This window comes from Nyctereutes procyonoides, unplaced genomic scaffold (genome assembly GCF_905146905.1).
Source record: "Nyctereutes procyonoides isolate TBG_1078 unplaced genomic scaffold, NYPRO_anot_genome, whole genome shotgun sequence".
NCBI lineage: Eukaryota > Metazoa > Chordata > Mammalia > Carnivora > Canidae > Nyctereutes > Nyctereutes procyonoides.
This window is the reverse complement of record NW_026575141.1, coordinates 18,216,081-18,268,793: the sequence shown is the minus strand read 5'-3', so window position 1 is coordinate 18,268,793 and position 52,713 is coordinate 18,216,081. Positions and strand designations below refer to the sequence as shown.

Genomic DNA, 52,713 nt, shown 5'->3' with positions numbered 1-52,713 from the left:
GGGATCTTGCAGGAAAGAGAAGGCAAGGCTATTGAAGGAAGTTCTTAAGGGGGCTGTTGACTCAAGAGTAAGGAGGTTAAGGGAAACTAACAAGATATAATACAACACCCCAATGCTAGCATTGGAGAGGGGGAGATGGGGGTGGAAGTGCAGGAAGCAAAGGACTCTTTCTAACTGTAGGTTTGAAGGAACAAGGTGTAGAAACAGCTACTAGAATCAGAAGAGAATAGATGAAGTAGAGACTATCGCAAAAGATGCTGCAGTCATGGGTAGAAGAGGCAGCCACTCTGTGACAACTCAGTAGAAAGAAAGAAAGCAGAGGAAATAAATATCTTGACTTAACTCCCCTTCACTCTCCCAACTAGAAGCCAGAAGACAAGTGAGCTATTTATGGAGCCCATAAAATCCTCCAGGATGCAGCACAATGGAGAATTGCAGAGACAGTGGATCTTGAGCCTCATGGTGCTGCACCATTCTCCAGGGGATTGTAGTTATCTGCATGGTAAAAGCTAGGTCATCACCACATCTGTTCATCAAGCTGGAAGGAGAAAGAGGAGAGAGGATATCCAGGAGAAATACCCAGTGTCTTAAGGCCTAGGATTGGAAATGGTAGTCATTACTTCTCCCTTACTAATGGTAAAAACTAATCACATGGCCACACCTAACTAACCACAAGGAAAATTGAGTGATGTATTATGACTGGAGAAGCATATGTTCCAGGAGAAAGAAAGAATAAATTTTAGGGAACAATTATTAATCTGCATCACAGTCTACCTTTCAGCCACTAAATATTTCTTTGCACCCTTATCCCTTGCCAAGGAACATAAGCGGAATTTCTATCCAATTTCTGTATCTAGCTGAAAGCATAGGATCTCTGGGTGATGTTTTGACCTCTGGATTAGGTCCATATATGGCTGCATGTGGCAACCTAGAAAATAAAATTATTGCCCACCCCTAAACATCCAATTACAATGGTTGAGTGTGAACTAAAACACTCCTAGTAAAAAAAAAAAAAAAAAAAAAAAAAACCAAAAAAACGGAGGAATAGAATACACTCAGCTCCATAAGAAGGAGATTATTCCCCCAATCTTGAGAAGATTCCCTGTCTTGGCAGTGATGTACTTTCCTATGTTCTCTATGATTCCAAATTTTGCGCTTTGGGAATGTTTCCTAGTGCTTTATGCTTTAAGGCCACACCTGAAATGGATCTGGGAAAAAAACCGTAATTTTAGTAGCCTCCTTCCTGCAGGTATAGGTTTGAGAGTCTGAGGAGGTTTTTCCAGCCAGGCTTTTGGTTGCTTTTGAAATGCAAATATCTAAGAAATCCAATAGGCTTCTGCGTCTGTTTGTTTTCATTCAAGGCCATGTGCCAACAACAACACACTCAGATTTCTTTTTGGAACATTATTTTTAAGCCCACTTTACTTCCTGGTTTCCATGTCTATCCATTCCTCTCATTTAAATGCTGTCTCCTTTGAAGCTATCTGAATAATGGGTAAAATAAGTCCGAAATCCTACAAGCTTTCCTCATTGGGAGGCACTTGGGAAAATATGAGTTGTAGCAATCTTACCACCATGCCATTGGGGCACAGAACCAAATTTCTAGGTGTTCTCCAAAGTCTTCTGCTTTATGTCCACTAGTTCCTACTTAAGCACATAGTTTTCTTACTGTCTTCTATTATGAACATCAAAGAACAGCCAACACATATCAACATTCTTGTTACTCTCTCATTAAGTGGCCAGCTTTTAAGGTTACCTCAAGAAACAGTTTTATTATATATTTTTGTGATGACATTACAAGGGTGTCCAATTTTGCAGCCTGTGCTGTTTCTTCAACTTTAGTCTAACCACATATTAAAGGTTATTCTTAGAAACCCATTTCTAGGTTCAAATTTCTATTTTCTAAGGTCATGCTAAGCTGTTGTAATAATGTGACCCCAATTTAGTGGCTTAAAGAATATAGACATTGGTAAAAGGTAGTACCTTATAGTGGGTGAGAGCACAGATTGGAGAACACAATTTTCTAGATTTGAATCCCAGTTCAGTTGCTTACTAACTGTGCAACTCTAACTTGTCTCAGCCTCAGTTTTGTTATCTTTAAAATTCAGGTCACAGGGTGCCTGGGTGACTTGCTTGGTTGGGCATCTGGCTCATGGTTTCAGCTCAGGTCAAAATCTCGGGGTTGTGTGGTTGAGCCCTAAATAAATAAATAAATAAATAAAGTAATAAAGTAATAAAGTAATAATCATAACTACCACCTAGAGTTGGCAATTAAGAGAATTAAGAGTTAGCATATGTAGAACTTAGAACAGTCCTTATTACGAGCCAGTAAAAGTTTAAAGGCTTAAAAACCATTTAGATTCGCTTTCACATAAAAAATCTCAAATGAGTGTTCCTGAGAGAGATCAGTGTGAAAACTCAAATCCTTATGGGGTACTTCAGGGGCCTAGGACTTTTCATGCAGTTGGCATTTGTTCTTGTAGAGCACTGTCATCTTCATGGTCAATCATCATCTTAGATTCCATCCCATGGAAATGGGAGAGAGTATTAGGAGACACACCAAATGTCTACAGGCCCAACCTGGAAATGATACAAGCTGCTTCCACTAAGACCATAGTCATATAGCTACACCTAATTGGAAGTGAGGTGGGAAAATTTAATTTAACTGGGTAGCCTTGTGCCCAAAAAGGAGAGATTTGGGTCGGTAGCTAATATCCTCTCTTATAGTACCTTAAATATACTCAAAAAGTGTTTGGAAATCATTGTTCTATACTCATTAAAGAAATTGAGTTAGTAACAAAAAAAATCATCACATTAAAAGAAACTAAAAACTAGAGACAATCAAATGTTGATAAAGTTGAAATGGACCAATAAATTATATTAAATACATACAGTGAAATACTGTCTAGCAATGTATAGCATAATTAGAGCCATATGGAATGACATGGATGAATTCCACAGATAATGAACAGAAATGTTGAGCTAACAACAACAACAAAATTAACATATGTAGTATGCTTTCATTTGCAGGAAATTCCAAAAGAAGCAAAATTAAGCAATGTTGTTTGAGGATGCATGCATGAGTGATTAAGTTAGAGAGAACAGAAAGGTACTAATTATCACAAAAGTTAGGATAGTGGCTGCCTCTAGGGAGAGTAGGGATTGTGGTCAAGAAGTGATACATGGAGAAACCTCTAAGGTACTGACAACATTACATTTCCTGACTTGAATGGTAGTTAACATTGATATTTCTTTTATAATCATTCTATAACTGTGTATATTTTTTTCATAGGTCTCAGACATATACAATATATCTCACAATAGATTTTTCTTGCATAGGAGAGAAAATGAGTGAAAATATCAGTGAGGGTGACAAAACATGAGAGACACCTAACTCTGGGAAACGAACAAGGGGTAGTGGAAAGGGAGGTGGGCAGAGGGTTGGGGTGACTGGGTGACGGGCACTGAGGGGGGGCACTTGGCGGGATAAGCACTGGGTGTTATGCTGTATGTTGGCAAATTGAACTCCAATAAAAAATTTTTTTAAAAAAAGTTAGAATAACATGAGAAAAGAAAATTACCGAACAATTTCACTTATTAGCATATATAAAATACAGAACACCCAAACCAAAACTACATTAAAAGAATAATGAATCATGAAAAAGAAAGATTTTTCCTGCATATGGAAGGGCTAAATTGAAAAAGAAGTTAAAAATGAAAGGCAGGCGTAGGCCTAACAATAAAAATGGTTTAGTATCTGTGAAAGAAAAAAACACCAGGTAGATCAACGGAACAGAATAGAGATCTCAGAGATATTTCTCTTGGAGGAATTAATATCAGATAAAGTTAGCAGGTATATCTATGTACTTGTGTTCATACTGTTTGTCACAATACTGAAGGAATTTGTCTATAGCAAGAAAATAAATCATGTACCTTTTGCCAAAACTCATTTTCCTCACACAGTGAGGTTGTTCAGAAAAGCAATTTACTGGAGATGTAAAATACCATAATTAGCATAGTCAAGAGCAAGTCATCCAATTGAGGAAAACCAAAAGGAATGTGCTTAAGTTGGAGCACAGAATGCAGTGGAAACTTTTAACACACTCAATTTGATACTCTCTAGAACAGACAGTAGAAAAAGCTCAGTTCATCAGGGGTGACTTTGGGAAATGGTGAAATGACTACTTACCACAAAATTTTGTTCTTTGAGCTCCAGGCTTTGCCCACCACAGGAGACCTGTGGTTTCTAACAGCTAACTGGTGAATCACACGAACCTGTAGAATATCATTGATTCCAAGAAGTAAAACCTAAGAAGCACAGATGGAGTATTATGTGAAATGTTAGCAATTTCCATTACAGAAAAAATACTGGCTTCTGCAGTGAATCTGAAGATAGTCTGTGGATAGAACGTAAACTCAAGATCTTTGGAAAATAAATTATACATGAATGGATTCTACAGAAGCCTGCTGTCATTCAAAACAAGCACATCATATGCTGAAAGTCACACACACACACACACACACACAACATGCACATAATAAATGGAAATAGTAAAGTCAGATGTGCTTTACCCTAACAGGTTTAAATATGTTGGTCCTTTCCCTATCTTTTTCTTGCTGCCCTCATTCCTTTCTAGGATTTTTCCTGATGAACACTTTTAAAAAAATATTTTTATTTATTTATTCATGAGAGACAGAGAGGGGCAGAGGCACAGGCAGAGGGAGAAGCAGGCTCCATGAAGGAAGCCTGATGTAAGATTCGATCCTGGGTCTCCACCATCACAACCTGGGCCGTTGCTAAACCACTGAGCCACCCAGGCGTCCGAGCACTTTCTTACTAAATCATGTGCTTCTGAAATCCTCTCCCAATCTCTACTTTGAAGGACCCTGACCCAGACGCTCAACTTCATTCCCATATGCCTAAGAGAGAAGCCAGACACTCGCCTTCTCAACCTCTGTGGTAGGTTGCAAAACTGTTGCCCAACTACTCTGGTTCTCTTCTTGGTGTACTACCCTCAGCAGGCTGGTGATACTTCTCTGAGCTATTGAGCTCCAGAGTGGCCATATGACTTAGTTTGGCCAATGAAATGTTGATAGAAGCAACATATGTCACTTTCAGACAGAAATTTTAAGAGCTGGTAAGTGTTTCATAGTGTCTCTTTTCTCTTTGCCCCCAAACTGGTAGTATTCTAGATATAATCTGCTCTGCCTGACTGGATCCTGGATTGATGATGATATGAAGCAGAGCTGCCACCAACCTATAATGGACATGTACATGAGTGATAAATCATTGTTGTAAGTCTCTGTGACAGCATGCTGCAAAAGTTCATTCTTTTTCATTTGCTATGTATAGTATTTCATCGTTTCAATATACCACAGTTTATTTATTTATCCATTCCACTATTGATAGACATTTATGTTGTATACAGGTTTCTAAAATATTATGAACTAAGCTCTAATGAGCTTTCTTGTACAATATACTTTAATGCACACATGTAAATTTCTGTTTGGTATATATGCAGAACTAATATCACTGGGTAATGGAGTATACAATATGTGCAGCTTTAGTAGATATTGACAAGCAGTTTTTCAAAGTGGCTACACCAACATACTCTCCCACTAATAATGTTAGAGTTCTAGTTGCTCCACTTCTGTGTCAACACTTAAGAATATCAGTTTTCCTTTTCATAAAAAAATTTTTTTAACTATTCCAATAGACATGTAGGCAAATATTGTGATTTTTGTTTGCTATCCTCAGATGAATAATGGAATTAAACACATTTTCTTGGGCTTATTGGCCATTTGGAGTCTTCTTTTTGTACAGGAAATGCTCAACTTTTTGGCCATTTAAAAAATTTGGTTGATAGTGCATTTGGGTTGCTCAATAGTTGAACATCTGCTTTTGGCTCAGGTTGTGATCCCGTGGTCCTGGGATTGAGCAGGCCCCTCACAGAGCCTACTTGTCCCTCTGCCTCTGTCTCTCCCTCTATCTCTGTGTCTCTCATGAATAAATAAAATCTTTAAAAAATTTTTTGACATTATTTTTCTTATTAATTTGTAGCTATGAGTTCTTTGTGGATACTTGCATTGAAAATATATTCTTCCACTTTTTGGTGAATCTTTTCACTTTTTTAATCATGTCTTTGATGGACAAAAAATTTGCAGTTTTAATGAAATCTTAGATAACTTAGATATCAATATTTTCTTGTATGGATGTTGCTTTGTATATCCCATTTAAGAAGTATCCTGTTTAAGTAGATTATGAAATATGCTTCATTGTTATCTTATAAAAGATTTATTGTCTAATTATTCACTTTTAAATATCTCACCTATTTGGTATATATTTTAGGATATGCTGTGAGTAGAAATCAAGATTCATTTGTAGCCACGTGAATATTCAATTGATACAACATTATTTACTGAAAAGAAAACCCTTTCTCCACACCACTGCAGTGGTACTCTGTCATAAATGAGGTGATCATCCACGTATGGGTTTATATCTGGACTCTTTATTCGGCTCCACTAGATTATTTGTCAATCATTATACCAACATCACATTGTTTTAATTATAATAGACTTACAGTAAAGCTTAATTTTAGATGGTAAAATCCTCCAAACTTTTTCTTCCTCAAAATTTCTGTAGCTCTTCTCTATTCATTGCACTTCCATTTAAACTTAGAATCAGCTCATTAATTGCTACAAAACTTTGCTACTATTTTGATTGGGACTGCATTGAATGTATGCATTAAATGGAAGTGATGAACATCATTAAAATGTGATTCTTCTAATAATGAATAATGTATGTTCCAGACTTTCTTTTCCAATCTTTGATTGATTGATTTCCTCTAGTTTAATATTGCATATAGGTGATAATATGCAATTCTTTCACAATCGCCTGGGAAAGCTTTCAACTTTTCATCAAATGTTTGCTATAGCTTTTCCCTTTTGGTTACTATTCTTTGATTAGAGCATTTTAATTCCATTTTTAATTTATTAAGAGACTTTAATATTTTTTCTGCATTTATTGAAATAATTATATTATTTTTCTTTTTTATTCTATCATGTATATGATTTATTTAAAGCTCTAAACCAAACTTGTATATTGGGTGTATACTTCATTTGGTTACAGTATATTATATGTTTATATGTTGTAGAATCAATTGGCTAATTCTTTAAGATATTAATGTTCATATTCAAAATAAATATTGGCTATAACTTTAATATTCCTTTCTTGTAATAAATAGCCAGGTTTTAGCATCAAGGTTATGTTGGCTTGATAAAAGGGTTGAAAAAGACATTTTTTATTCTCTGGAAGAGTTATTTAAAAATCATTTTTTCTTCCTTAAATGTTTTGAAGATTCATTCATGAAGCTGTTTAGGGCTGAAGGTTTTAAATTCAGAATGACTGCTCTACAATCTCATAGAATAGAATAAATTGGAAAGGATATTCATATATTGTTTAACTTAATAAATAACTTAGTAAGTTAATAAATTAACTGGGTCAAAGAAGGAGGGCATAGCATCTCTTGTCTACTCCCCAATTCACCCTCTAGTCCCTGCTCCTCCTCCTTTATGCCCCTTTCCCTGCCATTTGTTTACTGTTTCCTTCCTTCTCCAAAATTTTGAGCACCTACCATGCCAGAAACTGTTCTAGGAGTTGAAGAGAAGGTAGATGACAAATTAGTCAAAGTCTGTGCCCTCTTCAAGTTTCATACTAGTGAGGGAGGGCAGGGCTGCCTAGAAGTAAACAGATAAACAAGATGGTTCATTGAGTGAAGGTAGGGATGATGGAGTGCTCAACAACTCATATAGCATATCCTCAGTCACAGTTGACTGGGGCACTGTGTGGGAGAAGAGTCCTGGAAACTCTTTCAGGACAGGCCATAACCCCTTAATTGCTTGATTATGACAACGTACATGTGAAGGTAGGCAGGAGGAAGAGTTCTAGAGGAAGGGGAATGGTCAGCGCTGTGGAGGACCTTTGGGCAGGGGCGAGCGGTGTCTGAGGAAGTATTTATCAACTAGAACAGAGTTATGCCCCTATTCTAAAAACCAGTAACTCTGTACTGATGCCAATCATTTCATATCAGCTTTGGGGTCTTAGTGACTGGTGGTGGGCAGAGCATGAAAGGGGAGGCTATTATAGAGAGTAACATTGAAAATGGCCTCTCAGGTAAGACCTGAATGACAGGAAAGAAAAGCTCAAGGAGCAATCAGGCCGCAGGTAAAGGTGGGGAGAGCATTCTAGCCAAAGGATAGCAAAGGCAAAAATGATGAGGTGCAATAAGCCTGACATGTTTACAGAATGATAGGAAGATTAAAGTTGCTGGAACATTATGCTGAGTGGATGATAAGAAATTAGGTCAGATGATAGGCACAGGCCCAGATCTTGTATGGCCTTTCAGGCCATGATAAGAAAGTAAAATGAGAAATGGAGAAATTATATTATCTGACTTGCATTTTTAAGAGCTATAGTAATATAGCTGCAGTGAGGAGAATGGATTGGGGATCAGGGAGAGGACTGAAGAAGCTTTTGTTGTTGTTGTTGTTGTTTTTGTTTGGCTTTTTTTTTTTTTTTTTTTTAGCCTAGAGACAGACAATGGTAGCCCGGTTCAGAGTGATGGCAGTGGAAGTGGAAAGAAGTGGCTGATTCAATATTTATTTGCAAGTTGTGGTGGTTTTACCGATATGTCACACATTCTTTGGTATGCCTTCCCTCAAGAGATGGAGCTTAATTCTCCTGCCTTTAAATATGGACTGGAGTTGTTTGCTTCTACCAAAGAGAATATGGCAGAAGTTAAGAAGTGTGACTTTTATGGTGAGGTTGTGGCTTCCATTTTGGCAGCATGCTCTCTTGCTCTGTTAGTTTGCTCACCCTGGAAGAACTCAACTACTTTATTATGCTACAGCTCTGTGGAAAGGCTCTTAAAGCAAGACACCAAAGACTGCCAAGAATGATGTGAGTGATCTTGGAAGCTGATCTTACCTCTTCCACCCGACTCCAGATGAGCCTTCAGATGAGGGTACAGCTATACTAGTCAGGATTCTCCATAGAAATAAAACCAACAGCATAGATGATAGATAGATAGATAGATAGATAGATAGATAGATAGATAGATAATAGATAGATAGATAGATAGATGATTGATAGATAGATAGATAGATAGATAGATAGATATAGATATAGATATTTATAATGGAAATTGGCTTACATGATTATGAAGGCTGAGGTATGCCATGATAAGGTATGCCATAATCTGTAAACTGGAGAGCCAGGAAAGCCAGTGGTATAATTCAGTCCAGTCTGAAGGCTGAGAAATGAGGGGGCCACTGGTATAAGTTCCCAAGTCTGAAGGTCCAAGAGTCAGAAACTTTGATATCCAAAGGCAGGAGAAGATGGATATTCCAGATCAAGTAATGAAAAAGAGAATCTGTCCTTCCTCCACCTTTGTGTTCTATTCAGGTCCTCAAAGGATTGGATGATGCTTATGAATTTTAATGAAGATTGGTCTTCTTTACTCAGTTTATTGATTCAAATGCTAATCTCTCCTGGAAACTCACAACACACCCAGAAATAATTTACCAGCTATCTGGGCATCCCTTAGTCTAGTCAGGTTTACACATAAAATCAACCATCACAATTCTGGCTGACAGTTCATCTGCCAATTCATGAAAGACCTTGAGCCAGAGATATCCAGTTATGCCACGCCTAAGTCACTGAACCCCAGAAATTATAATAAATGTCTGTTGTTTTTAACTGCTCAATTTTGATATAATTTGTTGTGCAGCAATAGATAATTAATGCAGAAGGAAGACCTGTGGGATTGACTAATATATTTGGTGCAAAGAGCTATTAGAGAAAAGGATGGGTGAATGAAGATGCCTAAGTTTCAAGCTTTTGAGCAACTGGATGGTAGACGTGCCATTTATTGAAGTGTGAGAGATTGGAGGACATAACCTGTTGGGGTGGGTAATCAAGAGTTCTAGTATGGACACATTTTAAGAAAACTATTAGACATCCCAGGGGAAGTATAAACCAGGCAGCTAGTCAGTAAGCACAAAGTGAGTGCTCACCAGCCAACAGTCATTAATGTTTAATAAGGGACCACTCTTTGCCAGGCTTTCTATGATTTGAGGTCATAGTGGGAAACAAGATAAAACCCCCAAACTCAAGGAGCTTCCATTCCATTAGGCAGCAACAGACCACAAATGTATATTAACAAGATGATTTCAAGAACAATGAATAATGAGAGATATGGGATAATATCAAAAGGATGCTGGAGACGAGGCATGCTACTTTAGCTAGAAATATCAAGGATTATTTATTAGAGCCACAGTCATAGGCTTGAGCTAGTTGTATACATTTTGGAAACACTAGCATACTGATGGTTTTTAAATCCAATGGAGTTGATGGGATTGCCTCATGAAAGAATGTAGAAAGAAATTTTAGAACAAGTTTTAGGGCTTCATCATTTAAAGGTCAGTGACAGGAGGGCCCTGCAAAGAAGATGAGGAAGTTAGGGGAAAAAATCAGGAGAGGGTGGATCACAGAATCCAAGAGAGGTAGTATTTGAAAAGGGCGTGGCAATTTGTAGTCAATGTGCTTACAAGTTGAGTATCGTTATAGAGGAGTAGTAACCACCAGATTTGGTAACATGGATATTATATTGTTATATTAATAAGAGCAAATTCTATTCTCGAGTCAAAGGAACACAAGCTATTTTAGAATGGGTTAAATAGAGAATGAGAGATTAGAGATACTCCCTAAAGTTAGTTGCTGAACCAAACAATCATTTTCTTATACTCATAAACAATGAGGAAGAAATTTGGGCAGGGCTCAGCAGGTAGACTCTTCTGCTCCACATGGTGTCAACTGAGTGACTGAATGGTATTCATCTGGCGGCTGGACTAGTCTGGAGCGTCGAAGAAAGCTTAATTCATATGTCTGCCACCTTGATGTAGATGGTTAGAGGGCTGGCCACTTTTCCTTTCCACGTTTGGAAACTTTCCTGTGAAAACTCCAATGGGGTGATCAGATTTATTACGCAGAAGCTCAAGGTTTAAGAGCAAGTGTTCCAAGAGACAGGAGGTGGAAGATGTTGCTTTCTAAGGCTGTCCCTGCAAACTTGAATAGCATCATTGTATTTTATGAGTTAAGGCATTCACAGAGTCAGCACCCACTTGAGGGGAGAGATCCTGTACCCACTTCTCGATAGGAGAAGTATCAAAGATTTTGTGGCCATCATTACTCTGTTACAAGAGGTGATAAAATGGAAGCAGCAACTGGTGGCAAATCTTTCAGAGCTTTAAAAAAAAAACTGGAGAGAGAGAGGAACAGAGAAAGAGAGAAGAATTAGAATGTGGGGTCAAAGAGCATTTACCCCAGAAAACTGTGACACTAGAGCACATTGGTATCTGATAGCATTATTCCAGAAAAGAGGAATAGATGGATGTTGCAGGAGAGAAAAGGTGCACGTGGGACCAACATCCTTGAGAAGGAAAGAAAGAAAGGCAATGGCTGGCATTTAGTAAAGCAGGAAATAGTTCTTTCATGGTAACAGAAGAGAAAGGAGACATTGGGTGCAAAGGCACCTCCCTTCTGGCCTTGCTTAGATGTCCCTGTAACTGAGGTTTCCTGATCTCCATCCTGTAGATGACACCTCAGTTTTCCTTATCTTTCATTCCCACTTTTTCTTTTCTATAGAATATGCGTACATCCATAATGGTTCCATGCATCACCTACAGCACTATATAGGCAGTAGTGTTACATCTGATGGATTTCTAGCACATAGCAGGTACTCAATAACTGTGCATGAGGGCCTGTATTGAATGAACATCGCAGTGATGTATTTACTGAGCTGTAATGTCAGGAGTGTAGCTCAGAGATTGAGATGCTTGAAATCCAGATGTTTGATAGCAGTAGCCTGGGGAGAAGAAAGTGAGACCTTGGGGGTTCTAATCACAGTCCTTTCTTCCTCTGTGCCTTTATTCGCTGAGTCACGGAGATTACATTACATGAACTCCTCTGACCCGCAGGGATTAGGACCTTGTGGCCACAAAGCAAGTGCTCATCAAAGCCTGGCTCTCTTTTCCCACAGCTCTCCATTTCCACCAACCAGCATGCTCTTCCCTCTTGCCCAGTCTAGGCAACTGTTCCTCTCTTCTCTTTAAAGCCTCTGGGCAGCACACAGCTCCCGGCCTCTGCTGCTGATCTCAAGCCAGTGCCCTGGTGCTGCGGAGAGGGAGGGGAGGGGCGGGGAGGGCAATCCGGGCGGCCCTAACTGGGGTCAGGCTGCCACAGCTCAGTTTCCAACAGTCTGCGTCTCAGCCCGGCCCAGGCCTGTGTTCCTGTCCGAGCCATGGCAAAGCTGATGGTGCTCACCCTCTTGGGGCTGGGACTAGCGCTCTTCAGAGATCACCGGGCTTCTTATCTGTAAGTTGGGTTGTGGTGAGGGCTGCAGCCCGGGTCCTTCCCACCCCGCCAACCACAGGAAGGCCCCCTGGAAGTGGGGTGTAGTCTTTTTAACCAAAAGTCCCAGGTAAGTTTTAGATGCACACCCCACAGGTTGAAAACATGTCCTTGTTCACGGCGGGAGACACGAAGTAAGGAGACAGTCATCACTGGTGTGATGGCCAAGTGGTTGGCATACACAAATTGATTTTTCATGAAGATCCATATGTCTGTGAGATTCACTTCTCATTTTCACCTCTAAATAGATCACCGGACCTGGGATCTCCCTCTGATTATTGTGTTAGTTAGGGAAGGAGCTGCCTAGTCATGGCATAAATCTTTCCCAGCTTGGAGATTCTCAATTTGAGGCTACACGGAGACATAAAACGCCTGTGGAGCAGAGCAGGTGGGAGTAAACACACCCTGCAGGGGCCTGCTCTGACCCCTTACCCACTCCAATTGGGCGAGGGAGTGGGGGTAGAAGGTGGCGGGTAGGAAAGAACCCTGGCACAGGTATTTGATGCCAGGGGTTCTTGCTCTGTCCCTTCCATTATGGGATCTTGGGCAAATCATTTTATATCTCTAACATTCCCTGCTTCAATAAGCCTGAACCAATAAGACACACTCATATAGGAAGCTGCTAACACCCTGCCTGGGATATAGTAACTATTCAATAAATGTTAGTGTTCTGCTTTCCTTAAAGCACTTATAAACCGTAGGTACTGTAAACAGGGTGGGAGGGGATGGTTAGTTTTTCAGAACATTTCAGTAGTTTCATGGTAACTTTACAGGGGTTCAAAGTCTAAAGACCATCTTCAGTCCTACGGTTTAGTCAATATCTAGTTATTTACTTAAAAGTAAAACATTACTAAAAATCAAATTGAACAGTTTAGACTTTTAAAAATCTTAGATGACCCTAAGCTTTCTTTCAGAATCACTTTTTGCAAACTATTGGGTTTTTTCTTCTAATTATTGATTATTTTTGTAATCATGAACTGTTAGAGAAAAGTAACAGGTAGTGATTTGAGGTTCAAATCATGTAAAAATTATGGCTTGTCGATTTTCATTAAACATAGTACTATCAGATGCTAAAGGAGAATCCCTATATATACATATATATTTTTGTTTTTATTTTATTATATTTATTTAAATATGTATTCCCCCCCCCCCCGCATATATGTGAGTCACGGTATTATCCTGGGATGAAAATAAATGAGATATAAAGATCTAACACTCCTTCTAGGCTATATCGTTTCAATTCTTCATCTATACCTGGGTTTGTTCTCCCCCCACTTTTCCCATGGCCCCACACCAAAATGTTTTCCAAAGGATTACAGATCTGTCAGGAAGGAGTGAGGGTTTGTCTCTCTGGTTTACCTTTCTTAATTTATGCTGAGAATGGAGACTGTAGGCATGGTGTATATGTTTTTGTGTAAAAGCATAGCTTTACTATCCCAACCCTGAAAAGTTTCTCTCTCAACATGTAGTCTTAGCTTATATGATTCAACTTTAATATTTCCCCAACTGTGTTCCTTAGCATGAGCCACAAGATTTGCTCCACAAAAAAACCCCACATTCCTTGGACACATAAATTTGGGAAATGTCTATTATAGCCTTTTCGTGCAGACTGGCAGTGCACTCAGGCATATTGAAAAGCTTTGAAAATTCCTTCAGCTACAAAACAAAACAAAACAAATTTTGCTTTAAGTCATCATTTCACAGACTTATCAGCCCACACCTCATTCCCTTTTGGTACCATTTATAAACATAAACATCCTGTAAAACTCTCTGGGATATGGTTTGAAAAGGACTATTCAATAGCATTGACTTGCACCAAGACAAAGTTCAACCTCAAAATGTTGGGACCTATCCTTAGGTAGCAAGGGGACCTGGGCCTTGTTTCTGGGCCTCTAACTTGATTCTGATTTTTCTGAAAGGACCAAAGTTTGATATGATAATAGCCCAACATAACATCAGTCTCTGCAAGTCCCTTTGTTGGCCTTGCCTGTGGTTTCCTGATGTGGATAGCATGTCTGCAGGAGATGCTTTGCTGTGGGGCCGCCTCAGTGGGAAGACCTGGAGTCTGGTTTGGAATTCAGAACTTACTGCTTTATTTTCAGCATCTGGGTCCAGTGAATGGGGAGGGGACCTTAGTCCTTAAACTTCTACCTGTATGGCTAAGATTAAAACACAGGAAACTAATAGATGTTAGTGAGGAAGCAGAGAAAATGGAACCCTGTTAGACAATTAGTAATGCAAACTGGTGCAGCCACTCTAGAAAAAAATATGGAGATTCCTTAAAAAGTTAAAAAAGAGCTATCTTATGACCCAGCAATTGCACTACTACATATTTACCCAAAGGATGCAAAAATTCAGATTTGAAGGAGTACATACACCCCAATGCCTATAGCAGTGTATTCAGTAGCCAAAACAATGGAGAGGGCTCATCAACAGACGAATGGGTAAAGAAGATGTGGCATATACATACAGTGGAATATTACTCAGGCATCAAACAGAATGAACTTTTGTCATTTGCTACAATGTGAGTGGAGCTAAAGTGTATTATGCTAAGTGAAGTAAGTCAGAGAAAGACAAATACCATATGATTTCACTCATATATGGAATTGAAGAGAACAGATGAACATATAGGAAGGGCAGGGGAAAGGAGAGAGGGTAATAAACTAAAAAAGACTGTCAAGGATAGAGAACAAACTGAGAGTTGATGGAGGGAGGTGGTGGGGGATGGGCTAGATGGGTGATGGGTATTAAGGAGGCCGCCTGTTGTGATGAGCACTGGGTATTGTATGTAAGTGATTTATCATTGAATTCTACTTCAGAAACCAATATTGCACTGTAGGTTAACAAGGTAAAATTTAAATTTTAAAAATCCCACTTAAAAATGAAAGAAAAAAAAACCCATCTACCTGTAATCAGACAACTGAGAAGGGAAGACGGAAGTGGGAGTGAGATGAACCTTTGATTTTAGAAGGGAAAGGGAATCTAGAAGAACCTGGGGAATAGGAGCAATGCAGCACCAAGAGGAGGGTGGTAATGGAGGATGAGAGCAGCCCAGACTTGAGAAGGAAGGGAAATTGCATCCACTGTTTGAAAGGCCCTAAAGCCTCAGTCTTCAAAGGGGCTGTGGACCAGATGCATGAACATCAGTTGGGAGCTCACTCTAGTTGCACAATCTCAGGCCTCATCCCACTCTATTGAATCCAAATCAGCACTATTTAAGGAATTCCCCAAGGGATTTATAGGTAGTTCTTTAAAGGACATTCAAATCCTGTTAAAACTAGATCAAGAGATCTGGAGAAGCAGTAAATTACTTTTGTTACCATTTAGAGGTAAGGCCCTCAAGTCCCAGAGAAGATCATGAATCTGCCCCAGGAAGACAAGGGAAGAGAGTAGTCCTGAGGCTCCCAAGGGGAGCAAGCCAAAGCCCCACAGTGGAAACACCCTTTTTGCTTCAGAGATCAGGTATACAGGAGGAGGGCAGGTTCACTTGAGATTGTACAGGTCTGGGTTAGAGGGAACTTGTTTTTTTTGTTTTTTTTTGTTTTTTTGTATTTTATTTCTTTTTTTTAATAAATTAATTTTTATTGGTGTTCAATTTACCAACATACAGAATAACACCCAGTGCTCATCCCGTCAAGTGCCCCCTCAGTGCCCGTCACCCATTCACCCCCCGCCCTTCTCCCCTTCCACCACCTCTAGTTCATTTCCCAGAGTTAGGAGTCTTTATGTTCTGTGTCCCTTTCTGATATTTCCCACACATTTCTTCTCCCTTCCCTTATATTCCCTTTCACTATTATTCATATTCCCCAAATGAATGAGAACATACACTGTTTGTCCTTCTCCGATTGACTTACTTCACTCAGCATAATACCCTCCAGTTCCATCCACGTTGAAGCAAATGGTGGGTGTTTGTCGTTTCTAATGGCTGAGGAATATTCCATTGTATACATAAACCATATCTTCTTTATCCATTCATCTTTCGATGGACACCGAGGCTCCTTCCACAGTTTGGCTATTGTGGACATGGCTGTTAGAAACATCGGGATGCAGGTGTCCCGGCGTTTCATTGCATCTGAATCTTTGGGGTAAATCCCCAGCAGTGCAATTGCTGGGTCGTAGGGCAGGTCTATTTTTAACTCTTTGAGGAACCTCCACACAGTTTTCCAGAGTGGCTGCACCAGTTCACATTCCCACCAACAGTGTAAGAGTGTTCCTAGAGGGAACTTGTGAAAGGATTCAAATGATGTCTCGAGGGGGGTAACTGATGCTTTCGAGGTGATAACAGCACAGAGGAAGGAGCTGAGAGAGCTCCTCTGGATCAGTAGTCTCCCCTGCCCATCTTTGTAGTCCTCTGTTGTGACCTTGTAGGCTGTGCACGCGCAAATCCAAGGCATGCCTTGGACTAATTGATAGAAACAGCGCCCTGGGGGTGTGGAATGTGGCATCTGTGTGGCAACTTCCCCATTTCTAAATTGCTGCTTATAATGTGGGAGACACTGTTTCCTTTCAGTAGAAGGAGATTTCAGCACCCCACACCCACTCCACACTCCACACCACAGTGGGAAGAGGGCATTGGTGGATTCCAGCAGACCTGGCCTGGATGCCATTTCTGCAACTTCCAAGTCACTTTACCATGCTGACCCTATCTCTCCACCCAAAACTTATGGAATGATAATACATATCACGGTAGGATAAATACGAAATCTGGCACATGAAAGTTACATATGTTAGCTTTTATTTTTGCCATATGCTATTGCAAAAATCCACCTATGAATGATCCACCTAATGAGTGATATTTGAATATATATTAGGATAATACCTCATGTGACCCTAGGCTAAGGTTGTATAAATAACTCTCCAGCCTTTTCTATTGATGCAACTGATACCACTTTTTCCATCTGGTGCACCAGCCTAGTATTTCCACAAAACAACTCAGCAGATATCTGCAGAGTACCTTGTCTCTGCCACCACTGGGTTCTTGCTGGGTCACAGGGGTAAATAGGATGCAGTATTCGCTCACAGATCCCAGAGTTTACTATGAGCAACAAGACCAAAAACTGATAACTGCAAAACAATAGGTAAGAGACTTGCTAGACGTATATATGTGGAGGCTAATGAGGCTAAAGGAGTTGTTAATCCTATCACAGAAGTCCAGGAGGAGCTACAGAAAGGCATGAGGAGGAGTCTTCCCCCCGGGGTGAGGAGCTATGGACCTTCTAGGTGGAAGGAGAAGTGTGAACAAATGCAAAGAAGTGTGACAATAATATAGAGAAAAGGGCCCTGTACGATGACACCTCATTTCAGATCCCAACTCTATCCTTTTAAAGAATCAACAACAAGCAAACAACATAACTTCTCCATGTCTCAGTTTTCTTACCTACCAATCAGCCAAAATATTAATCGTTGCCTCAAAAGTGACAAGGAGATTAATTGGGGCAGTATGTATTAGAGCCCTTAGCATAGGGCTTGGCACACAGTAGATCCCAATAGGGAATATTGGTTGAATGAGGAGTGTATATAGTGGCAGAAAGTAGACTGATGAGGCTGCATATGGCCCCAAGGAAAGTTCCAGAGTGGATTTCCTAATGCATAAACTAAAGATCCTTACTTTCTTTTCTAAGAGGCAAGCACATATTTGCGAAGGATAATTCACAGTAGGGATTGTGTGATTCCTGGCCAGACCTCAGAGGCCTTATGAATCAGGGACACATCTCACACATTGACTGTTACATCCCTTAGACCTGGGACATTTGGACCTAACAAGCCCTTGATCAGATATTTCCTGGTCATGGAGATTAAGATAGAAAAATATGAACTAGGTTATCATAACACAGAATTGTCTTCTGGTGATTCCTCCAGTTTCAAGCAGTGTTACCTGTACATTCTGAGCAGAGGACTGAGTGTGAGCTTTGCATTCTTAATGAGTTCCAGTCCCAAGTCAGCCACTTCATAACCTCGTGGATTTGGAAAGCCACTTAATCTTCGTCATCCGGAAAGTAGGGAAAGTAATACCCCAGGGAGGTGTTTGAAGATTAAATGAGGGTATATACAGAACCTCAATTATAGTAGCAATGATTATTCTGTTGAGATATGAGTGTTTTTTGGACACAAACATGAACTCCAAGCAACTGAGTGCTGACTTCATGCCTCCTTAGCTACCCTGGGCTCCAGGCAGCTGTGATTATTCTATTCTTTCCTGGTTAGAGATTGTCTTCCATGTGAGAGAAGCCTGCAGTAGGATAGGAGCTGATCTGTTGAGCTGATCTGTTGTGCTTTTTCTCTGCCTTCTATGATCCCATCAGGTTTGATGGGCCTTGTGAGCCAGGCAGTGCACCTGTTCTTCCTGTGTGGTTTTGACTCTGAGAAAAGCTAATTTGGCTGTCCTTGGTATTTTTCACAAGTCTTGGCCCACTCAAAAAAGTTTAAAACAAAAAAAATGAAATATGCTTCAAAATAATCTGAAAGAAGTAGAGAGTGGTCAGAGTAGAGATGAAACAGGACTGATGATGTATTGATAAATGTTGAAGAAGGTGATGGGAACAGTAAATTCATTACACTATGTTATCTACTCTGGGTGTCGTTTTTATATCCTATAGAAAAAAATAAAAAAGTTTAAAGCAAAACAACAACAACAACAACAAGTCTTGGCCCACTCAGTGATTTCACATCTTTGAATCTCTTCTGTGTCACTTTTTAAATTGTTTTGTATAGGACCTGTACCTTTCCCATCGTTTGTGCTGGTCCTTAGAATCCCCTGGGGCACTTTACAGATATTCACTGAGATTTCTCTAGACTAATATTTTTCAGAATGGTGATTCACAAATCAATTTTAGTAGACTATGGCCAGCATTTTAAAATGAATGAAATAGAATTGAATAGAAAAGCTAAAAATGTATTACATGCATTCGGGTATTCTTTTGTGAACCTGTTTTAGGGGTATGCGTGTGTGTGTGTGTGTGTGTGTGTTTCATGCAAAATGCTTTCCAAATGCATCATCACTTTCCCTTTATTTCTTTATTGTGAACTTTCCCATTTTTTAAAATACCCCATAGTGGAGCGCCTGGGTGGCTCAGAAGTTGAACGTCTGGCCTTCGGCTCAGGATGTGTTCACAGGGTCCTGGGATTGAGTCCTGCATCGGACTCCCTACAGGGACCCTGATTCTCCCTCTATGTCTCTGCCTCTCTCTTGGTGTTTGTCATATATAAATAAATAAAATCTTTACAAATAAAAAAATAAAATAAATAAATTAAATACTCCGTAGTTTCTCAGGTCATAGGGGGCAAATCCCAACTTTCCCTTGCAGTTGGATTTGTAAATTCAGGTTCATCATTCAGGGAACCACCCCCTACTTACAGGCCAGGACTTCCCCATCTACTCATTTACCTTTGGAGCTCTAGCACCCAGCTGGTGGTTCTCTACTCTGGTTATGCTTCAGGACAAACTGTGGTGCTTTAACAAAGCTGATTGCTAGACCCCACCCCCACCTGGTAGATCAGATCCTAACCGTGAGATTGATGGCCAGTGCCATGGTGGTAGGAACATTTTACATTTTTTTCTGAATGAAAGGATGAAAGATGAAGCACCCCAAATTCCTATTATTTTCTACTATCTTAAGAATTTTATCCAGAGTGCCCCCTGGCTCATCCTCTTCCTCTGTGAGACTAAATTATCAGTAAGGCAAGTGAATAATTTCTCAGCTTATTTTTAACCAAATAATATTTCTGAGCATTCTTAGATAGTTGTTGCTACTCACTAAGACCATATTATATAATTAGTTCTAAAAAAATATGTGATCGTTCACATCTTTTGTCCTTGCTGACATTGTGGGCTAGTTCTTTTAATTTTTTTTTAAAGATTTTATTTATTTATTCATGAGAGACATAGAGAGAGAGAGGCAGAGACATAGGCAGAGAGAGAAGCAGGCTCCATGTGCAGGAAACCCGATGTGGGACTCGATCCCGGGACTCCAGGATCACACCCTGGGCCAAAGGCAGGCGCTCAACCACTGAGCCACCCAGGCATCCCCGGGCTAGTTCTTTTAAATGCCTCAGCAATAGTTTTGCTCTGCTCCTTCTTCCATCTGTCCTTTTCCCTCTGTCCTTCCCTCAAATGTTCCCTGCCATGTTTATGCACTCAGTGTGTGTGTGTGTGTGTGTGTGTGTGTGTGTGTGAAATGTCTTTATATGCTGGCCTTGGGTGTGATTTTCTGAAGTTATAAATCCTTTAAGCACACCTGTGGTTTTCCGGTGACATAACCCAAAGCAGATGCCCAGTCCAGGCTTTGGAGCCAGAGTGGGCAGATGGGTAGGAGGCCCATCTGTCAGCAGCCAGAACACATCAATGGAGTAAATTGGAACCATGTTGCTATTTAACCCAAATTTCCACATAGGACTCCTTACACAGCTGATGAAATAGTTCCTATTCCTCCTGCCAAAGTGCACAGAGCTCTGGAGAGGACACTATGTATTTCCTTTGTGGATCCATCCACCTCTGCTAATAAACCCTGAATGTACCCAGGGGCACCATGGTTCTTGCTCTGGCCTTGTCCCGTAGAATTGCTCACACTTTAGGGACCACTAACCCTGGGGTTGAAATCCAGGCAAAGGCCAGTCGAGGAGAACTTTATTGGCAGCTTCTTTTGCAACTTAATTATAAATATCTGAATAGTTCTATTCCTTTTTTTCTTCCCCAGAACACGACTCAATGCTTTCCGAGAAGTAACCCCAGTAGAACTTCCTAACTGTAATTTAGTTAAAGGAATAGGTAAGTATGTGACAGGACGAAGTAAGGGCATTATTTGAATGCCCACCTTCGAATAAAGTAGACAGTTATATGGCTCAACCAACAAAAAATATATGCATTTCCACTGGTGTTAAAATTGTGGTCATTGAAACTTGCTGTATTATCTTGCTATTTATTTGGTTAATAACCTGCTTAATTTTGTTCAAAAACAGAACCGGGAGAGAATGATTAAGTCAGTAGTTAATTATAAATACCAACATACTTGACTTTTGACTTCACCAACATATGGCCAAAGTATTAAGTTTTCATAGTTTGTTTTTGTTTGGTCACGTTAGCAAGAACAATAGTGGAAACAATGTTTAATTTTATGGTAATACGACCTGAGGAGATTCCAGGGGAGAGGCAGAGGAAGGAGAAAAAGCAGTGAGTAAAGGGAAAAAATTTAAAAAGCCCTCACAACCTTAGCAGTTACCACAAGGTTTACCCTCACACATCTCTCTTTTAATGTCGGAGAGGAATATTTTTCCCAGAAGTTCTCAGCAGATTTCCCTTCAGATCTCATTAGTCAGAGATAGACAACAGGCTGGTGCCCTAGCTGCAAAGGAAGCTGGGAAAGTAATTATCGGGCTTCCATTGTGGAAGGCAGGCCCTGTCAGCAAAGATAAAAGGCTAAGGGAATAGCAGCTGGTAAGCAACCAACAGGGAGTGTCACAGGACTCAAGTCCCCATCTGGTTTCAGCCAACCACTTTTGTTATTTGAGGACAACTTGTTTGAGATCCATGCTTTCGTTATGTTTTGTTTTGCTTTGTTTAGAATTACTTATTGCGGTTGACTAAGGTTGGAAAGGCTAGACCACGTGACTTATTCAGTCAGCAACAATAAGGTTGGCCAGATACCTCACAGTGCAATCTTACTTTAGAAAATAAATATGTTATTGATATTAGATATCACTGGATATTTGAAAAACAAACAACTCCACTGAGAGTACCAGTCAAAAACCTCATTTGTCTCTAGGTTGATGGAGACTTTTAAAATTTACATGGACTTAAGATATAATTAACTTGGTGATATTTTACTGATGTTTATAATTAATAGTAGATCCATATTTTGCATATGAAATGTGTCTCCACTTTAACGGAAGCATTTGGAATCTGCTTATATTTCCAATATGGTTCTCAAAGAATTTATTGGGTTTGGAATTAAATATTAACATATATTGGTAGTTTACATTGTTGTTAGCAAAACAGCAAGCTATTTTCAAATTATCATACTTTTAGAAATTTTGTGAATTTCTGAACTTTAAGAGATTCCAGACTCTCTGGAAAAAGTTCTAGTCCATTAATTTAAAAAAATATATATTAAGTGTAAATGTTAATTACACTTAATTATGTCAATGTCTTCTGATTTTTATATAATCCTATCAGTCAACTTGAATAAGTAAATGAAAGAGTTAATTATTCTGAATCTATCAAATAAGAGGAAGGGTGATAAAGGATCACTAGTACCCTGCAATCACCTACAACAATCTGTACTGACTATTCTCTTTCCTGGCAGAAACTGGCTCTGAAGACTTGGAGATACTTCCTAATGGACTAGCTTTCATTAGCTCTGTAAGTTGTTTCCTTTTTTTTATGGTACTCTACACCATTTTCTGGAACCAGCAGCTTAAGTCTTTTGTTTAAGCCTGCTGTTTACCAATGCCCACCTTCAAATAAAACAGGCAGTTGTATGGTTCAACAAACAAACAATACATGCATTTACACCAGTGTTAAAATTATGGTCGTATGCCTTCTATGCATATTTGTATTCCTGTGTGTACACTGAACTCTAATACTACTTTATCTTCCATTGTAGCAATTTGTGAGTCCAATGAGTTCAAGAATGGCTTTCCATCAATGGTCTATCCCTTGAAGCACTTAGGTGGTATAGTCAAATATTTACTAAACTGGGCTTATGTTTATATATATATATCCCCTCACATGTCATTTAGATTTTACATTTTTTTCAGACTTTTTTTTCACACTTTTCAAAATAAGCTCTTTCATATAAAATTGTTGTTATACCATTTCACAATTTCCACACTTTGAAGAGTGAAGCCACCGTGTTTGTTGAACTTCTGCAGGCAAATCACTGTGGTAGTGACATAGAGCAAAACAAAAGAAGTCAACACCCTCTGCTGCCTGTTATTTATTTAGTCAGTTTTCTCTTATGAAGATGGAGGACTAATCATCTTCTATAGCAGTGACTTGTAACCCCCCCCACCTTTTTAAGCAACAGAATAACATATTCCAAGCAAAATCTTATAAGGGACCCCAACATCTAAAACAAAAAACAGCTGTATTGTTCTAATTGAAGGCTAAGAAAGAAGTTGTTGCTGGGTTCACTAGACTTCCCCTAAAATTCTGTCATTAAGATGGTTGCAAGGAACTTGCCGGGAGACATAATAAAAACCATAACCATGGGACGCCTGGGTGGCTCAGCAGTTAAGCACCTGCCTTCCAGCTCAGGGCGTGATCCTGGAGTCCTGGGATCAAGTCCCGCATCAGGCTCCCTGCATGGAGCCTGCTTCTCCCTCTGCCTGTGTCTCTGCCTTCTCTCTCTCTCTCTCTGTGTCTCTCATGAATAAATAAACAAAATCTTAAAAAAAAAAAAAAAGAAATAAAAACTGTAACCAAGGTGCCTCGTTAGCCCAGTAGACAGTGTGTCAATCTCATAAAAAGCATAACCAATGTTCTCTCCATATTTCCTGCTTATATGATTGAAGCCCATTAGCAATCACCCATTTGGTCTACTTTTCCATTTTTTATCTTTCTCATGACTTAGAAACTGTGGTATGGGGCACATATGGCTCTGCTGCTGGTGATAGAATGGTCCATGCCTGTGTGTTTTGTAGGTGGCCTGGTGGAGTATGTGGCTTCTGGAACCCCCATGGGCCTATTGCACCAGCCAACCAAGAGGCTTCCCATGTGGCCCTATGACCTGAAGCAGACAGTATGAACCCATGTGCCATCTACCACCTTAATCAGCTTTTTTTTTTTTTTTAAAGATTCTATTTATTCATGAGAGACATAGAAAGAGAGAGAGGCAGAGACACAGGCAGAGGGAGAAGCAGGCTCCATGCAGGCAACCCGACGTGGGACTTGATCCTGGGTCTCCAGGATCACACCCCGGGCTGCAGGCGGCGCTAAACCACTGCGCCTCTGGAGCTGCCCCCTTAATCAGCTTTTGAAGTATGTGTAATATGCCTGTTTTTCCCCTTCATGTTTTATAAGGGATTAAGATATCCTGGAATAAAGAGCTTTGAACCTGATAAACCTGGCAAAATTCTTCTAGTGGACCTGAATGAAGAAGATCAAACAGTGTTAGAACTGAAGATCATTGGAAGTAAATTCGATGAGTCATCATTTAACCCTCATGGGATTAGCACATTCACAGATGAAGGTAATGATATTTAATGTTTATTAAAAACAAAACCAGGGGATCCCTGGATGGCTCCGCGGTTTGGTGCCTGCCTTCCGCCCAGGGCATGATCCTGGGGACCCAGGATCGAGTCCCACATCCGGCTGACTGCATGGAGCCTGCTTCTCCCTCTGCCTGTGTCTCTGCCTCTCTCTCTCTGTCTCTCATGAATAAATAAATAAAATCTTAAAAAAAAAAAACAAAACAAAATCAAAGGCACCTGAGTAGCTCAGTGATTGAGCACCTCCCTTCGGTTCAGGTAGTAATTCCTGGGTCCTGGGATCAAGTCTCACATCGGGCTCCCTGTAGGGAGCCTGCTTCTCCCTCTGCCTATGTCTCTGCCTCTTTCTGTGTGTCTCTCATGAATGAATGAATGTATGAATAAATAAATAAATAAATAAATAAATAAATAAATAAATCTTAAAAAAATAAAAACAAAACCAAATTTTAAAAAATGTTTAAAAGTGAATTATTTTCTCTCATTCAACTAAAGTTTAATCATGATTAATGTTACTGTTCTGTTAAACGTATCCCTTGTGTTAATGAAACATAACCACTCTGATGCTTGAGTATGCTAAAATACTTAAGATTTGTAAAGCACTTATTTTTAAAAATACCAACATTCACATTATCCCTATAATTACTACAGCAATAATCTTTAGCCCTGATCATTATGGGTTTTCCATTTTGAACAATTTTATGGATCTGGGAATTTATAGGGATAGATTTTTCTGACTGAAGGCATCTGCCAATGCCTATATCCACTGACAGAAAGTTGCTGTGGCCAGTTTTCTCTCAGCCCTGTCAGCTTCAGTGTCTTTCTGTCCACTAGTTCCTCTGTTTTGTCTGCACACTACTTTACATCTCAAAACTATCAACATATTACCCGCATCCATTATGCCTTCCTCCCATTTCTTCCTTTGTACTTGTAGCCATTTCCTTGGTCTCTACATGAATTCTCAACCCCAGCTGCACACAGAAACCCCTGTGGGATTTGACATCAATTGCATTTTTTTTTCTTTTTACCTTGTGACCCCTTGTTTCTCCAGCCCTCCACTCCCTGCCTCTGGCAACCACCAATCTATGAATTTTGTATTTTCCTTTTAGGATTTAATTCTACATATAAAAAGAGATCGCATGCTTTAGTTTTTCTGTGATTTATATCACTTAGCATAGTGCCCATGAGGCCCATCCATTTTGTCACAAATGGCAGGATTTTGTTCTTTTTTTATGGCTGAACATATTCCTCTGTGTGTTTCTGTATGTGTGTATTTATTCATCCATTCATAGACACTTCGGTTGTTTCCATGTCTTGATGACTGTAAATAAGACTGCAGTGAACATGGGGGAGCATATATCTTTTCAAGCTGGTGTTTTAGTTTTCTTTGGATCAGTACCCAAAATGGAATTATTGGATTGTATGGTAGTTCTATTTTTAATTTTTCAAGGAAACTCTGTAGTGTTTTTCATGCTCCAGTTTGCATTCCCAACAACAGAGCATGAGGGTTCCTTGTTCTCCACATCCTTGCCAACACTTGTTATTTCTTGTGTTTTTAATAATAGCGATTCTAACAGTGTGAGCTGGTATCTTGTTGTGGTTTTGATTTGCATTGCCCTGATGATTAATGAATGTGAGCATCTTTTCTTGTACCTATTGGCTATCTGTATGTCTTCTTTGGGAAAACATCTTTTCAGATCTTCTACTTATTTTATTTTGCTTTTTAAGATTTATTTATTTATTTATTTATTTATTTATTTATTTGAGAGAGAGAGAGAGAGAGAGGGAGAGGGAGAGAGAGAGAGAGAGAGAGAGAGAGAGAGAGAGACATCATGAGTCAGGGGAGAGGCAAAGGAAGAGAGAGAAAAATCCTTAAGCAGACTCCTCCCTGAGCACAGAGCCCAACACGGGGCTCAATCCCAGGACCCTGGGGTCATGACCTGAGCCAAAATCAAGAGAAGGACACTTAATCAATGAGCCACCCAGGTGCCCTTCTTCTGCCTATTCTAAAATCAGATTTTTTTGGATTGTTTTTCTATATGAGTTCTTTTTATATTTTGGATATTAGCTCCTTAATCAGATCTATAATTTGCAAATATTTGTTTCCATTCAGTAGGTTGCCTTTTCATTTTGTTGATGGTTTCCTTTGCTGTGCAGAAGCTTTTTAGTTTGATGTAGTTAACTTTGATTTTACTTTTGTTGCTTTTGCTTTTGGTGTCAGATTTAAAGGGATCATCAGCAAGATCTATGTCAAATAACTTACTGCCTATGTTTTCTTCTAGTAGTTTTATGGTTTCAGGTCCTCTATTCAAGTCTTTAATCTACTTTGAGTTAACCTCTGTGTATGATATAAAATAGTGTTTGAGTTTCATTCTTTTATATGTGGCTGTCCAGTTTTCCCAACATGATTTATTGAAGAAACTGGACTTTCCCTATGCTATATTCTATATTCTTGGCTTCTTTGTCATAGGTTAATTTAATTATACACACATATAATTAATTATATATGTGTCATTTTATGAGTTTATTTCTGGGCTTTCTATTCTGTTCCACTGATCTATGTGTCTGTTTTTATGCCAGTATCACACTGTTTGAATTTCTATAGCTTTGTAATATAGTTAGAAAGCAAGGAGTTCAAGATTGACTTGGTTTGGGTTTTTGTGTGTGTGTATGGTTTCATACAAATTTCCAGGTTATGTGTTTTATTTCTGTGAGAAATGCCATTGGAATTTGGATAGGGATTGCAATTAATCTATAGATTGCTGTATAGACATTTTAACAACATTCTTCCATTTCATAAGCATTCAATAGCTTTCCAAATGTTTGTATTTTCTTCAATTTCTTTCACTAATGTCATATAGTTTTCAATATATAGGTCTTTCACTTCCTTGTTTAAATTTATTCCTAAGTATTTTATTCTTTTTGATGCATTTGTAAATGGGATTATTTTATTTCTCTTTCTGATAGTTCACTATTAGTGTATAGAAATGTAACAGATTTCGTGTATTGATTTTGTATCCTGCAACTTCACCAAGTTTGTTTAGTGGTTTTTAACAGTGGGGAGTTTTAAAAAACCTAATGACCAGATCCCAGGCCCAAATATTCTGATTCAATCAGTCTGAGGAAGCTCTGGGTGGCAGGACTTGTTAGAAGTTCTCCAGCTGATAGAATGTAAAGTTGGGGTTGAGAACTGCATCTATAGTCATGGCCTCCATCTTCTCAGCAGTCGCTCCTTCCGTCTTTCTTCCAGACTTACCCCATTGTGGGTGACTAAAACTGCTGCCTTGAAAGTCATCAGCAATGCCCTTATTAACAAACCTTCTCTCTCGCAGCTCACCTGCCCTCCCACCCCCTCCCTCCCTTCTTTCCTTTCTTCCCTCCTTCTTTCTTCCCTCCTTCTTTCTTCCACCTCATTTATGCTGTTGACCATTTTCTCCTTCAAGTAAATTGCTCCTCCCTGATATTCCAATATACTAATCTATCATAGTTCAGATCCAACTGCAGGCTTCTCTTCCTGTTCACTGTTTTGTCACTCGTTTCAAATTTTCTGGACATTCCCCAAAAGCCTGATCTTTTGCCTCCTCCTTATTTGCTCTATTTCAGAAAGTTCAACCAAGTCATACCCGTTAGCTGTGCCTACTTTCTGGGAGTATTTTATTAATGGGGTATTCTTTTTTTTTAATCAGCTCTTCAGTTCCATTCCTTCAAGCTTACTAGATTATTCTATTTGAGTTCCTCTCCTCTAGCTGCTTTAAACTCAACATGTTGAAAACTGATTTTCCATCCTTTTATCTTTCCTTCCTTACCTTTCTACCCTATGACATCTCTTCTTTTATATAAACTTATATAGTTCCCTTTCAGTGATCTCCACACCCATTTATCAACATTATATTTTATTTTAAAACAGTTGGGTATGTGTACATTTTAAAAATAAAAGGGAGTACCCTTCTGTAAAGTGCTTTCACATTTAACATTACATTATGGACTCCTTCCTACGACAGTATATTTAGAGCTCCTTTGCAATGGCTGTTTAGGATTCAGATGCATGGGAGTGCAGTAATGTAGTTCTTCTGTTGATGGATATTCAGTCTGTTTCTGCCTTTATGCTCATTGCAAACAATGCCAAAATAAACATTCTTGTATATATATCTACTGTGAATGTTTCCTTAGGATAAAGACCTAGAGGTAGAATCTGCTGTACAAAACATGGATCTGGGTTTCAGTGCTCACTTATGTTTAATTTTTCATTCCTCAGCCATCATCAAGGGCTTTTGATACTTCTGGTCAAATGTTCCTATATACTTTCCTGCCACTTGTCAGCACGATCCCTCTGGCCCAGTCCCTTCTCCCCACACACCTGGTTTACTGCTGCTCCAAGGCCCAGTGAGTAAGCCCTGGATCCTCACCCTAAGCCCTAACAAGACTGGCCTTCCTTTCTACCTTTATGGCTGCAGGCTTCCTACTCTTTCTTTCATTCACTCTACTCCATCCACAACCTCACTATTAAGAGATGTACCAAGAAAGCTCCTGCCTCAGGCCCTTGGTATACTCTCTTCCCTCACCTGGGAATGCTCTTTTTCCAGATACTCACGTGGCTTGGTCTCCTCTATCATTTAGGTTTCTGCTTTAACATCACTTCATCAGACCTTCCCCGTCATGAAGAAAACAGCTTATTACTCCTCATTCCTTTATCTCATGTGATTTTCCCTTTGTAGCACTTAATACCAGTCAAAATAAACACTTGTTTGTTCAGTGGCTTAACTACCAGAAGCCTCCTGGTTGCTTCTCTGTTTAAATATCTTCAGTTCAACCTACTACACTTTGCATTGTTTTTCTTTAAACACCAATTTGGCCATATCAAAGTTTCCAAAGATTTCTGCTTCTTAAAGCAAAGACTGTAATAATCTAACTTCACTTGCCAACTCTAATCACACCTTCTTAACCACTTAGATTGGTCTCTTTTATGCCTTAAAGCTGTACTGACTCATGGAAGCTGCTTCCCTCTGATAGCATCTCTCAGGTGTTCTTTTTATGGAATTTATCATTTTACACTGTGTGAATTATACCTGACCACACCTTCTCATGTCCGTGTTCTCCACATCTTTTATCTCTTTTATCTCAACTCTGCATCTTGCTGAGACCATTTGCAATAGAAAGCTTAACAAGCTCTTTTGAGTTTTAGTGTCAAGCGTTGCTCATTCTTTAGTTGAGGATTTTCCCCCCTGTGGAGTTTGGAGGTGTTTAGGGAGTGTCACTGGTTCTTCCTTGAGCCATTTCTTTTTCTTTGGAGCAATCACAAGTGCTTCTTTCTACAAGAAGATGAAAATATTCCATCTGCCTGACACCCTAAGTACTAGTTGGAGGTGGGTTGAAATTGCTTTTTGGAGACAGGGCTGACAGCTGAGAGCTCAGTTAATGTTTCGATTTTTGTTTTTAATCTCTTCGCAGATAATACTGTGTACCTGCTGGTGGTGAACCATCCAGATTTTAAGTCCACAGTTGAGGTGTTTAAGTTTCAAGAAGAAGAAAAATCACTTTTGCATTTGAAAACCATCAGACACAAACTTCTGCCTAAGTACTGAGCTATATATTTCTATTTTCCTTTAACACCTGTGGATGGTTAATCCACCTTTAGTTTCTCCATTTAGCCAGAGTGGGAATGGGGATAATACCTGGTCAGCTCTCCTTTCAAATCATCACAAACTCCTCCAGGTGTTCTGCAGATACTTTCGAGGACTCAAATGCCTGAGAGAAAACCCATTCTCTTCCTCTGTCATTTCCCAGGTTGCCTGGGTGCTGACTTATGGCTCCCGACCTCAGAATGTCCATTCGAGCTGTCATTAGGACATAACTCTGTTCTTCTCCCAAACCAGACTTTGTATTTCAAACCCAAACCAGTTTCCCAGACAAATTCTACATCATGAGCTTGCTTCTTTATTCATTTATTTATTTACTTTTGTATTGAAAAAATAGAATCTTAGATGTTTCTGAGACCTGGTGCCTCTAAGAACTCCCCGAACTGCCCTTACTCTGGCCTCACGTGATTTATGTAGTTGCAGTTAACACTCAGCTCTACTCCTAGGCTTCTTGACAACATAACACAAAGAAAAGGAAAACACCCAGGGATCCCTGATCCCCATCAACCCAACACAAAATCAATTTCCTCACTTACCTTAGGATATGGTTTGTGAGGCTAGTGATGTATTTGGAACAAGATTCTGACACGGTCTTCCCAAACAATCTTTATCTCCTAATCATTAAGATTTTCTAGAATCCCAATCTTTATTTGAATTAACAGCATTGGACTACCTCGGTATTTGTAAATCTAGATTTCTTTTAATTCGTGTGTTATTTACATGCAAGGACCTAGCAGAGTGCCTGGCACATAGTATGCACTCACTGTTCACTGGACCACCTCCTCTCTTTTCTTACCTGGTGGTTTTGAAGATGGAACAACTGAAATTGGAGAAAAACTGAGTTACTGGATGAAGGTCAATCAACTAATTAGTAGCTAAATAGGAACTGTATGGCCCAAGTCTTCTGCATCCCTAGGATGAGTGAAAATTCAGAGAACAGCTTTTGGTGGAACAGTTTATTTATACATTCACTCAACAAATGTATTTTGGAAAGAGAATGAGGATACTGAATGTCTGGCACATGGGCCACATACCAAAGTCTAAATTAGGGAAAAGTATATAGAACGGAGAAGCTGAGCTAATAATAATCGTACTTGTAATAATTGTGATGGTAACAATGAGTTTTAACTGTAAGTTAGGTGCTACAATAAACAATTTAAACTGATTACTTTATTATCTTTTTATGAATATCTTCTTAATTAGGTGTTATTATTATGTCATTTTGGATTTAAAAAAACACCAACTCTGAAGCCTGGAGTATTTAACTTGTCCCAGATGATGCCATCAATAAAATGATATAGCTGGGATTTTTAACCCTGGTAGCTTGAGGCTGAAGCCGCTGCTCTAAGCCACTATGAAATAGTGAAAGCTTATTTTATTTGTTTCACAATTAGTCTTGGAAGTTTCATACTTGTCCAGATTCCCAGCGTCAGAGTATTTTTTTCTGAGAAATTTGCAAAAATATTTGTCTTTGGCAATGTAGAACCAAACTGAAAAAAACCATCATGCCACAATTAACTAGAATTCTGCTCTCCCAACAAAGGACTAGCCATGTAGATGTTCTGCTTTGTATTTAATGGTTGTTGATATTGTTGTTTATAGCATTAATATTCCTATTACTAACCTATCACAATTGAAGTATAGTATTAACGATAACACAGTGGTCATGATTGATCATCTCCTGTATGCCAGGCATAGTGCCAAGGTCTTTGTGTTCTTCTTTCATTTTATTTACCTTAACGTCACAAAAGAACAGAGGGGAAACTGAGGTATAGATGTCAGTGACATGCTGTGGCACCACAGACAATAGCAAACTACGTCAGCATTCAAATGGGGTCTATGGAATCCCTGGGTGGCTCAGTGCTTGAGCATCTGCCTTCAGCTCAGGGCGTGATCCTGGAGTCACGAGATTGAGTCCCACGTCAGGCTCTTGCATGGAGTCTGCTTCTCCCTCTGCCTGTGTCTCTGCCTCTCTTTCTCTCTGTGTCTCTCATGAATAAATAAATAAAATCTTTAAAAACAAACAAACAAACAAAAAACAAATGGGGTCTATAAGACTTCAAAGCTGTTACTCTGAAACATTCCTCTGCTCTTTTTTATGAACACATGCAAATGATTTGGAAAGTATACTCATTTTGGAAATTTACTCTTAAAAGAGAGAGAGAGAGAGAGAGAGAGAGAAGAGGTTCATGCCTGGAGCCTGTACACACTAACCCTAAATTCCTAGACCTTTTTTCTCATGTCATGATCGTGGCCACCATTGATGGAAGATTCAGCAAGTGGCAGGCTTTCTACAAAGCACACAGCAGGCATTGTCTTATTGTGATTTCCACTGAGACTCCCCGAATTAAGATTATAACCCTTAGTCTTATACTAATGAGCTGTATGACTTTGGGAAAATTGTTTAACCTCTCTTTACAGATGAGAAAACTGAGACTCTGTATGCTTTTCTAACCGGCCCAGGAGCCCAGAGCTGCATCAGAGCTGATGTGCTGGCCATGCAGCCCTCTGCAACGGAGCAGAGATAATTCTCTCGCAGATAATGGCCCTGGGGAACTTCTGTCACCTCCATCAGCACAGAATGACTCACTTATGTGTTCACTGTTGTACCTATTAAAGCAGAAAAATAGACTCATATATCTTAGATTTTCAGTAACGGAGAGAGAATCAAAATCAGAAAGAAAATATGCCAAAGCACCATCCTGTTCCTGAGCATTCTTGTCCATGGACATTTTCCTCAGTTAAGAACCATGAAACTTTAAGGCCAGAAGTGATCTTTTAAGACCGAAAGAGCAGTCCATCCTATCCTCCTTTTACAGATAAGGAAACTGAGGCCCTGACATGTGAAATGATTGATTTGCCTAAATTGCACAGCTAATAGTGGCAGAGCTTTAACTGAAATACAAGTCTCAAGATTGCCAGTGTTTATCCCTCCCACTGCCTGATAATGTTCCAGACTGTTCTATATGAGAGTGAGTGCTATATGAACATGAATAAATTCTGCCCTGATAATGATTTCTGGCTTAATTTAATGTCTACTGAATTTAGTATATCCACATACACACACACGCACACCCCACAGCACTATTTTTCAGATACAGTTAATAGGATTTTTATGTTACACTGCTATAAGAACCTTTTAGGGCTTTTTAGAGTAACTTTGTCTTTGAGGATTATACATGTGGGATTGATGTCATTTTAATTCTGTACCATAACTGCGACAGTAAAAGCTTCATCCCGCATCTTCATTTTAGGGACAGTCATTAATGAATGCTAATCAATGCAAAATCCTGTGACGTACAATACCTTCACCTGTATATATCACATATATGTGTTTGAATTTGCAGTTTAAATGATATTGTTGCTGTGGGACCTGAGCACTTTTACGCCACAAATGATCACTATTTTACTGATGTCTACTTGAAATCCTGGGAGCTCTATTTGGGTTTAGCGTGGTCTTATGTTGTTTACTATAGTCCAACTGAAGTTCAAGTGATGGCAGGCGGATTTGATTTTGCTAATGGAATCAACATTTCACCTGACGGCAAGTATGTGACCTCTTTAAAATGTCATGCATTTCCCCCAGATTCTTGCTAGATATATTTAGAACATACTCATCTTCTAAATAACATGTGCGTTCTAACATGTTATCCTGGTAAGAGGAAATTAGGAAAAATGTTAAAATATCTTAATTTTTCAGGGTATAAAATGTATCAAATCAAAATTTTCTATTTTGTGTAGGCATATTCTTTGAAAGTTTTTGGCAGGGATGTATATATCAAGAAGGGGAACTGTGATAAACATTTAGTATTACTAAATAGCTTTGCTTTGAGGGAAGATTTTTGAGTGCATAATAAGATAAACAGCATGTAGTTACATATCTCAGTAGTCCTGGTTTGTGACAAAATAAAGAGCTTGCACCAAAATGTAAATCAAGACACTGCTTTCTTCATCAAGAAAGTGTTACTATTGGAGAAAAGTCAGCCTAACTAGGCAGTGTGCTTTATGATGTAGTTGATTTACATTATTCCTTGATGATGGCCCTGAAACAATTCACAGAGCAACACTGGTCTGGGGATCACACTTGGGGTAACATTGTCTATATACAAAAGCCATGTATCCATCATATAGATCCTTACTCATCTTCTATCATCACAGATTTCAGAAAGTTAATAACATATTTAGAGGGCAGCTTTCAATTATTTATAGCATCTCCTGGTCTTCCAAGTAGCAGATAATTAGTAGTTATTTTTCTTTTTGTCCTGGGACGCACTGACCACATACATTTCTTTATGATAAGTGGGGCATTGCGTTGCCTGCAAAATACTAAATGCTCAAAGTCAGGACCAGACTCAGGGTGAGAGGGGAGGAAGACTTCTCTTATATCCAGGCCAAGCATCTTGTCTTCTCATACTTTCCCTCACTTACAACAGAGGCTTGGTTGTCAAAGGGCTTTCCCGCAGCCTGCCCCAGAGAACTCACTATCCCCTGAGATGCACAATCTGGCAAACTAAGAGAAGTAGTGTAATATATTTTGCTTCCAGATTTAAGAGCTGGTACTAGGGCTAAGTTTCCTCCCTTCTAATCAAGGACAACTAGGTTCCTATCTTTAGAAATAACTTTTCAAAAATTAAAACTCCTTGTGTACTGTAAACTCAAGATTTTTTTTTTTGTTGTTGTTGTTGGAATTGGGCGTGCTTTGAGAAGGGCTCCATTTTCCAGTCTCTAAGCAAAGTTCTTTCCTAGGAAGAGTTCTTACAACTTCACCATAACCTTCTGAGTCGTATTACTTCAAGTGCTTTGATGTAGCTCTTTTTTCTTTGAAGGTATGTCTATATATCTGAATTGCTGGCTCATAAGATTCATGTGTATGAAAAGCACGCTAATTGGACTTTAACTCCATTGAAGGTAAGATGTATTAACACTATACGTTTGCAGAGTGATAATTAGATTCTAATTGATTTGTGAAATTAAAAGTGAGCAAGAAAGGATTGTCTAATTGGAGTGGGTGAGAACCAATTTTTCATTTCTTTATTAAGAGTCAACAGCATCGTGTGTGTTTGTTGTTCACTTTTATGCAGCTGCAGAGTGGGAAGCAGCAAACCAAGTACCTCACCTCTGAAACTTCTTTCTGCCCTAGTGAATTCTCAGTTTGGCGTTGTATTGTTCAGCTTCCCTTCCTTTCCTCCTTCCCTGCTGGCTTCCCTCCCTCCCTCCCTCCCTTCCTTCCCTTTCTCTCTCTCTTTCATGTTTCCCTCCATGTGGATGAAAGAGCCAAGAAATCACCTCCACTGGTGTTTCATATGACAGCGCTCTCCACAATATTTAGAAATAATATAAATATAATATAAAGCCCAATAAAGTATCAAGGACTCCCAGTGGCCACCCCGCACCTGTGCAGCGCATCACTTTGCCACCTTTGTCTCCAGCGCACACTCTCCCTCCTGAGCCTACCTGTCCCTCAGCTCACCAGGTGGGGCCCCGCCTCAGGTGGGCCACTCTTCCCTCTGCTCCAATGACCTTCCTCCAGACCTCTGTGGCTCTCTCCTTCATATCCTTCCATTTCCACTCAAATGTCACCTCAGCGAGGCCTTCCCTGGCTTTACCTAATCTAAGCTTGCAACTCTGCCCCCCACCCCCAGCTACACACACACACACACACACACACACACACACACACACACACACAAAGGGAGAGTTTGCATCCTGGGGGAGGGGAGGCCTTCTGGTCCAATCCGAACCACCCTATTGCCCTGCCTCCCTACACTGAGGGCAGAGAGAGACCGAGAAAGACGCAGGCCGCTCCAGATTGGTAGCTGGCAGGTTTAATAGACAAAGGAACTTATTTACTTGGCTTGTCTTGGGCAGCTGCAGGACGAGTAGCTCTCTGCATGCACCTGCCCACCAGAATCATAGCAGTTTGTCTAGAGGCCTTAATGGGGGTGCTGTCACATATACTGACCAGTTGGGCTCAACAGCACCTTACTCTGTCAAGGCTGTGTCCTCTGAATGGCTCCCACTGTGTGAACAGTGGGCAGAACCTACTCTTCAAAGGACAGGGAAGGGGATGAGGAGCCTTCCCTTGTCCAGGTCCAGCTTGAGGTTCAGCCAGTGGTCACGTCCTCTCAGTGACCTCCTCCAGTACTCCATCCCATGTGACAGCTCTTACAATCTCATATAACCCCCTCTTCCGCCGTGTGCCCTGAGCAGTCAGCAAGGGGGTTCACTAGCATGGAGGCAGCTGGTTTAGTGGCTATCTGGCTACACTGGAGGCAGATACCATAGCAACGATACAGGCACAGGCAAGAGGAAACACAGATTATGGCAATGATTCCCAAACTCGATGACAATTTTTTTTCATCCAAGAGCCCCATGATCTGAACCACTGATTTATGAAGTCCCTTAAGCTGAGAGTCAGATCACTCCAGGCATTCACTTGTGTCCTCAAGTGATTTAATAAAGGGGACATGTTAGCAGACTCATCAGGTATGAACACACAATATTCTGTTTGCATAATGGCAAAGAGGCGGTAATAGTGTTCAAGGCCATCCTATTTTGGAGGACAGCTTTTATTATTAGAGACATTTCAGTGTCCAGTAAGGACAGGCTTCATTGGCTACCATTTAAGGCTTGCTGGATGAATTTGGTCAGGGCTTTGCCAATCCCAGTGGATGGCCTCAGATTTTTTAATCTCCCTTTGGCAGTTGCCTTGGCAGTTGCCATGGGTATTGTTTAAAACACATAGGGCATGCTGTTACTATATTGGCCAAGTCACTGTATTTTGAGGACAATAGAGCATCCCTGGAAATATGTCCTCCCACCAGGCATATTGGGGTGGCTACTCTTTTTATGCACCCAATCTCTGTATCTACTAAAGAGTTTGTTGCTAGAACTTATCCCCAAACTATGACATCAGCTTCCTGATTGCCAGAGAAGGTCAATCCTTTATGAGCTGGAATGGGGAAGACAGTGAGGACTGTCTCAGGTTCTTGCAGGCAGACTCAAATGTTTTTCCATATATCCTGACCCCAGTGGGGCTCATTCACTATCATCCTCCTCTTGGCTTGCCACTGCCCAAACCATAGAATTAATCCCTTTAGAACCGCCCAACTGTCAATGCAAAGGATTATGTCAGGGCTCAGGAGTGATCACCAGACAAACAGCCCTGAGTTCAGCCCATTGGCCGCTGCCTTGTCTTCCTGCTTCCATCCAGATGGTGTCAGTGTTGGGCTGAATAGCAACTGCAGTTTCTGTTGATTGATTCCCTTGATTAGATCCATCCCCTACTCCGTCTCTAGAGGCTGCAAGGACTGCCACGGAAGGGGGGCAGGGACGGGGAGGAATCTGGATGATTTACATACTCTACAGAGCCTAGTAGTGCCTGCATTTCTAGAAACAGTGGCCAGGGTGCTCCCATGCAGCAGATAGGAATGCCACTTTGTGAACATGGGGGTTTGAGCCATGGCAGAGATGCATGGATAGAACATGTTCTTGGCCCACCCCTTGATAGGAAAGGAAGTTCCTACTTTGATATACTCTTCCTTCCTGAGAGGCTCCACTTGGAGCAGTACTGCATATACTGCTAGAGCTGTTGCTCTATGGAGCATACAGAGTTTCTGTCCCCTTCCAGAGCTGGAACCAAAATCTTGGGGTCCTCTGCCCTTCTGTTATGCCCACCACAGTGCCCAACCCATACCTTCTAAAGTCACAGACACATCTAACTCAAATAGCAGCCCATTGCTTGGGATATGCCCAGAGCTTTAATCTCCTTCACTGGTATTTCTGCTTTCTCGAGGGTGACTTGATGCCCTGATCCCCAGAACTACAAAAGTCCTTTCTTAACCAGTCCATATTAGAGACAGAGACATGGTGTCAGATGGGGAATAAAAGTCCTCCAAAACCCCCAAATCCCTACAAAGGTTTGCACTGCTTTCAAGTTCTTAGAGGTTGCTAAACTTGCACCTTATCAATCACAGCTTCTGGAACATATGTCTTACCCAACCAAAGGACTTCCAAAAGCCTTATGGCAGTTCCTGGGCCTTGAATTTCCTGTGGGTTCATGACCGTCTTCTCCCTTGCAGCTATTCCAGGAAAGCCTGCAGAATGTCCTGCAGCATGTTTTTAGTTTCTCCTATCTCTTAATGCCCCCAAGCAATTTCTATTGTTTGACAGTTACTATTATACTCAGGGGCAACAGGCCAACTGGATCCCAGGGGGTGTTTCCCCTCAGCACTGGTTTGATTGCTCTAACCCAGGGTCAGAACTCCCAGATAGAGGCTTGCAGTTTCATCTTGTTAAATGTCAATGCCCGATATATTCTCTGGTATTGGAGAGAGACAAACCTCAAGTTCTTGTGGTGGTGGTGGTGGTGAGGGGGGACACTAAATTCATCAAAGAACTTTCTTAAATATAACCATTTGCTCTCTGCAACCATTGATAGTGTTGAAAACTTCTGAGGGTTACCCGACAGGGCTGTCACTTCTGGAGGACCAGTGAGTAGTGAGTCCAACTTGAAGCCTCTGATTTTCTTCAACTGCCCTCAAGTGGAGGCAGTCCTGGCCTGTATCTATACATGAGTGTGGGAAGCACCCACCCCAAATAGGACTGTATTCCTGAGGCTTCTGTGGGAGCAGGCAGGGCGTCAGGGATGGTAAGGGGCAAATGGAGCAGGTCTGAATCTGTTCAGATTTTATGGCTTTCCATAGGCAGTGAACACAGTGTTGGGTTGTCCGTTTTTCTGCTCAGGCGGTTAAATGAGGTTAAACCACATTTGCTTTTGGATTATTTCTACTGGACCTTTACAGCTTATTGGGATAACCTTTAGATTCTATGGGTGATCTCTCTGTCTCAGGTCCTTCCCACGGCCCGTACCATTCCCCGGGATTTGTCAGTTTTCCCTAGATCAACAATGGATCGCCAAACATCATAAACATCTTGTCCCACAACTGGGCTCAACATGGACATGAGTGTCCATAACAGGTGTTGGGGGCAGATTGGAGTATCCTACTTTTCACTCTTGCAGTGAATGTGGCTGATCAGGGCCTTCAAAGACAGAGGTGGAGATTGCCTGTCTCATTCCCAACACCCTAAGCATTGTTGTGTATCTCCTCTATAGATTCTCGGGTTCTATATGCCCAGGGAGGTGCCCCTCATTGGGCCAAACCTCACAGCAGGCTAGGACAATCCAATCTATAAGGGGGTGAGTACTTTGAACCTTTGAGTGCCATGCAGGTGCTGCTGGAGAGCACGTGTGTGGTGATGTTGCTCATTTTCTCTGCTTCCTGCCTAGAGAAATGCCATCTCCCCCATATCCCATAGGAGCACTAACCATGCTGGATACTTTCCCTGGCCTTTTGCTGGAACTTGGCAGCTGTATCAATAAGCTCAGTGGAAGTACATTCTTTCTTCGAGAATGTTTCCCCAATTGGAGGCTGCCCCGTGGGCTGGGGTTGTTGTGGTGCTTTTGCTTTCCTTTGTATTAGGGGTTGGACAGAGTGGGGCCTTTCGTTCACTTCATAGCATCTTCTTCTTCACTCTCCCCACTTTTCTAGACCTTCCACCACTTTGTATCCCAATCAGATTTTGTCACAACACTTGGACCTTAATTCTTAGCAGCTCACGCCCTCCTAGCTTTTCGAAATGGCATGCAAGGTCTCCAACTTATCGTCTTGCTCTCCCACCTTGTCTGCCAGCCCAGAGCTACAGAGTAGTAGACTCCCACATGTCCTTCCCTAACCTCAACTCATCTTCTCACTTTCTTTTTTTAAAAATTTATTTATTAAAAACCTTATTATTGATGTATAGTTGACATTAATTTCAGGTGTACAACATAGTGATTGGAAAATTCTGTACATTGCTGTACTCTCATCACAAGTGTAGTCACCATCTGTCACAATACAATAGTATTATAATACTATCGACTATATTTTTCATTTCTGTGACTTATTTATTTTATATCTGAGGTTGGTACCTCTTAATCTCCTGTACCTTTTTTGCTATCCTTCCCCCGCACCTTCCTCACTGGCAACCACCAGTTTGTTCTCTGTACTTACGAGTCTGTTTCTGTTGTTTCTTTTTTCATTTGTTTTGGTTTTTAGTTTCCACATATAAGTGAAATTATATGGCGTTTGTCTTTCTCTGTCGGACTTAGTTCACTTAGCATGATATCCTCTAAGTCAATCCATGTTTTTGCAAATTACAAGATCTCATTCTTTGTTATGGCTGAGTAGTGCATTAGATCAGCTGGCATTTTCAGGGATCACTGGACTCATGTGGCAGTTCACAAGCATCTGACATGTGGGCCACCCTTCCCCACATAGAAGTCAATGGCCAACTCAAGATTTCCCCCAAGGAGGCCTCTTTCCTAAAGTCCATTTCTTTGGTCTCCTGGCTGGCTCACCAAGTGTTAGTTTGTAATCTTGGGAGCTTCCTGGGTGCAATCTGGAACTGCTCCCTTGCTCATGGGAGGGCTCCCTCCTCATACATAGAGGGCAAGGAGAGATAAAAGAAGGCAGACCATTCCAGATTGCTAGGTGGCAGGTTTAATAAGCAAAGGAAATTACATATGAGGCTTATCTTGAGCAGCCATAAGACAAGTACATCTCCACACCCACCCACCAGAATCTTAAAAGTTTACATAGAGGTCTTAACTGGATTCAGCCACATATACTGTCCAGATGGTCTCAATAATACATTACTCTCTCAAGGCTATGTCCTTGGAACAGCTCCCAACTGTGGAAACAGTGGGCAGAATGTACATCCCAAGGACAGGGGAGGGGTTAAGGAGCCTTCAATTGCCTGAGTCCAGCTTGAGGATCAACTGGTGGTCATGTCCTCTTGATGACCTCCTCCAACACGCATATACACATGCACACAAACGTACACACATGCACTTCCTTTCTCCTCACGGCTTTATTTTCCCTTCAACATTCATTACTAATATTATATATTTTACTTATGCTTTATAAGTTAAATACCATATATTTTATTTATCTTCTATTGTCCACCTCTTTCACTAGGGTGTAAGTTCCAGAAACATGGGGTGTTTTCTATTTGTCCCTGGAAGAGTTCCTAACACATAGTAGGCACTCAAGAAAGACTTATTAAATTAAATTAATATGATGGGGCTGGGTACGCTTCAGTGGCTTATCTTCTACCTCCAATTATGATCTGATCTGAAGGGTTGGGTCAAAGGAGGTAAAAGTATAAAAGGAGAAAGAGAACGAAACAGTAAGGTGGGGATTCTGAAAGTAGTTTCCTGTCCCTTACAAATAAGACCTTGCTCTCTTGCCATAACCACTGACAGCATGAAGCACTATCACCAGGAAGCATGGAACTGTTCCTGCCAGGACTTCCAATGTACTGTCACGAGGGGCTTCATTCTGAGAAAATTATCTCAAAACAGTATCAAATGTAGTATCATGTTCTACATTAAAAATCGTTGGCATGGCAAATTTGGAATTAGCTGAAGTAAAATGGAATTTCACACACTCATACTGGCTGAGAGAATAAAAACAAATGGTGGTTATAACAATAGGTACTTCTATAGATTGAAAGTTAAAGAATCTTATAAGAATGGAGCCCAACCCAATATATATATTCAATGCACAATGATAAAGACACTGATCTTGCCAAGGACTCATTTTGGGTTTGGCTCCCACTTTTGGCAACAGGTAATGCCCATCTCTTGACATAACAATTGAGCTGAGTCTACTCCTGTGACTGTAATGTTATTTTTTTCTTTGGAAGGATCATATTAATCAAGACCTGTTAATTGATGAATACTTGGAGTGTCAAGGAATTTGATAAATAAGCTAAGACTGATCTTAGAATCTGTGATGAGACATGGGTGGGCTTATGTCCTGTCAAAATGTGGTGTGTAGACATACAAGGGAATATTACTCAGCCTTAAAAAAGAATGCAGTACTAATACATGCTCCCACATGGATGAACATCGAAGACCTGATGTGAAGTGAAGTAAGCCAGACACAAAAGGACAAATATGTGTGATTCAACTTATAAGAGGTTCCTATAATAAGCAGACTCATAGACAGAAAGTGAAATGGGAGACCGGGGCGTAGTGGAGAGAGGAATGGGGAACCACTGAGTACAGACTTTCTGTTTGGGAGGATGAAAGTTTCTGGAAATGGATAAGGGGTAGTGGTCGCACAACCCTGTAAGTGTACTCAGGTCACTGAATTGTACACTTTAAAATGACATATTTCATGTTATGCATATTTTACTGCAATAAAATAATCCCCTCCTCCACAAAAAGAAAAAAAAAAAGATTCCAGGACACAGCCAAAGAATTAGTCCCACTTCAGTGCATTCCAATTTTCTAAAAATTGAGATATTTGTTAACAGAGGACACAGTTTTTCCCGATGAGAATAATTTATTATGTTTCCTTTATCAAGGCATGTAACATTTTCCACTTGGCTTTGTGGAAGCTTGAAATGCATGTTGCGTGCATTGTAGTGAGTTAACATCCCTAGGAATCAGAGATTTGCAAGGCAAGAGTTCATTGCTGGCCCTAAAAGGGCCCCCTGCTGGCCTGTCAGCCCCTCTGGAACTGGCATTTTCCAGTTGGCAGGAGCAAGGCCTGCCACTTACCTATCCACTCTCCCGGAGCTGAGCTGCTTGCAGAGTAATTGTGTGTCAAATGATCAGGGACCCCGAGATTTGGTGCCCTTCTGTTCTCTCACCTCCAGCCCACCTCCTCTGTAGGCTTTCAGCCGCCATGAAATTCACTAATCGGCCATTATCCCTTCCAAAGATAATAGCAGAGCCCTGAGACAAATATTTTCCTCATCTAAAGAAATTACAGTATCGGCGTAGAATGTCTGACACTGTGATAGATGGTGGTTTGGGGGGACAGAGAAGGCCTGGAGCTGATTTTGGCCGAGGATGTCTGCTTGGCCGCCTCCTTTGGCCGACCTTGCCTATCTCCAGGGTGAGAATGAATGACGGATCTGCATGGAGGCTCTGCCGTGAGGCGTGAGCCCTGCAGCCCCTTCATGGATGGATGTGTGGGGACGGGTCTCATTCTGAGGAGGAAGCACATGGCAGGGCAGCACTGGTTTGCTGCAACAGTCTGCCCACACTCTGGCCTTTGCAGTGAGTCACCACCAGCTATTACACGGTCTCTGGGCGCTGAGATATGCTGGCCTCTGTTTGAGGTACATGGGAGATATTACTTCTCCAATGGAGAGTTAGAGGTAAACAAATAGATGTGATTTCTTCCCAGTAGAAGGCAGCCAAGATGATGAATGGTGGAATTAAGAATCATTCGTATTATTTATGATCCTGGTACAAAGCCTCGACAGCAATCTGTGCAGTCATCACATGCTTGCAACTTATATTTAGAAAATAAACAGCAGAAGAACAGGGAGTTGAATAACATCAGAAAACTAAAGGAGAAACTTTTCCCCAAATCCAAGGCAAAATGAGACCCTGGGTGATCATTTCTCCTCCGGCTGCATAGCCTATGATTAGCCACTAAAGAAGAACCTATGAGATGTGCTCATCAAAAATGAATCTACATTTCCTGGTTGTTTACTGAATGCTTATAAAAATATCATTTGCACATGCCATTTTATTAGAAGGAACTGTTTTATGCTGTACTTAAACCTTTTTCTTCCCTCAGTTTTAGGTTCACGCACAGATGTTAATCCAAATGATTTCATCTGACTTATAATAATCCTGCTTGGCTTTCTGCATCTTCCCCTTCCCTCATCTGTCCTGGCAACTGGTGAAATGCTAGCGTAGCTGGAAAGCCAGAGAAATTCCCTGAGTGCTATTGAAATGCAGCAAAATCGTGTCCTGGAACCAGCAGTGTGGTGACCAAGGGGGACAAGACAATAGCTTTCCCTGATATATTGTTCCATCACCACTCCATTGTTCTTACTTTCTGTCCTTTCTTCCTTCTCTCCTTGGTTTTAACCTGGAAGTCCCTGGACTTTAATACCCTCGTGGATAACATATCCGTGGATCCTGTGACAGGGGACCTTTGGGTTGGATGCCATCCCAATGGCATAAGGATCTTCTTCTATGACTCGGAGAATCCTCCCGCATCAGAGGTTAGTTTGAAAAATTAATCAGCTCAGCGACCTTATTCCCTGCTGTTTCCTGGTTGGAGACATAAATCTCAATTATATGTGCAAATAGAAGGAAGGACGCGGATAGATGATCCAAATGATGAGATCTAAAAAGGAGTTTGACTTTGGGAGGCATTTTAGGCAGAGTCTAGGCAGGAGACAGATGGTACATTTAAATTGGATAATTTGAGGGGATTTAATAGGGGCCCTCTATACAAAGATGTGGGTGCACGGAGGGAATGAGCAAAAGATAACACATTCCCCTGGGGCTAGCAAGGGTGGCATGAGATGGTCACCAGAAATCAGACGCAGAGTGGGAGAGGGTCCTCTGAAGGGAACGTGGCCCCTAGTTGGGGGGCATCGACACCCAGTAAGGACCCTGCAAGGAGGAAGCCTTGTACACCCTCCCTCCCTCCTTTCCTCCCTCCCTCCCTCCCTTCTTCCCAGTCCTTCCATTCCCCTGGTGGTGGTGGTGCTGCTGCTGCTCCTTGGTCAGCCCTGACCCAGAACTGGGAGGCAAAGGAGACTTCAGACTTTTGTACGAGTTTCAGCAGAGTGGGGGGCTCGGTCAGGGTAGCCAACACTGGACTGGAGTCTGTGCCCTTACTTCAGTAATGAGTTTCTCCAGCTTGGGAATTCACAAGAGTTTAGGGTCGCCTGCATGGCTCAGTCAGTTGAGCATCTGCCTTTGGCTCAGGTTAGGATCCCAGGGTCCTAGGATCCAGCCCCGCATCAGGCTTCCTGCTCAGTGGGGAGCCTGCTTCTCCCTCTCCTTCTGCCGCTCCTTCCAGCTCCTTCCCTGCTCTGTCTCTCTCTGTGTCAAATAAATAAAATCTTAAAAAAAAAAAAGAGTTTAAAAAGTGGAATGTACCACAGTGCTATGGTCTAGTCATTTGCTTGTTACCTGTTTTTAACTTTAACTCCCCTCTTTCCATGTGTCAATATACGCACAGGTTAACATAGTGCAGCAGTCCTAATGTGCAAAGAGCCATCTTCTCCAAACTTTCCCGGCAGGATGAGAAGATCAGTCACTTACTGCAATTATTCTGGCTTAAAAGACCTTTCCTTCCATCTTAGATATAGTACCCAAAGACTCCATTCATTTTCATGGTCTTTATTTAGTGGACTATTTGGGCAGTGCAACAGGAATTTAAAACTCACTTTGCTGTAGACATTTGAACATTTGCTGTGCCTCATCTTGGGTTTTCTATTTTGAGTTTTTCAATATGTATTTGTTATATTTGTTATTTACATTAAATAACCGATATAATTTTTGACATGGTTTACTGCTATGTATTCTTTTTAAAGCTTAGTTTTAAGAGTCAGTCTCATTGCCACCCACTCACCCACACAAAAATTATATTAATGCTCATGTCTCTCAGATTAAAAAACCCCAAATGAAATGTGCATTTCCAATTACTGTATGGCCCTCCATACCCTTTCTCTCTAGGTTTACAGGACAATCATGATTATGTTTAATGGCAATCCTTTGTGACTTTTACTGGTTCTTAGCTATTAGGGTTGCTGTATGGTTTGCTTAACAGAATTGAAGAAATGTATGCTGTGGCGTGTTCACTGTTCAGAACAGAGCAGAATGTTAGATTCTAATTTGTTCCTGCTTGTTAGCTCATCTGGTGAACTTGGGCCATTTGCTATAGCATGGACTTGGTTTGCTGTTCTGGAAAAAGTACTTCCTTTCTAATGATGGATCTGGTAAGGAATAGCAAAAAAGTAATAACAATCTATTATCTAATGTGCTGCCCCACAGAAGAGTGACTGACTTTTAGTAGAAAGAACCTCACTTAAGCCCAGGTGCACCGTCACCTATTTCCCAGTGAGTAACTACATCTGTTTTTTGGGCTGGCTGTTTTTATTTTATTTTTTTAAAAGATTTTTAAAAAATCTTTTTTTTAAAGATTTATTTGAGAGAGAGAAAGAGAGAGAGCGAGTGAGCATGCACTTGTGGGGGGAGAGGCGGAGGGAGAGAATCTTTCAGCAGATTCCCCACCAAATGCAGGTGGGCTGGGCAGCTGTTTTAAAGAGGTCCTTTTCAGTGCTCCCATTGACCCTTTATATACACGCACTTGCCCCCCCATAGTCTGCTGTATTTGGTGTTTTTGTATACAAGTATCTTTTCTTCCAGTCATTGTATTTTATCCTAAAGGCTTCAGAATGATAGGAAGTTAGAGTTGAAAAGAAACTTAATCCAGTCCCATACACCTTGTTCTAGAAATGAAAAACAAACAAACAAACAAAAACAAATGGGAAGGTGAAGGTCAAAACATGACCCCAGGGCCTCTGCCTTACATGGAGCTCTCTACAGTACTGTGGATTATATGAAATTGCCATTTTACTTGCCAGAAGAGTCAAATATTGGCTACTCCATGTGATCAGCTTTGCACGCCACTATGCTGTTTTGTTTTTTAAAGATTTTATTTATTTATTTGTGAGAGACACACAGAAAGGCAGAAACATAGGTAGAGGGAGAAGCAGGCTCCCAGTGGGGAGCCTGATGTAGGACTTGATTCCAGGACCCCAGGTTCATGCCCTGAGCCTAAGGCAGATGCTCAACCACTGAGCAACCCAGGTGCCCCTATTACACTGCTGTTAAATGACACAATCCTATTTCTGCTCAACTAGAGGGAGGAGACTCAACTTAAAAATCTTATATGTTGAGAGTTGCAGTCTCAAGTTCCGAGGAAAAGCTGAGTATGGTACAGAGAAATTTTTTTTTAATTGCCAGAATTTAAAAACCAAGAATTAAGTGTAAGCATCCAAATTCCTAGCTTATCTATAAATACACAAAACTGGTCTGAATTCTAGCATGGCAGTCATTCGACTATTACTAGCAGCTCCCCTGTGCCCCCTACTTAGCACAGTCCCTCCTTCTTCAGGGTCTCACACCCAGGCTGGGCTACTCACTCCTACCTCTTCCATAGTCTGGCAGGCTTATGTGTCTATCTCTCTTCAAGATGAGCTGATTAAAACCTGTCATTTTGGGCAATAAGGAGACCGGTGTCTTATATAAAGAGTAATTTTGGAACAAAATCTGATTTATCAACAGGCTTCTTAATATGGAGAAGTGACCCATCTTTAAAGTGATGTTTTTGAGTGACTTTAAAAGAAATCTTAAGCTAACATTATTTCTTTGCTTAGGTGATCCGAATCCAGAACATTTTAACAGAAGAACCCAAGGTTAGAGTGGTTTATGCAGACAATGGTACAGTGTTGCAAGGAAGTACCGTGGCCTCTGTGTATAAAGGGAAACTGCTGGTCGGCACTGTGTTCCACAAAGCTCTTTGCTGCGAGCTCTAGCAGGTCAATTTGCACCCCCATGCCACAGACACTGTGAGCCCGCCATTTCAACTGCTTGCCACTTCCCCGGGGCCACAGTGATCTCATCTAAACAGTGAATCTGACCCTGAATTGGACATGTGGAAGGATGAAAGTGCTGTTTAACTGGGAATGGAATCAATGCATAAGGCTTTTTTTGAAAGTACTGTAGCAAATCAGTCTAGAAATACTTCAAAACCTCATTTACCAATAAAAATCCTATCAATAAAGTGGCCAGCATTGCTGTGTCAGTTGTCAGGCCTTCAATCATTTAACTGTGTGTGATCCGAAAGTACTTTCCCTAAAGTGTGTGTTGCCTGGGAGCACATGAACTTTTTGCTGCCTTGATGAATCTTGTTCAGGAAACAGAGGAGCAGGATGGCCTCACATGTTGTCCCAACCAGCCGTCCTCACTCCGGGGCTCCGGTTCACCTGCTGGGAAACTAGATGTGCATAGAGTCCCCTCTAGACATACCTCCTTAGCAAGGCCATGGGACACACTGGTACAGTCTGACTCCTACTTGCCCTTCTTTTTTTTTTTTTCCCCAAAGATTTTATTGTATTTATTTTAGAGAGGCAGAGAGCAAGAGTGAGAGAGAGGATGGGCTGAGGGAGAGGCAGATGGAGAGAGAGAAGCAGGCTCCCCGCTGAGCAGGAAACCCCGTGCGGGGCTCAATCCCAGGACCCCAGGATCATGACCTGAGGGGAAGGCAGACGCTTCACCAACTGAGTCACCCAGGCGCCCCTACCATTTACCTTCTATGTATGACTTTCTCAGTAAATATAAACTTTATCCCACTTCTCCTTTTACCTGCACTTACTCAATTCTCTGGTAGTGATGTTGTGTAGGAAAATCTTAATATTCTTGGGAGTGTCCATTATCTTAGCATAAACATTTTAGTTTCTCTGACCCAGTGAAAAGAAGACGTTTGTTTGCTTCAGTGATTGAATACAGAATGGAGTCTATCATCGATTCAGGTAAAGCTAAATGCCCCAAAGTACTGTTGATACAAGTGATGGTGGTGGTGGTTTGGTTGTTCTTTTTAAGTAGACTCCACACCCAACCTGGAGCCCAGTATGGGGTTGAGACCTGAGCCCCCTGAGATTGAGACCTGAGCTGAGATCAAGAGTTGGATGCTTATCCTATTGAGCCACCCAAGGCCCTCCCCGCTACCTTTTTTTCTATTGTAACTTGCAGGGGAGGCTTTGAAGAAAATAGTAGAAAGGCAAACAAAAACATTTAAAAATCAACAGCCTTGGCCTATCTTTTGAGGGACAATGATTAGGAAGAAAAGATGACTTTTGTCATTTTCTTATAAAAGCTGGTATGAAGCGGTTACCTGTCTTTGTCTCTTCTGAAAGTATGACTTCCAGGCTGGATTATTTCTCTGGGATGCTCAAGCAGTCATGTTAGAAACAAAGTTCTTCTAAGGCACTTGCCATGATGATGGTCTAGCATTTTGGGAAAAAATTGTTTGCTGATAAATTGAAAACTGCCAACATTTTAAGGCTACTAACTTAAAGTAAGAAACAAGAAGAACATTTTGTCTGGATCGAAAAACACTTCTCCTCACATCAGATTAGAGTTATTTTAGTCACGATTTCAGTGAGCCTAATGTCATGTGCCCTATGAGTGCTCAATTATTCAGTGATACTGTTCACAGCCCTTGAAGCTGGATTTTCTGAAATCTTGTTTTGAAACTATTGCTAGCTGTTGGGCTTATGTTGAAAAAGCCACATATTTCCTTTAAAAAGAGTTGCTTGATATCATCAATGAAATAACTATACTGTTTTCTCTTGTTCTTGACAGAATAAACAAATTTTGCCCCCAACCCACCCAACAGGAAAAGAAAGCAAGTGATTCAATTTGACACAGCATCCACTCAAGATCAGTCAAAAAGAGACACATGCTTCCCCTCGGTGAGGGGTTTCATAACACTCCGAGGAAGAGAGAAACCAGCTTACTTCATTTATTTGGTGCCCAAGGCTTAGTCACAGATCAATTATGGTTCATGTATGTGTGTGTGTGTGTTTGTGTGTGAGACAGAGAGAGATAGAGAAATTAATACCCATTTGTTATATTCAAGTCTTCAGAACATTTAAGGTTTTAGAAATAAAATTGCTGCTTAGAACCCGGTACTGTGGGCCAGGCTGCCCCCAAGCCTACCCCCCAGCCTGCCCTGCGCTGTGTGAGGCCTGCTGTTGACTGCCTCCCCCCCGCCCCGTCACAGACCCTCGTGGGCCCCACAGGGACCGGAAACGCACAACAGGAACTGGAAGGCGGGTGAGGGAGCTTCTGGTGGAGCATCTTTCACTTCATGCCCCGTTCCATAATTGTGCTTTCATATGTAATTCGAGCTGCCAATTTACACTTTACCGGGGCTAAAGCTTATTTTTAGTTACATTTCCATGGAAAATGTGCACTTTGCTCTTGATTGATAGATATATTTTGACAGTTAATGCAGGTTTACCCAGTCAAGGCTTGTTTTAGTTGAAGGTGAAAATGGAAGAGGGAAAAAAAACCTTACTCAGACAGATGTCCATATTTCTCTTTTTATTGCATTCGTTGTCTAACAACAATAATACTCATTGGCAAGAAATTTATTTACACTGACAAATTAAATTTAATCACAGGTATTTTTAGATTGGTCAGAAAACAGAGGGCCGTTGTGATAGTTTGCTTTGAATGCCTCTGAAAACCAAAGAGTAAGAAATGTCGCTTGAAACGGAACAATCTAGAGAAAGTACATATTAACCAAGCACAAGAGAACAATTCAGACGTGGCACTATTGTCTCTTCCATGCAAATGATCAGACACCAAAATGTACAAATTAAAAGTTTCAGATAACATGCTATCCATATTTATTGGACTTAAAATGATTTTTCAAACAACTCTTTTCTTTTAGTGATATATAAAGAAAGATTAAAATAAATCAACTGCTTACAATGGAACAGAATTCATTCTCTCTTGTTTCTTTTTTCAGCTGGCTGGTTCTGTTAATGATATGTAGCAGGCGTACTAGTTGTTTAATTGCAACACCATTAAAAAATATAAAAGCAGTAGTGATGACCATAAATAATATTAAGGGAAACATATACGTATACATACACACACACAGACATATATACATATATATGTATATATACATATACATATATACACACATATATATATATATCTCTAAGGGGTTTTACAAAGCATTAACTAAACCTGATGTTGTTGGAAGGTGTTACCTAGCTGGAGTGCCTATCAATTCCCACTTTTCAAGGTAATTTAACTATTTGTGGCCAATTGTTCTTTCATGGATGAAGGATTAAATCCTTCAAAGAAAAGCTGGGTAGGTGGGTAAAAGAGCTGAAAGAAAGAGAAATGTACACCTTCCAACAACACACTCACACCCATATCCACTTGCATTATATTTGGCAATGACCTAACTATGCCATCACTCCACAAAAGAAGTAAATAAATGATCATGTGATGGCAAAAGTGCCATCAGAGAGCCAGTAGTTAGTGACTTAAGCATCACAGCTACCAAATACATCATTGCAGAGCATGAGCGAATGCACAGTAACACATGGTGCAATTTTTAGCCAAGGAAACTGCGGTCCACAGTTGAAATGCCCAAAGCTGCATAAATTTCTGAGGTTCAACTCAGCAATGTGCAATCTTGACATCAAAAGCATTAACCAAACATTTGAGGAAACTTTATCTTACTAAAATACCAAGTATCTAATAAATCAATTTTACCAAAATATATAAACATGTAGAAGGATAAGTGCATTTAGTAGAAATACTTACATTAAAAAAATCTCTTAAAATCTTATGAGCCATTCAATGTATACACACACAAAAAGTGGCAATAAGGCTATGATTACTGCTTGGGGGTCCTAACTGACATTACCAAGTTTCATATTATATATATATATATATATATATATATATATATATATATATGTGCAATGTGATTGCTGTGTGTGTGTGTGTGTAAGGTGGGAATATATTCACACATATGTAGTTCTGTACATCTACACACGTGGCATGCACATTATTGAGAAGTTGCCTCTGGTTCTCTTATTCTTTACCTCATATTCATTCTTGAATCTCTAGAAGTTTTGGGGTTGGGGTAGGGCCAAAGATTGGAAATCATCACATTTCTTTCCTTCCCCACTCTGTAGATCTGGAAGCAGGTCACACGCTGTGCTTGATCCTCACCACTCATGTACGTGAGCCTTCAAGTCACAACATTCCCTCGACACATCCACAAAGATGCTCACACACAAGCACTTAAAGACTCTGTTTACCATAAGGTAGAACTTGATGCTTTTATTTTCCAGGGGAAAACTGATTCTGTAAGGTTTTTCTTTGCCCTCTGACTTCCTGGTTGGATATATTCTATGCCGCTACTATAAGTTACTCAAATACTACTGGTGTACTGTGTGGTATTATTTTTTTCTCCAGTGTTTTGGACCAAGGCTAAATTTCCTGAGACTTTAAATCCTTAAGACAAATATAATCTGCCTATGTAGCCAGGCTGTTTTTCAGGAATGAGTCACCGAAACACATTTGTATTTCCTACAACACAACTTTCTTTTGAGAATTGACTCCCTACCCTCATTATTGTAATGAAGAAAATTCTAGTAGACAATATGCACATTTTATTTCTGGACTTCATCCTTAAATGCTTAGCTTCAAAATAGTACATGGGTAGATCGTTGACTAAAGGTAAATTTCAAAATATATTTTTAAGAACCCTGGACTTCTCTTTTCCATTTTACCTTTCATTCAGAAAGCGCTGCGGACTTACCAGTAAGTAGGTGAGCACCAGCCACCAGAATGAAATGCCCCTCACCAGGGCCATACTGAGACTGAGACAGGAAATTTAGTTGCTCAAGTGGAATTTGGTAATTCTTATATATGTCAATGTATTGAGGGGGGCTACAACATATCCAAAGTATGAACATTTCTTTTAGGATGGTTGG

General features: G+C 40.5%; 2 protein-coding genes across 7 annotated transcripts in view; one reads left to right on the top strand and one right to left on the bottom strand.

The window, feature by feature from the left end:
• Nucleotides 1-12,267: 12,267 nt before the first annotated feature.
• On the top strand, nucleotides 12,268-47,963 carry PON1 (paraoxonase 1). Its single transcript, XM_055307622.1, has 9 exons — nucleotides 12,268-12,433; nucleotides 21,163-21,233; nucleotides 22,768-22,823; nucleotides 24,486-24,654; nucleotides 30,119-30,245; nucleotides 33,654-33,854; nucleotides 35,133-35,214; nucleotides 44,254-44,382; nucleotides 47,557-47,963. Exons 1-9 carry the CDS (start codon nucleotides 12,360-12,362, stop codon nucleotides 47,713-47,715), a joined length of 1,068 nt encoding a protein of 355 aa, XP_055163597.1. The 5' UTR covers nucleotides 12,268-12,359; the 3' UTR covers nucleotides 47,716-47,963.
• A 2,315-nt stretch (nucleotides 47,964-50,278) lies between these two features.
• The window catches only part of PPP1R9A (protein phosphatase 1 regulatory subunit 9A), a 314,579-nt gene continuing 312,144 nt past the window's right edge, over nucleotides 50,279-52,713 (bottom strand). For all 6 annotated transcript variants that reach the window (XM_055307549.1, XM_055307550.1, XM_055307551.1 and 3 more), the window contains one exon: nucleotides 50,279-52,713. This exon is cut by the window's right edge and continues 3,959 nt beyond it. The gene's annotated coding sequence lies outside the window, so the exon portion shown is untranslated.

What these genes read in the sequence shown, in the direction of transcription:
- PON1 (XM_055307622.1), top strand. Translation starts at nt 12,360, where the DNA reads ATGGCAAAGCTGATGGTGCTCACCCTCTTGGGGCTGGGACTAGCGCTC. An exon ending in GACTAGCTTTCATTAGCTCT is followed by an intron (nt 22,824 to 24,485) that starts GTAAGTTGTTTC and finishes ATGTTTTATAAG; the next exon opens with GGATTAAGATATCCTGGAAT. An exon ending in GGACTTTAACTCCATTGAAG is followed by an intron (nt 35,215 to 44,253) that starts GTAAGATGTATT and finishes TTAACCTGGAAG; the next exon opens with TCCCTGGACTTTAATACCCT.